Genomic DNA, 71,868 nt, shown 5'->3' with positions numbered 1-71,868 from the left:
AAAAGGAACACCTATGTGAGAATGCTGTTCATTGACTACAGCTCAGTGTTCAACACCATAGTGCCCACGAAGCTTATCACTAAGCTAAGGACACTGGAACTAAACACCTCCCTCTGCAACTGGTCCTGGACTTCCTGACGGGCCACCCCCAGGTGGTAAGGGTAGGCAACAACACGTCTACCACGCTGATCCTCAACACTGGGGCCCCTTAGGGATGTGTACTTAGTCCCCTCCTGTATTCCCTGTTCACCCGCGACTGCGTGGCCAAACACGATTCCAACACCATCATTCAGTTTTCTTAACAGTGGTAGGCCTGATCACCGACAACGATGAGACAGCCTTTTGGGAGGAGGTCAGAGAACTGGCAGTGTGGTGCCAGGACAACAACCTCTCTCTCAATGACAGCAAAACAAAGGAGTTGATTGCTGACTACAGGAAAAGGCGGGCCGAACAGGCCCCCATTAACATCAACGGGGCTGTAGCGAAGTATGTCGAGAGTTTCAAGTTCCTTGGTGTCCACATCACCAACGATCTATCGTGGTCCTAACACACCAAGGCAGTTATGAAGAGGGCACGACAAAACCTTTTCCCACTCTGGAGGCTGAAAAGATTTGGCATGGGTCCCTAGATCCTCAAAAAGTTACACAGCTACACATTCGAGAGCATCCTGACCGGTTGCATCACCGCCTGGTATGGCAACTGCTCGTCATCTGACCATAAGGCGCTACAGAGGGTAGTGCGTACGACCCAGTACATCACTGGGGACAAGCTTCCTGCAATCCAGGACTTATATAAAGCCCATAAAATTGTCAGACTCCAGTCACCCAAGTTTGCACGGCAAGCGGTACCGGAGTGCCAAGTCTGAGACCAAAAGGCTCCTTAACAGCTTCTACCCCCAAGCCATAAGACTGCTGAACAATTAATCAAATGGCCACCGGACTATTACATTGACCCCCCCCATTTGTTTTGTACACTGCTGCTACTCACTGTTTATTATCTATGCATAGTCACTTCACCCCTACCTACATGTACCAATTATCTCTAACCTGTATCCCTGCACACTGACTCGGTACTGGTACCCCCATATAGCCTCCTTATTGTTATGTTATTGTGTTACTTTTTTATTCTTTTTTTTATAGTTTATTTGGTAAATATTTTCTTTACTCGTCTTGAACTGCACTGTTGGTTAAGGGCTTGTAAGTAAGCATTTCACGGTAAGGTCTACACTTGTTGTATTCGGCGCATGTGACAAATAAAGTTTGATTTGATTTAGATCACTGCACAACTCGGGAGCCCCAACGTCTCATTATGTAAAAAAAACTAAAACAAGCAAATATAGTGTAGAGAATCATTGTACCATCTAAACCGCTGTGAAATCTATTTTCCATAACCAAAAATATTGTATTTCTGCAAAAACTGAAAGGAATAGATGCAACAACAAAACGGAAGAACGGGAAGCATAGAAATAGTGCACATATAACATATCTACTGTCACGACTTCCACTGAAGGTGGCTCCTCTCCCTGTTCGGGCGGTGCTCAGCAGTCGTCGTCGCCGGTCTCCTAGTTGCCACCGATCCTTTTTCCTTTTCTTTTGGTTATGTCTGTTTTGTGTTTTCACCTGGTTTCATTTTGGTTAATTAGGGGGTGATTGTTTTCGTGTACTGTTAGTTTGGGTTGCGTTTCTTGTTTTACAGGTGGTTTTTCCCTGGACTGTGTCTGGGTGGGTTTCATGGCTACTGCTGTAGTCAGGTGTCCTGTGATTTTTGAGTTGGTTTATTAAACGCCCTTTTCATTCTGAACTTGTTTCTCCAGCGCCTGACTCTACACCCACATCTCCTTGGGGAGTTTTGACAGAATCCCGCACCTCATATCATGGAGTCAGCAGGAGCTGACGCGCCCACCCCGTCCATGGAGGAGCGTGTGCAACAACATATTACACTGTTTGGGGACAGCTATGGATCAGGTGTTGGTGAGGGACCATTACCCAGAGTTCACCCGCCGCTTCCGGGCGGTGTTCGATCACCCATCCGAGGGCAGAGCGGCGGGTGAACGGCTGTTTCACTTAAGGCAGGAGACGAGGAGCGCACAGGATTTCGAGCAGGAGTTCCGGACCCTGGCCGCTGGCGCGGGTTGAAATGACAGGGCCCTGATGGACCATCATAGGTGTAGCCTGCGGGAGGACGTCCGCAGGGAGCTAGCCTGTCGTGACACTACTCTCACTCTGGACCAGCTAATAGACATGTCCATCAGGCTGGACAACTTGCTGGCTGCTCGCGGGCGTTCTGATCAGGGTCTGTTCGTTCCACCCCCCAGCGCTCCTGCTCCGGTAGGGGGTGCTGCTGCTAGGGCCACCGGAGGAGGAGCCTCCTCCTGCACCAGTTGTGGTCGGAGAGGACACACTGCTGACCGGTGCTGGAGGAGCTCGTCTGGGAGTCGTCAGGGCAGGCAGAGCACGACTCGAACACCTCAGGTGAGTCAGCACCTGGCTCACCCAGAGCCCCCTGTTGGTCATATGTATGTGTTGATTTCCTTTCCTGATTTTCCCCCTCATTCTCAGCATAAGGCGCTAGTTGATTCAGGCGCAGCAGGGAGTTTTATGGACCGCGGTTCCGCGCGTACGTTAGGGATTCCCTTGGTTCAGATAGACCAACCCTTCCCCGTGCACGCCCTAGATAGTCAACCGTTAGAGTCAGGGCTGATCAGGGAGGCCACGGTTCCACTGGACATGGTAACGCAGGGGGGTCATGAGGAGCGGATTAGTCTCTTCCTCAGTGATTCTACTGCATTTCCAGTGGTGCTGGGTATTCCCTGGTTGGTTTATTACAATCTTAAAATTTCATGGAAACAGAGGGCTCTTAAGGGTTGGTCAGAGGAGTGCTCAGGTAGGTGTGTGGGAGTTTCCATCTGTGCAACGGCGGTGGAGAGTCCAGACCAAGTCTCCACCATGCGCATTTCCCCCCAATATGTCGATTTGGCAATTGCCTTCTGTAAAAAGAGAGCGACCCAATTACCACCACATCGACGAGGGGATTGTGCGATAAACCTGTTTTGTGTTTTCACCTGGTTTCATTTTGGTTAATTAGGGAGGGTATTTATCTCAACATTTCCTTTGGGTTGCGTTTTTCGCTAGTTCATGTTTTACAGGTGGTTTTTCCATGGACTGTGTCTGAGTGGGTTTCATGACTAGGTGACTCAGGTGTCCTGTGATTTTTTTTAAACTGGTTTATTAAACACCCTTTTCATTCTGAACTTGTTTCTCCTGCCCCTGACTCCACATCTCCTTGACAATCTACGGCTTCTTAGACTTGCTTTCAATGAGAATGAAATATCTATAACACTTTCTATTTTAATTTGGTCAGGTCTCCCAAAAAATGACATTACAGTTTTAACAGAGTATGACAACCAAGCAGAGCTAACCCAAGGCAAACGCCTGCAACAAGCCACACCTCCAGATCCTCTAGTAGGCTGTCCCCGCTAAAATATGTTTGTTTTATTTTTCAATCATTTGTTGTTAGAGTTTTGCTTCCACTTTGAAATTAGAGTATTTTGTCTAGATTGTTGACCAAAAATTACAATTAAATACATTTTAATCACACTTGAACAAGAAAATGTGGAAAAAGTTGAGGGGTGTGAATACATTCTGTACACACTGTATCGCTGCTTTAAAAAGTGTGATGCGTCTTGCTGTACTCAGAAGCCAACTCCAATCTCTCTGTGGTTTGTGGGTGGAAGAAGCACATCATGCATCTTTTTTGAGCTAGCTCATGTGTATGACAGTTTAACTTTTGATCGGTCTGGCAAGCTATGGCATGATGGTAAACTGGCTGATTTTTAAGAGAAATTCCACAGAAAAACTGTTATTCTCAAGATGTCCCCTCCAACTGGTTATTCTCCTATTGACCTTGAGCACCACAACACATTCAGGTAAGTTACTTACCAAAAAATTGGGCTGCGTCTAATTTGAAAAATACAGAAGGCAGTGATTTTTGTTGATCAAATTCTTTTATGTAGATTATTATAATAGGTAAATCTCAATCATCAGCATTTGGTCCCCTTTTTCTGTCTTAAAACATTTGGCAACTCATCCTATCAGTCTGTCTGTTTATTGGGTATTGGTGAACATGTAATTCATTACATTGTATTTGCTTTTCTGTAATCCTTAAGAGTATTGACGATATAAGTAACATAAAATAAAAAATCTGCATCGAAATCCGTGAGTTTAAAGTAGAGGAAGGTGGAAGGTGACCGAGCTACAGCAGTGTTTGTCAGACCATGAGAAATTCCGAAAATCAGTCTTCTCACGAAAACGTCTATGGCATCCGAATGGTTTGGCCTACGAAGTAATCGGGGTTAACAATGTGTCCAAAAAAAACACACATATTTCCTGAGCTTTCTTATACCTCCTAGATATAGGACAGACACTTCAGAACCTTATTCTTCATGATTCATTGTTTTACTGTCTCCTTTGCCATTTATGTGTTATTAAATACGTTTCTATAGTAGTAAAGGCCAAATTAAATATTTTATCAAATAATTTGAAATAAAAAAATTTAAACCTAAAGGGGTTCAAAAATGTATAAATCAATACATCAAATTGCTAAATGGTATGATCATCTTAAAACAATTCCATATATTAGCTTCGTAGAACTTGCCCCACCCCTCAACGGCTTAGACTTTTAGAGGTTCTGCATATGAACTCTGATTCACTAGGTCTAGGATATGAGTTGAGGTTTAAACTAAATGGCACTGCATCGCTTCATACAGCATGGCAAAGTATATTGGCAATTTTTTTCATATATTTCAAGGGTTGTGTACTGTAGAGTTCAAAAGGTACTCATACTCCAAGCCATGAAAAATAAATAACCCAAGGAGGCCGAGATGCAAAAATAATTCATTTAATCCATGCTCGAAATAATACAACAAGTGAAAGTGCAAAGTACATGGATTCAATTAATGATATTACTTTTGCATCTTGCCCTCCTTGGGTTATTTATTTTCTATGGTTTTGAGTGTGAGTACCTTTTGAACTCTACAGATATTTTCTTTTCCACGCACCAGTCCATTTCATTCAAGCCTGAGCGCAAACCCTCATACTGGCTTTCTAAGGATGGTGTAGCTACTACCATATTTTCTGTCTAACAAATAACACCCCATTACATTCATTAATTGTAGGACACTGAGTTTTTACTGTAAAAGACACAAAAAATCTAATTTTATCAGTCACATGCGCCGAATACAACAGGTGTAGACCTTACAGTGAAATGCTTACTTACAAGCCTCTAACCAACAATGCAGTTAAAAATAATACAGATAAGAATAAGAGATAAAAGTACTTAAAGAGCAGCAGTGAAATAACAATAGCGAGACTATATACAGGGGGGTACTGACACAGAGTCAATGTGCGGGGGGCACTGGTTATTTGAGGTAGTATGTACATGTAGGTTGAGTTATTAAAGTGACTATGCATAGATAACAACAGAGTAGCAGTGGTGTAAGGGGGGGGGGGGGCACTGCATATAGTCTGGGTAGCCATTTGATTAGGTGTTCAGAAGCTGTTTGGAAGCCTCTTGGACCTAGACTTGGCACTCCGGTACCGCTTGCCATGCGGTAAAAGAGAGAACAGTCTATGACTAGAGTGGCTGGACTCTTTGACCATTTTTAGGGCCTTCCTCTGACACCGCCTGGTATAGAGAGAATCTGGTACTTACAGGTATCCAAGAGAAAGAAGGAGAGGTTCCTGACTCTGTAGTTAGAGTTCCTCCATACAGCGCTTCAGATTCCAACCAAAGCTATCGACAAAATCCAACTCGAACGTGTACACTCCTTCATACAGAGAGGGCAGAGGTATGAACACCCAATCGTTGCAAAATGTGCTTTCCTTAAGATAAAATAATGGTTAAAAGCCTGGGTGAAAGACTTGCTTGCACGAAAATAGGCACGCATGACCAGTTCCCGAAGGAAATTCCAGAACGGCGTAAATTTTGTTTCCAACTGTCAAGGAAAATAGATTCAAGGGAAACGCGTAACTCTCGTCGCCGATAAACTGTATATTGATAACCAGTTGTTCAGAGACACAAAGACTACTCCATGGCTATTTTCAAAATTACAAAGTTCTCATAAAGGAGGCAAATAAGGAAACACACAATTCTAGCCCGGTTATGGATTGTAATAATACAACAAAAAATATAGCTTTTCTATCTATCTTCAAATATAACTAATTGGAACACTAAAGCACTAATTCAACATGGTGGAGATAAAAACTCAGTAAACAGAAGGCACAGTGTGTGTGGATGGATGGTGTGGTGTGTGTTTTTTGGTGTTTGGGAAAGTGTGGCGTTGAGTGAGAAAGGAAATGGTTGCATTTCCCAGAACCAATGTATTGCTGTGAGCAGGGGTTGTGAGGGAGCTTTCAATGTTGTTCAGATGAGGGACATTCATTATAAAATGTATTATACATCATATTTATTTATTGTCCTATCATGGGGATCCCGGTGGGCTGCCCCGCACCCAGGCAGTGGCAGTGCTGGCGACACTAGCTGCAGTAACCCATGGGGAGGGGGTCACACTCGGACATTCAGAGAGGGGGAATATTATTGTGGCCCTGGTGGCACAAAATCAAAGGTCTGACTGCACGGAGATGCTTGGGAATATGGTCAGTACGGGGGACCATGTTGTGGGTGTTTCATGTGAAGGGGGTATATCTGATCTCCATCATCTGGGACATGACAATGGTAAATCAAATGCCCATTTTTTTTTTGCACAGTTTTACAGGCCTTCTCATACAGCTGCAACTGTATATGCGTTCGTAAATCAAGACCTTTCTTGAGTTGGGCTCTGGGATGGTGCAAATGTTGAGAATCTGAGTCTATGGTTGTTGTGTGGGAAAGGGGTTGAGTGCGTGTGGGTGTGTGTTTGTATCCCACAACTGTTGCGAGGGAGTAAAAGATGTTAGGGACAATATAGGATGATTCAAAATAATTGTTTGCTAATATAATAATTGCTTGCCATAATGTAATTTTGGTAATGGTGAGACTGGTCAGAGGTAAAAAAATCCTTAGCATAAATTGCCAACATTACTACAAATATCAATAGCTAATTTTGGAAAATAAGAAACAGGATTTAAAAAATATATATATACAGTTGAAGTCGGAAATTTACATACACCTTAGCCAAATACATTTAATTTCAGTTTTTCACAATTCCTGACATTTAACCCTAGTAAAAATTCCCTGTCTTACAGTGCCTTGCGAAAGTATTCGGCCCCCTTGAACTTTGCGACCTTTTGCCACATTTCAGGCTTCAAACATAAAGATATAAAACTGTATTTCTTTGTGAAGAAACAACAACAAGTGGGACACAATCATGAAGTGGAACGACATTTATTGGATATTTCAAACTTTTTTAACAAATCAAAAACGGAAAAATTGGGCGTGCAAAATTATTCAGCCCCCTTAAGTTAATACTTTGTAGCGCCACCTTTTTTTCCCATTCCTCCTTGCAAAACAGCTCGAGCTCAGTGAGGTTGGATGGAGAGCATTTGTGAACAGCAGTTTTCAGTTCTTTCCACAGATTCTCGATTGGATTCAGGTCTGGACTTTGACTTGGCCATTCTAACACCTGGATATGTTTATTTTTGAACCATTCCATTGTAGATTTTGCTTTATGTTTTGGATCATTGTCTTGTTGGAAGACAAATCTCCGTCCCAGTCTCAGGTCTTTTGCAGACTCCATCAGGTTTTCTTCCAGAATGGTCCTGTATTTGGCTCCATCCATCTTCCCATCAATTTTAACCATCTTCCCTGTCCCTGCTGAAGAAAAGCGGCCCAAACCATGATGCTGCCACCACCATGTTTGACAGTGGGGATGGTGTGTTCAGCTGTGTTGCTTTTACGCCAAACATAACGTTTTGCATTGTTGCCAAAAAGTTCAATTTTGGTTTCATCTGACCAGAGCACCTTCTTCCACATGTTTGGTGTGTCTCCCAGGTGGCTTGTGGCAAACTTTAAACGACACTTTTTATGGATATCTTTAAGAAATGGCTTTCTTCTTGCCACTCTTCCATAAAGGCCAGATTTGTGCAATATACTGATTGTTGTCCTATGGACAGAGTCTCCCACCTCAGCTGTAGATCTCTGCAGTTCATCCAGAGTGATCATGGGCCTCTTGGCTGCATCTCTGATCAGTCTTCTCCTTGTATGAGCTGAAAGTTTAGAGGGACGGCCAGGTCTTGGTAGATTTGCAGTGGTCTGATCCTCCTTCCATTTCAATATTATCGCTTGCACAGTGCTCCTTGGGATGTTTAAAGCTTGGGAAATCTTTTTGTATCCAAATCCGTCTTTAAACTTCTTCACAACAGTATCTCGGACCTGCCTGGTGTGTTCCTTGTTCTTCATGATGCTCTCTGTGCTTTTAACGGACCTCTGAGACTATCACAGTGCAGGTGCATTTATACGGAGACTTGATTACACACAGGTGGATTGTATTTATCATCATTAGTCATTTAGGTCAACATTGGATCATTCAGAGATCCTCACTGAACTTCTGGAGAGAGTTTGCTGCACTGAAAGTAAAGGGGCTGAATAATTTTGCACGCCCAATTTTTCAGTTTTTGATTTGTTAAAAAAGTTTGAAATATCCAATAAATGTCGTTCCACTTCATGATTGTGTCCCACTTGTTGTTGATTCTTCACAAAAAAATACAATTTTATATCTTTATGTTTGAAGCCTGAAATGTGGCAAAAGGTCGCAAAGTTCAAGGGGGCCGAATACTTTCGCAAGGCACTGTAAATGGTAGATTATTGGACACGCAACAAGAAGGTCTGATTTCAGTATTACTGAAACCGGATCCAAGTGGTACATATAAAGATCAAGTCCATTTAAAAAAATTAGAGGCCTCTTACACTTCAGTGTTGTGATGCAAAAATTCTAGCTAAATGCTTGGATCTGTCACGACTTCTGCCGAAATCAGCCCCTCTCCTTGTTCGGGCGGCGTTCGGCGATCGACGTCACCGGCTTTCTAGCCATCACCGCTCCATTTTTCGTAAATACATTTGTCTTGTTTCCATACACACCTGGTTTTCATTTCCCCAATTAAGATACTTGTATTTAACCCTCTGTTTCCCATCATGTTTTGTGTGTAATTGTTTTCATGTTAGGTGGTGTTAGTTTACGCGCTCTACTTTTATGTTCCGTTTTTTGAGCGCGTTTGTTTCATGTAGTGCTCTCGGTTCTTGGAACTATAATAAAAGTGCGCCTGTTCATTTCAATCTGCTCTCCTGCACTTGACTTCGTCTACAATACACCATCCTGACAGAATTACACACCTTCAATGGAGTCAGCAGGAGCAGGTACCCGGTTAGAGGAGTCGAGGAGTGCGTCCAGGAACATTCGGCCATGTTACAACATCTTGGCAGGAGCATATGATTAAAAAGGTGTTGTTAGATATTATTCAGGCTTTTTACACGGACGATACATTGGAGATAATATAAGACAAGTACTGGAAACAATAGAATACTATGAAATATCAGGGACACCAGGCCATGTTTTCATAGCTGATTTTGAAAAGGCTTTTGATAAAGTACGACTGGAGTTTATTTATAAATGCCTAGAATATTTCAATTTTGGTGAATCTCTTATAAAATGGGTTAAGGTTATGTATAGTAACCCTAGGTGTAAAATAGTAAGTAATGGCTACATCTCAGAAAGTTTTAAACTGTCAAGAGGAGTAAAACAAGGTTGTCCACTATTGGCATATCTATTTATTATTGCCATCGAAATGTTAGCTGTTAAAATTAGATCCAACAATAATATTAAGGGATTAGAAATCCGTGGCTTAAAAATAAAGCTGTTTACACTGATTCATGTTTTTTTTTTAAACCACAATTAGAATCCCTCCACAGCCTCATAGAGGATCTAGATACTTTTGCTAACCTCTCTGGATTAAAACCAAATTATGATAAGTGTAGTATATTATGTATTGGATCACAAAAAAATGCCACTTTTACATTACCGTGTCGTTTGCCAATTAAATGTTCTGACGGGGATGTGGACATACTCTGTATACAAATCCCGAAAGAAAGAAATGATCTTACTCCAATATATTTTTTGAAAAAGTTAGCAAACATAGATCTTGCTACCATGAAAAGGAAAATACCTGTCTATTTGTGGAAAAATCACCCTGATCTTTAGTCATATCACAGTTGACCTATTTGCTTATGGTTTTGCTTAAACCTAGTGACCTACTTTTTAAACCAAATGAACAAAAAATATTCACATTTTATTTGGAATGGCAAGCCAGACAAAATTAAAAGGGCCTAATTATACACTGCTCAAAAAAATAAAGGGAACACTTAAACAACACAATGTAACTCCAAGTCAATCACACTTCTGTGAAATCAAACTGTCCACTTAGGAAGCAAAACTGATTGACAATAAATGTCACATGCTGCTGTGCAAATGGAATAGACAACAGGTGGAAATTATAGGCAATTAGCAAGTCACCCCCAATAAATGAGTGGTTCTGCAGGTGGTGACCACAGACCACTTCTCAGTTCCTATGCTTCCTGGCTGATGTTTTGGTCACTTTTGAATGCTGGCGGTGCTTTCACTCTAGTGGTAGCATGAGACAGAGTCTACAACCCACACAAGTGGCTCAGGTAGTGCAGCTCATCCAGGATGGCACATCAATGCGTGCTGTGACAAGAAGGTTTGCTGTGTCTGTCAGCGTAGTGTCCAGAGCATGGAGGCGCTACCAGGAGACAGGCCAGTGCATCAGGAGACGTGGAGGAGGCCGTAGGAGGGCAACAACCCAGCAGCAGGACCGCTACCTCCGCCTTTGTGCAAGGAGGAGCAGGAGGAGCACTGCCAGAGCCCTGCAAAATGACCTCCAGCAGGCCACAAATGTGCATGTGTCTGCTCAAACGGTCAGAAACAGACTCCATGAGGGTGGTATGAGGGCCCGACGTCCACAGGTGGGGATTGTGCTTACAGCCCAACACCGTGCAGGATGTTTGGCATTTGCCAGAGAACACCAAGATTGGCAAATTCGCCACTGGTGCCCTGTGCTCTTCACAGATGAAAGCAGGTTCACACTGAGCACATGTGACAGACGTGACAGAGTCTGGAGACGCCGTGGAGAACGTTCTGTTGCCTGCAACATCCTCCAGCATGACCGGTTTGGCGGTGTGTCAGTCATGGTGTGGGGTGGCATTTCTTTGGGGGGGCCGCACATTCCTCCATGTGCTCGCCAGAGGTAGCCTGACTGCCTTTAGGTACCGAGATGAGATCCTCAGACCCCTTGTGAGACCATATTCTGGTGCGGTTGGCCCTGGGTTCCTCCTAATGCAAGACAATGCTAGACCTCATGTGGCTGGAGTGTGTCAGCAGTTCCTGCAAGAGGAAGGCATTGATACTATGGACTGGCCCGTCCGTTCCCCAGACCTGAATCCAATTGAGCACATCTGGGACATCATGTCTCGCTCCATCCACCAACGCCACGTTAAACCACAGACTGTCCAGGAGTTGGCGGATGCTTTAGTCCAGGTCTGGGAGGAGATCCCTCAGGAGACCATCCGCCACGTCATCAGGAGCATGCCCAGGCGTTGTAGGGAGGTCATACAGGCACGTGGAGGCCACACACACTACTAAGCCTCATTTTGACTTGTTTTAAGGACATTACATCAAAGTTGGATCAGCCTGTAGTGTGGTTTTTCACATTAATTTTGAGTGTGACTCCAAATCCAGACCTCCATGGGTTGATAAATTTGATTCAAGAATGGCCCTTTTCCCTTTATTCAGATTACAACTGCTCACTTTCGGTTGTTTGAAAACAAAATAATCTCCAAAATATAATTATTTTTTTAAACAAGCTTTAGAAAGTTGGTTGCAATTTCAGTTTAATCCACCTGAAGAGACAGAACAAATAATACAACAAATATTGTGGTTAAACTCAAATATACTAATTAATTTAAAAAATATATATATATATTTGATAATATTGTAAAAAAAGGAACATTTTGTAAATTAATTTAACACACCTGCTCCACATTCACACCTGAGACCTTAACACTAACGAGTCACATGACACCGGGGAGGGAAAATGGCTAATTGGGCCCAATTTGTACATTTTCACTTAGGGGTGTACTCACTTTTGTGGCCAGTGGTTTAGACATTAATGGCTGTGTGTTGAGTTATTTTTGAGGGGACAGCAAATTTACACTGTTATACAAGCTGTACACTCACTATTTTACATTGTAGCAAAGTGTCATTTCTTCAGTATTGTTACATGAAAAGATATACTCAAATATTTACAAAAATGTGAGGGGTGTACTCACTTTTGTGATATACTGTATATTTACCCCCGAAATATATGGGGGATTGGAAATGATGCAGACAATTACATTGATGGAAGCAACAATCTTTCCACAATATTAAATCTGATCCACCCCTAAAAAACTTTTTTTTTTTTTTAAAGACAAAGGTTAGGTGAATTGAGTTAAGTTTAGAACAAGAGTTAGAGTTTGCAAAAATGCTACAGTTGTCCCCGACATGACCAGAACATGCACATTTTGGATTGCTAGACTATAGCGGATTACGCACTCCCATCCTTCCCGACAAACCTCCCCAAGGTTGTTTCTGTCTCAAGTAACTAGACCATTAGTAGGTATCATACTTCTTGGAGGTGCTCAGAAATATGTAAAGTAGATTTTGTATTCCTCTATAGCTAGGCTGTGCTGACATGGCCATGATGTAAGTCTCTCACTCTTCCTTTCTTACAGGCAGGCCTGAAGTCCCAGGAGAAGGTATATGGGCTATATTAAACAAACCCATACAGTTTTCTGGATCTAGTATACCTTTGAAACTAATCAAAACAGTGGAATGGCGTCACAAAAGTGGAAACTCCCAGACATTCTGTCTTCTCCATAAAATGGATGGGAACATCACCAACATATTCCCTGCATGCAATGGCACTGCACACTTCCTTTCCCACAATAAAACCTTTGTTCTATACTCAGTGAGGGCAGAGGATGAAGGTGTCTATGAAGAAAGAGTGATTTATAAGAATAACACTATGGTCTCATTAAATATATCACTGTCAATCATTTGTAAGTACAGCATATTACCCTAACCCATTTGTATCTGTCTGTCTTTCTACACAGTAATGCCAACTGTGCTTCAGATTCAGTGGAAATCCATACATAGATATATGGAAATCACTAATAGATAAATCCAAGATTGTATTCATGGGGAGCACATGTCCATATAATGGAAGTCACAAAAGTTTGCCAGAGTAAAAAAAAAGTCAGACACATGACCTATTGGATTCAAATTCAGATTCACAACTGATGAATGTTTTGGTCTCTTTAGCTCCTCCCTCCACCCTGCACATCAGCGTAAACTTATCCCACGCGCTGCTAACAATGACCTGTGAGGTCAAGGGATCATACCTCTCCTATTGGTGGCTGAAGGATAACCAGCCCTTCCTCATGGATTCCAGATTGTTATTGGGTGAGAGAAACCAAACCTTACAGGTGAACAACCTGACCAAGGCTGACTGTGGGAAATACACCTGCTTGGTGGCCAACAAGGCAGGCCTGTCACAGGGCCACTTCCAACTCACAGGTGAGAGCAACATAAAAATATCCCCTAAACTTAACCTTTGCCTATGTCCATCATAGGAACATACTGGCAGTGTTCCAAGCTGACCACGTTGCAGTCGCCTGCCAGATCTTACAATGCCTAGATAGGTGTTACACATGTCAGCCAACCACTTTGTATGATATAGCAATCTGATGCCTGACTGCGAAGTCGATGGCGGTGCACGCAGCCATTGGTTGATACGTGCAACCCAACTGCAATATAGTCGGTCTGGAACATAACCTAAACATAACCCTAAACTGAAACCAAACCTCTGTCCAGCAAAGGAACAAAATTACACATAATAATAATTCATATTGTCATTACTAATTGTGGATGATCAGTATCCAAATGCCAGTTTGTTCTAAATGATCTGTTCTATTTGTGGGCAGATAACCAATCCTCTGTGTGTAAGGATGGAATTTTCCGAGCCACACTGCCGATAGGCCAGAGAGAAGTTCTAATCATGGTAATATTGGGCATCTGCATATTCGGCCTGCTCATCATCATTGCCTGCATCAGGAGATATCACCAGGGTAAATAGTGTCATTTACCACAGTAATTAAAAGTCTGTTTAGTAATGGCTGTTATGGTGGTTTCATGAAATTAAAAACAATATTTCTGTTTTTTGGCAAGGTAGAAATACGGAAGCATCTGGCAGGTATGGTTTTAGCCCCTTTCTCAAGATCGTTTGGTAACACTTTACTAAGCCTGCACATAAAATCCTTTTATAATATGTAATATGAGCCATTATAATGTCATACAAATAGGCTTATAATGTGATGTCTATGTATCTATCTCAAATTGCTGTTTATTAAATCAGGTATTGTACAATGTATTATACCTGAAAAGTGTTATCCATTGTTTTTATACTTCTATACACACATCTATGGATAAAAGACCATCCATTCTGTTATTTCATTTTCCTGTCATATTGTATTTGGACAGGACTTTGCAACAAGGAGCAGCATCCTGTCAGAAACAGGAGAGGTACAAACAGCATAACTTAAAGAAAGCATCTGTTTTAGGAATGATCAAATATCATCACTATATTATACTACTATTGTAATAATGGCAAAATAAAAAAATGCAGAATTAATTAAGGGCCTAATGTTAGATTAAAACCGATAAATTGTTTTTAGGAAGGAGAGACAGAGACACCCATGTGTCCGAAAATCATGTGTATGATGAGATAGGAGATGAAGAGGTAAAAAAAATACAATAACATTAACAAAGGGTTATTACTTGGTCACTCAATTAAGCAGTGTGGACCATTGTTAAAATGCCTTAGCTCAGTGCATTCTTGCGTATGTGTGTCATCTCTAGGAGCAGCTTGAACAAGAGGTGGTGATCCCATTGCCATGCGTCTACACAGACTTCCTTCCAAACAGAAAACAAGCAGAGCCCCTAAAGGACTTTGGGTACTCCACCATTGGGCCAGCTAGCCTAAGCGGAGTCGCAGTGATCGAGGCAAGCGAACAAGGTCTTGAATGTAGGTTCCAAGTGGAGACAGCGTAGCATACTAAAAATATCTAAGAAAATTGTATTTGTCACATGCGCCGACTACAATAGGTGTAGACTTTACCTTGGGATGCTTAGTTACGAGCCCTTTCCCAACAATGCAGAGTTAAAAACGTAAGAAAAATCTGCTAAAAAAAGTAAATAGTAACAAAATAAAGACTATTTTATTTTTATTTCAACTTTATTTAACCAGGTAGGCCAGTTGAGAACAAGATCTCATTTACAACTGCGACCTGTGACGACCCTCCCACTCTGTCTGCCGTATTCCCTCTTTGTTCTTGTTTCCTTATAAGGATGCTGGTGGGCGGAGTTGGGAGGGTCGTCAGCTACATAGGAAACACCTGGGCCCGGTGTCTCCCAGGATAAATACACCACTTCCCCATGCAGATACTTTGATAGTTTTTGTTGCGTTTCTAGCACCTTTCAACACCCTGCATCATCACATTCATGCATGCAAAACACTCACTTACACTACTGATTACACACACACCATAGTATATTTTCCTTAGTTGCTTTATTTAATAAATATATATTTTGTTACTCCTTATCTCCACGTTGTCTCCCTTTTGTTACGGGCTTTGAGCCGGTTCGTGACAGACCTGACCAAGATAAAGCATAGCAGTGTGAACAGACAACAACACAGAGTTACACATGGAGTAAACAATAAACAAGTCAATAACACAGTAGAAAAAAAAAGTATATATACATTGTGTGCAAAAGGCATGAGGAGGTAGGCAAATAATTACAATTTAGCAGATTAACACTGGAGTGATAAATGATCAGATGGTAATTTGCAGGTAGAAATACTGGTGTGCAAAAGAGCAGAAAAGTAAATAAATAAAAACAGTATGGGGATGAGGTAGGTAAATTGGGTGGGCTATTTACCGATGGACTATGTACAGCTGCAGCGATCGGTTAGCTGCTCAGGTAGCAGATGTTTAAAGTTGGTGAAGGAGATAAAAGTCTCACTTCAGCGATTTTTGCAATTCGTTCCAGTCACAGGCAGCAGAGAACTGGAAGGAAAGGCGGCCAAATGAGGTGTTGGCTTTAGGGATGATCAGTGAGATACACCTGCTGGAGCGCGTGCTACGGGAGGTTGTTGCCATCGTGACCAGTGAACTGAGATAAGGCGGAGCTTTACCTAGCATAGACTTGTAGATGACCTGGAGCCAGTGGGTCTGGCGACTAGAGCATACAGGTCACAGTGGTGGGTGGTATAAGGTGCTTTGTAACGAAACGGATGGCACTGTGACAAACTGCATCCAGTTTTCTGAGTAGAGTATTGGAAGCTATTTTGTAGATGACATCGCCAAAGTCGAGGATCGGTAGGATAGTCAGTTTTACTAGGGTAAGTTTGGCGGCGTGAGTGAAGGAGGCTTTGTTGCGAAATAGAAAGACGATTCTAGATTGGAGCTGTTGGACGAGGTTGGAGTAGCCAGGAGAAAGGCATGGCCAGCCATTGAGAAATGCTTGTTGAAGTTTTCGATTATCATGGTTTTATCGGTGGTGACTGTGTTACCTAGCCTCAGTGCAGTGGCAGTTGGGAGGAGGTGCTCTTGTTCTCCATGGACTTTACAGTGTCCCAGAACTTTTTGGAGTTAGAGCTACAGGATGCACATTTCTGCTTGAAAAAGCTGGCCTTTGCTTTCCTGACTGAATGCGTGTATTGGTTCCTGACTTCCCTGAACAGTTGCATATCGCGGGGACTATTCGATGCTATTGCAGTCCGCCACAGGATGTTTTTGTGCTGGTCGAGGGCAGTCAGTTCTGGAGTGAACCAAGGGCTATATCTGTTCTTAGTTCTGCATTTTTTGAACGGAGCATGCTTATCGAAGATGGTGAGGAAGTTACTTTTAAAGAATGACCAGGCATCCTCAACTGACGGGATGAGGTCAATATCCTTCCAGGATACCTGGGCCAGGTTGATTAGTAAGGCCTGCTCGCAGAAGTGTTTTAAGGAGCATTTGACAGAGATGAGGCGTGGTCGTTTGACCGCAGACCCGTAGCGGATACAGGCAAAGAGGCAGTGATCGCTGAGATCCTGATTGAAGACAGCGGAGGTGTATTTGGAGGGCAGTTGGTCAGGATAATGTCTGAGGGTGCCCTTGTTTACAGATTTAGGGTTGTACCTGGTGGGATCCTTGATGATTTGTGTGAGATTGAGGGCATCTAGCTTAGATTGTAGGACTACCGGGGTGTTAAGCATATCCCAGTTTAGGTCACCTAACAGAACAAACTCTGAAGCTAGATGGGGGGCGATCAATTCACAAGTGGTGTCCAGGGCACAGCTGGGAACTGAGGGGTGTCGGTAGCAGGCGGCAACAGTGAGAGACTTATTTATGGAGAGATTAATTTTTTTAATTAGTAGTTCGAACTGTTTGGGTATGGACCTGTAAAGTATGACATTACTTTGCAGGCTAACTCCTCCCCCTTTGGCAGTTTTATCTTGATGGAAAATGTTATAGTTGGGGATGGAAAACTCTGAATATTTGGTGGCCTTTCTAAGCCAGGATTCAGACACGGCAAGGACATCAGGTTTGGCAGAGTGTGCTAAAGCAGTGAGTAAAACAAATTTAGGGAGGAGGCATCTGATGTTGACATGCATGAAACCAAGGCTTTTTCAATCACAGAAGTCAACAAATGAGGGTGCCTGGGGACATGCAGGGCCTGGGTTTATCTCCACATCACCCGCGGAACAGAGGAGGAGTAGGATGAGGGTGCGGCTAAAGGCTATCAAAACTGGTCGCCTAGAGCATTGGGGACAAAGAATAAAAGGAGCAGATTTCTGGGCGTGGTAGAATATATTCAGGGCATAATGCACAGACGGGTATGGTGGGATGTGGGTACAGCGGAGGTAAGCCCAGGCACTGGGTGATGATAAGAGAGATTGTATCTCTGGACATGCTGGTTGTAATGGGTGAGGTCACCGAATGTGTGGGAGGTGGGACAAAGGAGGTATCAGAGGTATGAAGAGTGGAACTAGGGGCTCCATTGTAAACTAAAACAATGGTAACTAACCTGAACAACAGTGTACAAGGCATATTGACATTTAAGAGAGACATACAGCGACGCATAAAGTAATCGCAGGTGTTGATTGGGAGAGCTAGCTAAAACAACAGGTGAGACAACAACAGCTAATCATCTAACACAACAACAGCAGGTAAAATGGCGATGACTAGACAGAGAGGGTTGGATTAACTAAACACAGAGCCTGAGTTCGCCGACAGATAAAAAATAAATCAACAGAATGGAGTACCGTGATTAATGGACAGTCCAGCAGACATCAGCTATGTAGCCAAGTGATCATAGTGTCCAGGGGGCAGCAGTAGATGGAACAGGGAAGCCGCCACTACGCTAGCACGCGGGCGATACGGTGTTTAAAGTTAGTAGCCCGGGGCTAGTAGGAGCGTCTGCTCCGACGGAGGCCGGTTGAAGGCACAGCGGATGGAGTATTCGTCGGTGGTGGTGCGGCGGGGTGCCGTGTCGACAGAGAATCCAAGCCAGGCGAAAGAGGTATTGTAGAATTTAGTTTGCTAGCCGGGAGATGTGCCTGGCTCACGGCTAACTGGTGCTAGCTTCGTGGCAGTGGCGTTAGCCACTATAGCCAATCGGTAGCAGCGGTGATCCGGTGCCAAGGTCCAGAGTTTACAGCAAGGATCCGGTGGAGTATTGGGCTCTAGCCGTGTATGAGTGGGGTTCGGGTGAACAGCTGAGTAGGCCAGGTGGGCCTCAGGGATAGCTTCGGTACTGGGTGCCACGGTGAGTGCAAGATAGCTGTGAGCTAGCTAGCTAGCTGCGAGCTAGCTATGAAGATCAGAAGTAGTGGTCCAGGGATTACGGCAGAAATCCGGCGTTGTTGTGGAGAGACAGTCCGATACTGGTAGACTAGCGAGTATTATCCAGGCTAAAAACAGGGCTGGTATCTGTGCAGAAGGTAAAAGCCGCTAGCAGTGGCTAACAATGACTAAATAGCTTGTAGCTAATTAGCTGGTTAGCTTCTGGAGGTTCTTGAATGTGTTCTAAAATTGAAAGTAATAGCGATTCCGTATCACATTGGGTGAGGCAGGTTACCGGAATGTATAATCTAATCAAAAATCGAGAAGAGATTGAAAATAAATGTTAATATATATACAAAAATTACAAAAAACATCTTCACTGCTACGCCATCTTGGTTATGAGCTAAGGAGTACCGGTACCGAGTCAATGTGTAAGCGTATGAGGTAGAGGTATTTGAGTTAATATGTACATGTAGGTAGAGGTAAAAGTGACTAGGGAATCAGGATAGATAATACACAGAGTAGTAGCAGCGTATGTGAAGATTGTGAAAGAGTGTCTGCTCAGGAAGCCTTAAGCTGCCTATCGATCATTGTTTTTGAAACCAGTGGACAGCCAAGGCAAGTCAGTTAAGAACAAATTCTTATTTACAAAGACGGCCTAGGAACAGTGGGTTAACTTCCTTGTTCAGGAGCAGAACGGCAGATTTTTACATTGTCAGCGGTTACTGGCCCAATGCTCTAACCACTAGGCTACCTGCCACCCCTAATGGACACATGCTCAAACTCGCACACTTTTGATTGCTCCTTTAAGTCGATCTGTAGTTGCTACATCCATTTTTGGATTATAAATCCATTGATTCTTGAAGAATATAAAACTTATACATGGAAAAGGCAGTGAGGAGTGTAATAGAGATTGCGTCATCTGTGGATCTGTTGGGGTGGTATGCAAATTGGAGTGGCTCCAGGGTGTCTGGGATGATGGTGTTGATGTGAGCTATGACCAGCTTTTCAAAGTATTTCATGGCTACAGATGTGAGTGCTACAAGGCGATAGTCATTTAGACAGGTTACGTTGGCATTCTTGGGCACCAGGACTATGATGATCTGCTATGTAGATATTACAGACTGGGTCAGGGAGGTTGAAAATGTCTGTGAAGACACTTGCCAGCTGGTCATGCTTTGAGTACGCGTCCTGGTAATACGTCTGGCCCTGCAGCCTGTTTTAAAGGTCTGACTCACATTGGCTAAGAAGAGCAGTCGTCCAGAACAGTTGGCTCTCTCATGCATGGTTCAGTGTTGCTAGCTTCAAAGCGAGTATAGAAGGCATTTAGCTCGTCTGGTAGGCTTGTGTCACTGGGCAGCTCACGGCTGGGTTTACAAGCCCTGCCACATCCGACGACAGTCAGCCGGTGTAGTAGGATTCAATCTTTGTCCTGAATTGACGCTTTGCCTGCTGGATGGTCCGTCGGAGGGCATAGGGGGATATTTTATAAGCGTCTGGATTAGTGTCCCGCTCCTTGAAAGTGGCAGCGCAGGCCTTTAGCTCAGTGAGGATGTTGCCTGTAATCCATGTATTTGGGTTGGGATATGTACGCACGGTCACTGTGGGGATGACATCATCGATGCTCTTATTAATGAAGCCAGTAACTGATGTGGTAAACTCCTCAATGCCATCGGATGAATCAATGAACATATTCCAGTCTGTGCTAGTGGATCAGTCCTGTAGTTTAGAATTCATTGGACCACTTCTGTATTGAACACTACTTTGTTAGTATTTTTGCTTTTAATCAGGAGTCAGATTTGCCAGAGAGTGCTGTGAAGTATTTGCCACTTTTCTGATTTTCTCTATTTTTGTATATTTTAGACACTGAATGTTATCAGCTCTTCAACCAAAACCTAGTATTAGATAAAGGGAACCAGAGTGAACAAGTAACACAACATATTCATACTTTTTTCAATGTATTTAATAAACAAAGTTAAGGAACACCAAATGCCCCTGTGTGAAAAAATACAATGAACAAAAATATAAACGCAACATGTAAAGTGTTGGTCCCATGTTTCATGAGCTGAAAGAAAATTAGCCAGAAATGTTCCAATACTCACAAAAAGCTTATTAATCTCATTTTGTGCCAAATTTGTTTACATCCCTGTTCGTGAGCATTTCTCCTTTGCCAAGATAATACATCCAAGAAGCCGATTAAACAGCATGATCATTACACAGGTGCACCTTGTGTTGGGGACAACAAAAAGCCACTCTAAAATCTGCAGTTTTGTCATACAATGCCACAGATGTCTCAAGTTGAGGGAGCGTGCAATTGGCATGCCGATTGCAGGAATGTCCACCAGAGCTGTGGCCAGAGAATTTAATGTTAATTTCTCTACCAAAAGCCGATGGCAATTTGAATGCACAAAAATAGAGACGAGATCCTGATGCCCATTGTGAGGCCCTTCTTTTTAAGGTATCTGTGACCAACAGATGCATATCTGTTTTCATAGTCATGTGAAATCCAGAATAGGGACGAATAAATGTATTTCAATTGACTGATTTCCTCATATGAACTGTAATTCAGTAAAATCTTTCAAATTGTTGCATTTATATTTTTGTTCAGTATAATTGCCCTTTCACGCTCAATAACTGGTTGTGCCACCTTTAGCTGCAATGACTGCAACAAATCACTTCCTGTAGTTGTGGAGGAGTCATATCCCTGTGGAGTGATTTTGGAACTGGCTTTAACTCAGCGGCATTTGTGGTCTTTCAGGTCCTGAGTTTAGGCCTGAACTGTGACTAGGCCATTCCAGAACTTTACATTTGTTGCCTTTCAGCCATTCGTGTGTGTTTTGGATCTTTGTCTTGCTGAATGACCTATCTGTGCTTCAGCTCACAGACAGATGACATGACATTCTCCTTTAGAATGATCTAAAACAGAGAATTATTCATGGTTCCTTCAATGAACCCTGCTAGGTAAAGTCCCCCCTTATCTCAGCTCGCTGGTCACCATAGCATCTCCCACCTGTAGCACACACTCCAGCAGGTATATCTCTCTAGTCACCCCCAAAACCAATTATTTCTTTGGCCGCCTCTCCTTCCAGTTCTCTGATGCCAATGACTGGAACGAACTACAAAAATCTCAGAAACTGGAAACACTAATCTCCCTCACTAGCTTTAAGCACCAGCTGTCAGAGCAGCTCACAGATTACTGCACCTGTACATAGCCCACCTATAATTTAGCCCGAACAACTACCTCTTTCCCTACTGTATTTATTTAGCTCCTTTGCACCCCATTATTTTTATTTCTACTTTGCACATTCTTCCACTGCAAATCTACCATTCCAGTGTTTTACTTGCTATATTGTATTTACTTTGCCACCATGGCCTTTTTTTGCCTTTACCTCCCTTATCTCACCTCATTTGCTCACATCGTATATAGACTTGTTTATACTGTATTATTGACTGTATGTTTGTTTTACTCCATGTGTAACTCCGTGTCGTTGTATGTGTCGAACTGCTTTGCTTTATCTTGGCCAGGTCGCAATTGTAAATTAGAACTTGTTCTCAACTTGCCTACCTGGTTAAATAAAGGTGAAATAAAAAATAAAAATTATGGCAAGTGGTCCAAGTCTTGAGGCAGCAAAGCATCCCCAAACCATCACACTACCACCAACATGCTTGACTGTTGGTTTGAGGTTCTTACTGTGGAATGCAGAGTTTGGTTTTCATCAGACCTAATAGGACCCATGTCTTCCGAAAAGTTCCCCTTTTGACTCATCTGTCCATAGAACATTCTTCCAAGAGTCTTGATGATCATCCAGCTGCTTTTTGGCAAACTTGAGTCAACTTTTTAGATGAATTGGGTCCCGATATGTCTGGCGAAAACCAAACACCTCATACCAACGGTCAAGCATGGTGATCGCTGAGTTAAAGCAGTTCTACATGAAAGTGGGCCAAAATTCCTCCACAGGGATGTGAGAGACTAACACACAGGAAGTGTTTGGTTGCAGTCATTGAGTGTAAGGGGGAAATAACTTTTTCACACAGGAGCATTGTGCGTTGTATAACTTTGTCAATTAAATGAAGAATTATCAACATTGTGTTATGTTCCCTTTATCTAATATTAGGTTTTGATCTGAGAACATTCAGAGTCAGAAATATGCAAAAATAGAGAATCAGAAAGGGGGCAAATACTTATGGCACTGAGGTTAGAGATTACGCTATAGCAGGGGTAGGCAACCCTGTTCCTGGAGTGTCACAGCTACTATTGGATTTTGTCCCAACTATGCACCACACTGAGCTACTTAGCCAATTGATCAGTTCAGTGATTGCTTAAATTCAACACACCTGGTCATGTGCCTGCTGCACACCAGAACCAGGGTTGCCTGTGCTATAGGGTCCAAAGCTTTTTCAAATAGATGATGCCGTGCTGCAATAGAATGCTTATGGTTACTTTAGGAATTGTTCAACAGAATCCAGAAATCACATTTTGATGTTGAAGAGACTGCTGATGTACAAAAGGTTTAATACAGGTTACTTTAATAGGTGTTCAAGGAATAATAGTTGCGTCAGCAGACAGTGTTATGACATACGACTCAGTGGAAGGGGCTGAGGGCGATGGCTAAGGGATCCCTCACTAAGCAGGTGCTTCAGTAAGGCAAGGCTGCATTGAACAACTGGGCTGTAACAATCAAGTCCATACATGTCATGATACAGTACTATTGACATAAATAAGATCGAGCACACATTGTACAAACTATCAGAGGAAACATACTTTAGATCTGATGTCACCTCTTCACAAGAACAAAAGGGAAGCTGTGATCTACATTCCTGTAAAGGGAGAACATTTATATAGTCTTTTTTATCTGGGTGCATATTCAGTTTTTCTATTTTTGTAACTAAAGGAACAACTATAAAAAGGAAATTGTAATAAATAAACTTGAATACAGAGGATTTGGCAATTGTTCTTTGTAATTGCGTGAGTGTCCCTGGTTTCACCCTTTCCTGAAGTGAGAGCCTAATTGAACTGCAGAGAAGAAACAAAACCATCTGGGGTGACACTGTCCCTCACAATTATAAAAACAAACTCTCTCATATTACTAAAAGACATTTGCAGGTAAGTCATAATTACTTACAACCAATGATGTATATATAATCTGATTGACACAGGGAACTGTTTTGAAGCCACTGCGCCTCCATCATGGCACTCCCTCACCATTGTAAAAAATATTTTGGAAGCTAATGAAATGCATTTAATGTCTACATTCGTTTGACACGTTCATTCTATTCAGACACATGAATGCATACTTTTAAATTAAATTGTGAGAAACATCCTTAAAGTACAATTCTTTGAAAGTATTAATGTTACTGTTCCCACTACAACAAAAGGCCATGTAATTGTGTCCTTTAAATATTGTAGAATTCCATTCATTCCTATGGAGTACTGCTTTTCTGAGGAGTGCCAATATGGCTGACTGGTGGCTTCAAAACCTCTCATTGGCCAATCCATAACATCAACAATCCAGGGTTTATATACATGGTTGATTACACCTCCACAGAGTTCACAGCACAGCAGCTGACTCGTCATGAGGCCCATAGGTTGAAACAAACTATTCACCTGTGAAAACAGTCCACCATCGCATACATACACAGTAGAGTCAAGACTTGAATTGGAATTATAAAAATACAGGTACAAAATCGATTACATTCAGGAGACAGTACCAGCACAAAGGGGTATCGTCTATATTTATTTTGATAACTAATCATATAGGAATTTTATAGAGGCATCTTCTAGATGTGGACCCCAGGGAAGAGTAGGTGCTGCTTTAGCAGTAGCTAATGGGAATCATAATAAAATACTAAATACTAGTTAGAAAAGGCTGAGGGTGATACATAATGGCTGATTTTGAAGGGGTTTGTTTTCAACTTAGTTAAAGAATACTTCACTGCATAATTTCATAAGATAGACATGAATACCTGTGTAATCGTTTACATTTACCTCATGATATGGAGGAAGGCTAAACACTCTTAAAAAGGAGAATTATGTGAAAATGGGGGATAAATTAAAATCTTAAGATCATCATGATATCATTTTGGTTTGGGTCATAAGGTGCAAATATTGTCTATTAAAAAGAGGCATTGAAAGGTATCAGTACAGTGTACATCATTCCCACGTGGGGTTTAAGTCTTAGGAAACCCATGAGATATATAGGATTAGTTGTGCTGATATAATATATTTGTTACCTGAAAATCTATACACCATGAAAATGCAGTGCAACTGCAATGCTAACCTTAGTTTTCAATAGAATTGTCATTAAAATACAACTTTCCCCTTTCTTTGGCAAATGTCTGAAAACCACTTGTTATAAGCATGTACATCTCTGCTCTTTTTGGGGAAATAACACCACTGATGTCCATCAGTGGAATAACTATGTGTAGTTTACTGCTTGGACGGTTTTAGTCAGCCTTGAATTTATTCTCTCAAAACTGAAAAGTCTTACATTTATTTTTCAAAGTTTGTTGAAGTTTCTTTTGAGCTCAAAAGTCATGTTTTAGGTCTGCTCGTTCACAGTCCGTTTGTCAGCTTTTAGGGATGAATTAATAAATACAGCGAAGAGAGTCAGCATTGCGCATATCCCTCTACAAGTCAGCCCAATCCTGGAGGGATTTATTCCATATATTTTACATTTATTCTACTTTGTGGCATTATCATCTCTTAGCCAAGACGAAATACCTCCATTGACAATAAGAGGGTAGAGCCTCTAAAGTTCATGCTGTGCCGACAGAACACATCATTCAGACATAGCCCAGAAATGGCAATGCAGTTGCTTTAAGAATACTACCTCAAAAAGGTGAAAACTACCTTTCTAGAAGTAGCGCACCTCATCTCAGTGCACATTTGTTTAACGGGTACAGTAAGCATGGATGCATCACTTTGTGTATGAGATTTTTCACAACAGTCTTAATCCAGTTAACTAGGCCTCAGGAAAGACCACTGAGGTTGGGAACACAAGATAAAGGAGAAATACAAAATCTAGTTCAACAGCATCATAATGCACACAACTCTTAAGTGAAGGAGAAGGCTCCAATGTAATAAGAGAAACTCGAAAAGAAAAAGACAAGGAGAGAAGTGTGATTTACTGCACAACCTAAGAAAAGGAGCATTGGTCAACTTGGAAACAAAAGAGTAATAATAATATGGTAACTTCATGGAGGACATGTCGGTGGGGACTTGCAATGTGAGTTTGTCATACACTACTTTCTCCATCTGATTAGCTTACACCCAGAGCATACGTCAAGAGTCCCCCACTACAGCTCACACACTGTAAACAGAAGAACGGACACAAGGATCTGCTATCTGGATATGGAATGGATGCTAGCCTGTTCTACCTCGGTTAGAACATGCAATAAAACTTTTTATTTTTATTTTTTTTAAACAATGCGTTAAAAGCAATGACCATTGTCTTGTTATTGAAATACGTTCAAAAGCAAAACCTTGATTATTCTGATTGCCTAAGAGTGGACCATTACTTGGCATAAGAAAATATCAAAAGGCCAATAGGAAAAACAAAACGAGGGAAAACACATCACCCTACTAAGAAAAAGTTACATCTTAAAAGCGTCTCCTACTCCTAAAATTTGTGCAGCGTCTGTTAAAAAACTCTTAGGAAACTAGTAGCACACATTTGGATTAGCCTTGAAGATGCTACGCAGACTGCAATAAGATCAAGTATTGACACAAAATGCATTTTCATCATTCAAGTATATTCAAACGGATGTAAGAATTGTGTGAATGGTTGCGTAGTGGATGGGATGGTCGTCAGAAATAAAGAGCAGAGGTTGTGGTACGGTTAGGGTCGCGATGAGAGAGTTAAGGCCATGGAGAACCATTCATTCTATTAGTAACTTTGCTTGTCATCACATTGAGCCCCACTGTAGAGGGTTGAACACCAGGTAAACAGGCAGATTAAGACTGAAAATATGCTAACCAAAGGCCTCCCATCTAAACTTAAACGCAAGCTTAAGTTTAAATGCAAGAGCCTCAATCTGTTGAGTTCAAACTGACCACCGTAGTAGCAGTTGCTAAGCTGGCGTGAAGGCTAGGGATAGATCAGTTTTGAATACATGACGATGGCATCTTAATGGTTGACAGTGGTTACAACGTGCATGGGCGGCATGTAGCCTAGGGGTTAAGAGCTTTGGGCCAGTAACCGAAAGGTTGCTGGTTCAAATCCCCAAGCCGACTAGGTGAAAAATCGATGTGCCCTTGAGCAAGGCACTTAATCCCAATTGCTCTGGATAAGAGTGTCTGCTACATGGCTTAAAAGCTAATGGTCTGGAAGGTTAAGAGGTCTGCTGTATCTATAGACCACACTAAATAGTCAAATTAAAATTAAAGGTACACAAGTAAGGTCTGTGTATCTTGGAACCCTTTCAGTCACGAGGACTATCTACTCAGGCTGTGTTAGTTTAAGTTCAAGCATGAAGGCGTGCGGGAAAACACAATATCTGACTCATCCTACGTCGAGGTATGCTAGGTGGAATCTTTGCGAAACAGTGTGGTTGAAATGGAAGATGTTATCGTACGTGTGTAAATTTCCTTTCTTTTTTTAAATGCAATTTTTGTTAGCAAAACTTGACCTTTAAAATTGCGTAATATCAGACAAAGGTTACACGTTAACACAACTACCTCTAACGGAGAAGGAAGCCATGCTCTCAGGGACTGGTCTTCCTCTTCCACAGGGTCCTCTAGGCAGGAGTGTCTAGGAATGAGGGGCGATATGACCTCCTACTGCCAAGAGAAGGGTTCAGGAGAACACTGAGAAGGTCAGTTCACCCACTCTTTCCCCCTCAGACCAGAGCTCTAGAGCTAGTTTCACCACATAGGGGTCCATCAACGAGTCACATTCTGTCTCTTTCCTTCCTTCCAGGACAGGATGAGGAGTTGGAGGTTAAAAAGTTTAAACGAACAAGCGAGCATCTATTTTGTTTTGCCGGAGGCAAGAGGCTCCTCCACTTCATTGGTCAGCGCAGGAGATGAGCAAAGGGGTCTTGGCCATGTCTTTCTTCTGGCTGTCACCAATCACATGCTGGCCTCTGAGATAGGAGGAAGAGAATAAGGTAAAGGTTAAAACTTCTTATGGCTTAGATATCGCTACCGGGATCGATATGACAACAGCCAGTGAAAGTGCAGGGTGCCAAATTCAAACAGAAATCTCTGATTCCTCAAACATACATGTATCAAGCATACAAGTATTTTACACCATTTTAAAAGATAAACTTGTTGTTAATCCCACCGCAGTGTCCGATTTCAAAAAGGCTTTACGACGAAAGCACACCAAACGATTATGTTAGGTGAGTGCCTAGTCACAGAAAAACAAAGCCATTTTTCCAGCCAAAGAGAGAAAAGCAGAAATAGAGAAAATGAATCACTAACCTTTGATGATCTTCATCAGATGATACTCATAGGACTTCATGTTACACAATACATGTATGTTTTGTTCGAATAAAGTTCATATTTACATCCGGTGATTTTGCAGAGAGCCACATCAATTTACAGAAATACTCATAATAAACATTAATAAAAGATAAAAGTGTTAATCATGGAATTATAGATCCACTTCTCCTTAATGCAACCGCTGTGTCAGATTTTAAAAAATGTTTACGGAAAAAGCTAACCATGCAATAATGTGAGTACAGCGCTCAGACACAAAAACAAGCCATACAAATATCCGCCATGTTGTGGAGTCAACAGAAGTCAGAAATAGCATTATAAATATTCACTTACCTTTGATGATCTTCATCAGAATGCACTCCCAGGAATCCCAGTGCCACAATAAATGTTTGTTTTGTTTGATAAAGTCCATAATGTATGTCCAAATACCTTTTTGTTGTTCATGCATTTAGTTCACAAATCCAAATTCATGAGGCGCGATCACTAGGTCCAGACGAAAATGCAAAAAGTTCCGTTACAGTCCGTAGAAACATGTCAAATGATGTATAGAATCAATCTTTGGGATGTTTTTAACATAAATCTTCAATAATGTTCCAACTGGAGAATTCCTTTATCTTCAGAAATGCAATGGAACGTAGGTCGCTCACACGGGAGTGTGCGTGATCAGCTCATGCCAGACACCTGGTTGAAAGAGCTCTCATTCCCTCCTCCTTCATAGTAGAAGCCTGAAACAAGGTTCTAAAGACTGTTGACATCTAGTGGAAGCCTTAGGAAGTGCAATATAACATCCAAGCTACTCAATACTGCCCCCCAGCCATAAGACGTTTTAACAAATCAAGGTCTGTACTTTTTGTTCTTGGAAAAGACTTGTGGTGTGGCATTTGTGTTGGGCCAATGGTTTGTTGTCTGGTTAGTGAAGACATGTCAAACTCAATTCCTGGAGGCCCGTGTGTCTTCAGGCTTTGGCTCCTCCGTTGTACTTGATTGGTAAATTAAGGTAATTAATTAGTTAGGAACTCTGCACCTGATTATCTTGGTTACAATTGCACACAAATTGAAAGGTAATAATTGTATTTATTTAACCTTTATTTAACTAGGCACGTCAGTTAAGAACAAATTCTTATTTACAATGATGGCCTACCCCGGCCAAACCCTAACGACGCTGGGCCAATTGTGAGCAGCCCTATGGGACTCCCAATCACGGCCGGTTGTGCTACAGCCTGGAATCGAACCAGCGTCTGTAGTGATGCCTCTAGCACTGAGATGCTGCGCTACTTGGGAGCCCTAATAAAACATGGCACATTCAAAGTGTACAGAGAAATTTTAAACACAGGGGGTTTCAAAAAGTTTAAAAGCATAAGAACCTTGAAGCAAAGGTGCATCCCATGTCATATATTTAAGTCTGCCTACCTGTGAATGTTCTCCATGGCTGCCACCTCTGCAAGGGCAGCCAGGCTAAAGAAGGCAGGCAGGTCTTCAGGTGCACTGCTCCTGTCCGCTTCCTCTTGCTTGGATGCGTTGTAACACCCTGTTTCATTGCATAAAGTATCTTGGGATAATGGCTTGTCATCCTGCTCCGGGGTCAGGTCCCTGGCTTTGTCCTCTGTGTTAAAATGGACCAAAGAAGATAATTCAAAATGGTATGGACAGAACAACGCTCGTTGCTACCTGGTTTCTGTAATTTGTAATGGTTAAAAAAAACATTTGGCATTTTCTAGCTCACATATTTACTTAAATCCAATGTATTTGATAATGTGCAGAATAAACTATTAGGAAAGACCATTCACCTTCGGCTGGGGATACCCTGCCGTCGGCCGAGCGCACCAAGTGGGTGATCTTGCTCTTCCTGGCCTTCCTTTTCTGGCTGCCCACTGGCACACTAGGGCTAGTTCCCATGGCTTCTGGGTTTAGCATGGCAGTGGCACAGGGGGCTGGGCTCGGCTTTGCCTTGGTGGCCTTGGCAGCCGAGTCTAACATGGGGGAGTCACTACGCATCGCTATGTCTGAGAAGAGAGGGGAAACATGGGGCACAAATCTTTTTTTAAAGAGCCATTTTAGAATTCTTCCACTCAAATTCTAACTTGAGATCTGGGCACCAAACATCAAAGTAAATCATGAATTGACTGAAAAAATGGTTTTGTCCGAAACCCTGTTCTGCTAGATGGCATGCATAGGATATGACTTTTTCATTTACGCTAACAACTAAAGAGAGAATGTTTTAAATGTATCTAAAAATCAAAGTGTCTAGATTTACTGTGTCAAGTGATCTTTTAAAAATAATGGCTTTGGTATGAGGTAAGCATATGGTAGCAGGGGTCATAATGCAATATAAGCGTATGGTACTTACATGGTCCATTTTTACATTGAGTAATGTATCCATTGTCTCCAACTATTTGTAAATATCATGCCAAGAACATTCACAACTGGATTAAATAGTGCACACACATATTACATTACATGATGCTCTAATTCACCTTTATCCAAAGTATTGGGCTTCTTCTTTTTCTCCTTGTAATTGCTAACAATCTTGTGGAATAAAGTATTTTTCTGAGATGGAGATTGACCTGATATAACAAAAAAGAAACAAAAAGAGACCAGAGAATGGCATGCAATGTTAAATGGTAACAAGGTCTTTTTTTTTGTTGTCATGATTGAGTGGTCAGGTTTCTGAAAGTGAGGAGCAAAATGAGCGGTATGGGGTATGGATGGGAATGGGGAGTTAAAACATATTGAAACCTTTGGTGAACATTCCGGTGACATTTTCTGCTCACCCTTGGCAGGTTTCGGAGGTTGTTCCTCCGGTGCGGTGCTAATGTCAGTTTTCTTCTTGGTGACGACGGTGCTCTTTTTGTCGAATGTCAGAGGGCTGTACTGCGGCAGGCTGTTGAACTTCTTCTCAAACTCCTCCTCTAGTTTCCCCAAACTGCAAAGGTGATACATGTTGTTGATTAGATACAGGAGGAACATGCCCACAGCCATTTTCCAGGCCTTCATCATGCGGAAACACAGTGCCATTTGTTTGTCCCCGTTGATTTTTATATTTCTATAGAAATGCCAACACAATAATAGCTTTTTTCCAAGTTCCCTCTTGCGTGTTTCAAGAGTGCTTTGATCAGATAAGTAAGCTCCACTGTTGCTATATTTTAATTACTGAGTGGTGGGAACTTTGTTTTTGGTTTGTCTACTTTTCTTAAACCGAAGAGGAAACAAAAACCGAAGATTGGTTCATCAGCCTAAGAACTGGCTCATTATCCAAGAAGGGCTTGAATTAAACATTCACTTTTGGGAACCCCTAAAACTATTAATGGGCTGAACCAATCTTAATATTCTTAATGCTTATAGAGGTGCCAAAATGAAAAATATCAAACACTTATGGGGTGCCCATAACTTAAACTGAGCGGCTATTTGCTCTCTCTTCAGGGGTTCCTCACAGGAAGATGTTAACTTGGACACAGAGGACTCCATCACACCACAAAGAAAGTGGAGCTAGTGATGAAATAGACATATTTTTATTTCAGTATTTGTCATCATCCAACAATTCACTAATAGAACAGACTTGCAGCGTAAATTCAAAGAGCAACAAGCCACGAGTGCACATAGCCAATCTTCCGTCACTCACTTCAATAACAACAAACGTGAATCCTTGCATGACGAATGTGCCCCTTGAGAAATGGGATTATTGTCTGTTCACTATATTCTGCTCCCATTAGTGATCTTTCAGTGATAAGGGTAAATTGGTCTTGGACAGACAACTCACCCTGGCGCGGTCTCGTCTTTGGATTTGGACTTCTTAAGCTTCTTGAAATTACTGGGTCCCATCTGTGAGAAAGCCCAGGTCTCGTCAATCCAGCCTCCTTCATCAGATGCACTTCGAAAAGAACCTCTTTTGCCTAATTAACACGCACACACATACACACACTTACTTACTTTAGAGTAGCCACCAGTACAATTAAGTTAAAACCCTGGGTCTTGCTCGGAATGGGCATAAATCAGCAGCATATTAAGATAGTAATTGTGGAGACAGGGTAGGGGGGGTTACTAATGCGTACCTCTGTCCACGTTGGCCCTCAGTGAGGTCAGCATCCCTTCCGACACCAGGGTCTTGTACAGCGCCCCCTTGCAGCTTCTCTCAGACTTTCTGGAGCCACACCCCTCTGCGTTGGCCTCCAGTTCCCTCTCCCCGACTTTGTGCTTAATCTGCGGGGGGCTGGGAGGGGAGGTGGGCTCCTCCGTGCTGCTGCTAATATTGGCCTCCTTAGCCTCTATCTTGGGGCTTGCTGGATTCACCACTGTCTCCACTGTCAATGGAAGCTCTGTGCGTCCGTCGTCCTCTTTGTCCTTCACATTTCTCTCATCTTCCTTAGCCTTCAGGGGCCTCTTGGCTTTGGGCTTGGCCCTCTTTTTGGGTGAGCTGGACTCTACCAGAATGGTAACGGCGGCAGTGCGAGCCTTCTTCTTGGGCATATCCTCCTCGGCATCGCCCCATGCCCCTTTAGCCACGGCTTCGATAGTGTAGAAGAGGCTCTCCAACTCTGACTCGGATGAAGGTCGCTTCTTGAGGGTCTTTTTGGGTGAGCCGGGACCAGGGCTCTTGTCTTTGTCCACCACTTTGGGCGCCTCTCTGGTGCTGCCGTCTTTCTTCCTTTTGATTATGGCTGCTTGGCCTCTGAGCAGCAGGAGACTAGCATCGGTCGGCATGGAGGAAGACGGGGGAAAGGAGAGAGGAAGATCAGGGGTGTTGTCCCCAGCCTCCTCTACCACAGTCTCAGTTTTGATGTGTGGGGTGCAGGTATCGTCCTGTGTCTCCATCTTCCCTGCCTCGGAGGCCAAGCACATCTACACAAAACAAAACAGTTCACATGCAATCTTTGGACAATAAAATCGACGAGTTGCGTGGAAGATTAAACTACCAACGGGACATTAAAAACAAACATCTTATGCTTCAGAGTCGTGACTGAACGACGACAGCATACAGCTGGCTGGTTATATGATGTACCGGCAGGATAGAACAGCGGTGTCTGGTAAGACAAGGGGCGGCAGTCTATGTATTTTTGTATACAACAGCTGGTGCATAATATCTAAGGAAGTCTAGAGCTATTGCTCGCCTGAGGTAGAGTATCTCATGATAAGCTGTAGACGACACTACCTACCGAGAGAGTTTTCATCTGTATTCTTTGTAGCTCTTTACATATCACCACAGTCAGAGGCTGGCACTAAGACAGATTTGAATGAGCTGTATTCCGCCATAAGCAAATAAGAAAACGCTCATCCAGGCGGCGCTCCTAGTAGCCAGGGACTTTAATACAGGGAAATACGTTTAACGTTAAATAAGTTTTACCACATTTCTATCAGCATGTTAAATGTGCAACCAGAGGGAAAATAACAAGAGGCTTCTAAACGTCTTCTACCCCCAAGCCATAAGACTCCTGAACATCTAGTCAAATGGCTACACAGACTATTTGCAGTGCCCCCCCCCTTTACACCACTGCTACTCTGTTGTCATCTATGCATAGTCACTTTAATAACCCTACCTACATGTACATACTACCTCAAATAACCGGTGCCCTCGCACATTGATTCTGTATCAGTACACCCCTGTATATAGATATAGTATTGCTAATGTTATTTTACTGCTGCTTTTTAATTACTTGTTACTTTTATTTATTATTCTTATCCATATTTTTTAAAACTGCATTGTTGGTTAGGGGCTCGTAAGTAAGCATTTCACTGTAAGGTGAAATTCGCCGCATTGTATTCGGCACATGTGACTAATACAATTTGATATGAAACTAACATTTCAGTAGTCATATCGATGTGAAAGTGCTGGAGCTAACTATGAATCATTTCGACTGTAGGGTATTTCAAGAGTTCAATAGTATCAAAATGGACTTAAATGGAACCATAATGAGGGAGGGCCTGCAGTACCTCAGCAAGCTGGAAGAGAGCGGACTGGCCACACTGCTTTCCCTCTGGTGCAGTCGACTGGCTCGAATCAGAGGAGATCTGCTTTGATACACAACAGAGGAGAATTTGACAATACATCATAAAAGACAATACAACAGCATTATAGAGTATGTAGTAGTGTGGAGTGGCAGACTTGAGACAGTGTAATGACTATACCTCTGCCAGTTGAAAAAGAGGGGACTTGACATTGGCAGTGGGTACGTCAGGCTTTCCCTGCTGTGAGGTTCCAGACCACATCTGAGGAAAAAGGTGAATGAGAAAATGGATAAGATCCTGGGCTTATGCATGTTCATATTTGTGACTTTGTACTAAACAGTATAGTATGGTTATTAGAGAGTAAATGCTTTCATTTGTGCCCTCCCTTAAGGCATACCCGCACTGGTAATAGCCAATAGTGTCAGTATTTGAATTTTGTTGTTGTGGATTTCAGTAAGCAGGAAGATATCCCACTCAGTTTAAAAACAAACTACTTAAGAGTGCATTTCAATAGCATGTAGAATGATTGAAGTCCATACATATGCAAGTATGCTTAGCAGTTGGCAGATCGCCTATAAAAATGTTACAGGCCAATAACATTGAGCTAAATCATATGTAGACAAGCCTTTCCCTAAGAATACCCACTTCAGCCTGGTCCTCCCAACTCAAGGGCTTCCCTTTGCCAGCTGTGTCCATTAAACTCGGCTGACGCGTGCTGGAAGAGATCTGAAAAGGGACACAATTGAGGGTTGGCTGACCCATTTAAACAGGAATGAGCCTCACTTCCTTGTGCCACCATTTTAGGGAATGGTATAATGTTATGTGATGTGTTGGGTATTGTAAGAGCAAACCAAACCATTTATATGCAAATAGACAATGCATCTAATTTAGGCTATTTTCGATACACATGCGCATATAGGCAAATCTATAAACTGTTGTATCAGAGCGTATTTGCCGTAACAGCCCTATGTAATAGTTACAAGAGGTTAAAGAGAAAACATTCCCATTTCAGGTGGTTTTACCTCAGCAAGTTGGAATAGGGAGGATTTATCAGGGTACTTAGTGACATCTGTGGCTCCAGATTGTGATGAGCTGGAGGAAATCTGTGGAGGTTCAATTCATACATCTTCAAATTTGTATCTCACAGTGCTTTTACAACACATGTGAGAATTACTTAAGTGCCTCAGATATATTTCCACTAAAACTATGATTTCTAGATTAAAATTGTGCTACAACAACAAGGATAAACTCACTAGACTGGGCCTTTTCATAAATTGTCTCAAAGACCCTTAGATAACCCTCTGAAGTCCTCCGGTTGTTAATTTTTGCACTACAGTCCAGGATATAGTGGATATGACATGACATACCTCTCTGGCAGTAAGGGCATGCTCCCCAGCCAACAGTAGCATACTTAGGCCACCCATCTTTGTGGGATCTGGGAAGACACAAAATAAAAGCTAGTTAGAATATATTTTTACAAATTTGACATTCTTTAGTGGCAGCTATGCCGAGACATTACATGTTTAATTAGCCTTTTTACCAGAAATGGAAACTTGACGCACCTGCCATGGCGAAATTAAGCTGTGGTGTGCTGTCAGTCTTGGGCAGTTTCTTGGCAGTGGCACAGCCCTTAGGGGAGTTGGAAGGGAAGGACCACACTTTATTGCGGGTGTTGCTGACAGTGTGGCAGGGGCTCTTGACTGGCTTGTTGGTGGCAGGGCACCACTTGTAGCCCGGGTTAGCCTTCATGAAGGCATCCTTGTACTGGAAAACGACAACGCCAGAAAGGTTATCAGCAAAAGCACACAGGAAATAATACTATAGCAAAATGCAGCATTTACTGAAAAACACAGTGGAGGCTCAGAGGAGGATGGGGAGGACCTTCCTACACAGTGAATTTGATAAAAATAGTGAAACATAGATTAAACTATAATAATAAATATGAAATAATATTATACATCACACATACATACATGTATACACGTCACCAAATAATCAATGAAAAAAAACACTGTTTTGCAATGAAGGTCTACAGTAGCCTTAACAGCACCTTCTAGGGTAGCCGGAGGGGATTTTCCAACCTCATCTGGGTACATTGAATCCAATACAAAACCTAGGAGGCTCATGGTTCTCACCCCCTCCCATAGACTTACATTCCTCATGAAGCTGGTTGAGAGAATTCCAAGAGTGTGCAAAGCTGTCATCAAGGCAAAGGGTGACTACTCTGTTCCAGACGTCCTAGATGACCAATTCTCATAGCTTTTAGCTGTACCCTTATCCTACTCGTCCTCTGTTCCTCTGGTGATGTAGAGGTGAATCCAGGCCCTGCAGTGACTAGCTCCACTCCTATTCCCCAGGTGCTCTCTTTTGATGACTTCTGTAACCGTAATAGCCTTGGTTTCATGCATATTAACATTAGAAGCCTCCTCCCTAAGTTTGTTTTATTCACTGCTTTAGCGCACTCTGCCAACTCGGATGTCCTAGCCATGTCTGAATCATGGCTTAGGAAGACCACCAAAAACTCTGAAATCTCCATCCCTATCTACAACATTTTCAGACAAGATAGAACGACCAAAGGGGGCGGTGTTGCAATCTACTGCATCCGTAATGGGTCAGCGGTCAAACGACCTCCACTCATCACTGTCAAACGCTCCCTGAAACACTTCAGTGAGCAGGCCTTTCTAATCGACCTGGCCCGGGTATCCTGGAAAGATATTGACCTCATCCCGTCAGTAGAGAATGCCTGGTTATTTTTTTTTAAATGCCTTCCTCACCATCTTAAATACATTTAGAACCACAAACAGATATAGCCCTTGTTTCTCTCCAGACCTGACTGCCCTTAACTTCTCTAGGGTAAGGGGCAGCATTCGGAATTTTGGATGAAAAGCATGCCCATATTAAACTGCCTTCTACTCGAGCCCAGAAGATATGATATGCATATAATTGATAGATTTGGATAGAAAACACTAAAGTTTCCAAAACTGTTAAAATAGTGTCTGTGAGTATAACAGAACTGATGTGGCAGGCAAAAGTAGGTTTATTTTTGGTTTTGTATTTTTTAATTCAATGCCATTACAGTATCCATTGACTTTGGACTCAAATTGCAGTTCCTATGCTTTCCACTAGATGTCAACAGTCTTTAGAAATTGTTTCAGTCTTGTATTCTGAAAAATGAGGGAGTAAGAGCAGTCGGAATAAGTGGACCCTGCCGTGTCAAAGAGCTTTTTCATGCGCGCGACCGAGACAGTGCCTTTCTTGTTTACCTTTTATATTGACGACGTTATTGTCCGGTTGAAATATTATCGATTATTTAGTCTAAAAACAACCTGAGGATTGAATATAAACATCGTTTGACATGTTTCTATGAACTTCACAGATACAATTTGGATTTTTTGTCTGCCTGTTTTGACTGCGTTTGAGCCTGTGGATTGCTGAAGAAAACGCGCAAACAAAAAGGAGGTTTTTGGATATAAAGAGACTTTATCGAACAAAAGGAACATTTATTGAGTAAATTAATGTCTTCTGAGTGCCACCTTATGAAGATCATCAAAGGTAAGGAATTAATTTTCTCTCTATTTCTGACTTGTGTAACTCTTTTACTTGGCTGGTTACTGTTTGTAATGACTTGTCTGCTGGGTTATGTTCTCAAATAATCGTAAGGTATGCTTTCGCCGTAAAGCATTTTTTAAATCTGACACCGTGGTTGGATTCACAGGAAGTTAATCTTTAAACCTATGTAAAATATGTTTTGTTTTATGAATTTTTACAATGAGTATTTCTGTATTTGAATTTGGCACTCTGCCAGCGTCCCACATGCCCTAGAGTGGTTAACCAACACAAAAACATCCTATGGCGTTCTGCATTAGCATCAAACAGCCCCCATGATATGCAACTTTTCAGGGAAGTTAGAAACCAATATACACAGGCAGTTAGAAAAGCCAAGGCTAGCTTTTTCAAGCAGAAATTTGCTTCCTGCAACACAAACTCAAAAAAGTCCATGGAGAATAAGAACACCTCCTCCCAGCTGCCCACTGCACTGAGGATAGGTCACCACCGATAAATCCACTATAATTGAGAATTTCAATGAGCATTTTTCTACGGCTGGCCATGCTTTCCACCTGGCTACCCCTACCCCGGTCAACAGCACTACACCCCCCACAGCAACTCGCCCAAGCCTTCCCCATTTCTCCTTCTCCCAAATCCAGTCAGCTGATGTTTTGAAAGAGCTGCAAAATCTGGACCCCTACAAATCAGCCGGGCTAGACAATCTGGACCCTTTCTTTCAAAAATTATCTGCAGAAAAAGTTGCAACCCCTATTACTAGCCTGTTCAACCTCTTTTGTGTTGTCTGAGATTCCGAAAGATTGGAAAGCTGCCGCAGTCATTCCCCTCTTCAAAGGGGGTGACACTCTAGACCCAAACTGCTACAGACCTATATCTACCCTACCCTGTCTTTCTAAAGTATTTGAAAGCCAAGTTAACAAACAGATTACCCACCATTTTGAATCCCACCGTACCTTCTCCGCTATGCAATCTGGTTTCAGAGCTGGTCATGGGTGCACCACAGCCACGCTCAAGGTCCTAAACGACATCCTAACCGCCATCGATAAGAGACATTACTGTGCAACCGTATTCATTGACCTGGCCAAGGCTTTTGACTCTGTCAATCACCACATCCTCATCGGCAGACTCGATAGCCTTGGTTTCTCAAATGGTTGCCTCACCTGGTTCACCAACTACTTCTCTGATAGAGTTCAGTGTGTCAAATCGGAGGGCCTATTGTCTGGGCCTCTGGCAGTCTCTATGGGGGTGCCACAGGGTTCAATTCTTGGGCAGACTCTCTTCTCCGTATACATCAATGATGTTGCTCTTGCTACTGGTGAGTATCTGATCCACCTCTACGCAGACGACACCATTCTGTATACTTCTGGCCCGTCTTAGGACACTGTGTTTATAACCCTCCAGGCAAGCTTCAATGCCCTACAACTCTCCATCCGTGGCCTCCAACTGCTCTTAAATACAAATAAAACTAAATGCATGCTTTGCAAGCGATCACTGCCTGCACCTGCCCGCCCGTCCAGCATCACTACTCTGGGCGGTTCAGACTTAGAATATGTGGACAACTACAAATACCTAGGTGTCTGGTTAGACTAAACTCTCCTTCCAGACTCACATCAAACATCTCCAATCCAAAGTGAAATCTAGAATTGGCTTCCTATTTCGCAACAAAGCATCCTTCACTCATGCTTCCAAACATACCCTCGTTAAAACTGACCATCCTATCGATCCTCGACTTCGGCGATGTCATTTACATAATAGCCTCCAATACCCTACTCAATAATTTGGATGCAGTCTATCACAGTGCCATCCGTTTTGTCACCAAAGCCCCATATACTACCTACCACTGCGACCTGTACGCTCTCGTTGGCTGGCCCTCGCTTCACACTCGTCGCCAAACCCACCGGCTCCAGGTCATCTACAAGACTCTGCTAGGTAAAGTCCCCCCTTATCTCAGCTCGCTGGTCACCATAGCAGCACCCACCTGTAGCACACGCTCCAGCAGGTATATCTCTCTGGTCACCCCCAAAACCAATTCCTCCTTTGGCGCCTCTCCTTCCAGTTCTCTGCTGCCAATGACTGGATCGAACTACAAAAATCTCTGAAACTGGAAACACTTATCTCCCTCACTAGCTTTAAGCACCAGCTGTCAGTGCAGCTCACAGATTACTGCACCTGTACATAGCCCATCTATAATTTAGCCCAAACAACTACCTCTTCCCCTACTGTATTTTTATTTTTCTCCTTTGCACCCCATTATTTCTACTTTGCATTCTTCCACTGCAAATCGACCATTCCAGTGTGTTACTTGCTATATTGTATTTACTTCGCCAACATGGCCTTTTTTTTGTTGCCTTTACCTCCCTTATCTTACCTCACTTGCTCACATTGTAAATAGACTTATTTTTCTATTGTATTATTGACTGCATGTTTGTTTTACTCCATGTGTAACTCTGTGTTGTTGTATGTGTCGAACTGCTTTGCTTTATCTTGGCCAGGTCGCAAATGTAAATGAGAACTTGTTCTCAACCTGCCTACCTGGTTAAATAAAAGGTGAAATAAAAATAAATAAATAAATAACTTTGAAGAATCGTTTAACACTTTTTTGGTTCCTACATGATTCCATGTGTTATTTCATAGTTTTGATGTCTTCACTATTATTATGCAATATAGAAAATAGTAAAAATGTGTGCGTGTGTGTGTGTATATAGATATATTACACACACACACACACACACACACATACGCACACACGCACGCAGTGGGGCAAAAATCACATTGTAGGATTTTTAATGAATTTATTTGCAAATTATGGTGGAAAATAAGTATTTGGTCAATAACAAAAGTTTATCTCAATACTTTGTTATATACCCTTTGTTGGCAATGACAGAGGTCAAACGTTTTCTGTAAGTCTTCACAAGGTTTTCACACACTGTTGCTTGTATTTTGGTCCATTCCTCCATGCAGATCTCCTCTAGAGCAGTGATATTTTGGGGCAGTTGCTGGGCAACACGGACTTTCAACTCCCTCCAAAGATTTTCTATGGGGTTGAGATCTGGAGACTGGCTAGGCCACTCCAGGACCTTGAAATGCTTCTTACGAAGCCACTCCTTTGTTGCCCGGGCGGTGTGTTTGGGATCATTGTCATGCTGGAAGACCCAGCCACGTTTCATCTGCAATGCCCTTGCTGATGGAAGGAGGTTTTCACTCAAAAAAAGTTTTTACCAAAAAGTTATATTTTGGTTTCATCTGACCATATGACATTCTCCAATCTTCTTCTGGATCATCCAAATGCACTCTAGCATTTCAGCACTTCAGACGGGCCTGGACATGTACTGGCTTAAGCAGGGGGACACATCTGGCACTGCAGGATTTGAGTCCCTGGAGGCATAGTGTGTTACTGGTGGTAGGCTTTGTTACTTTGGTCCCAGCTCTCTGCAGGTTATTCACTAGGTCCCCCCGTGTGGTTCTGGGATTTTTGCTCACCGTTCTTGTGATCATTTTGACCACACGGGGTGAGATCTTGCGTGGAGCCCCAGATCAAGGGAGATTATCAGTGGTCTTGTATGTCTTCCATTTCCTAATAATTGCTCCCACAGTTGATTTCTTCAAACCAAGCTGCTTACAGATTGCAGATTCAGTCTTCCCAGCCTGGTGCAGGCCTACAATTTTGTTTCTGGTGTCCTTTGACAGCTCTTTGGTCTTGGCCATAGTGGAGTTTGGAGTGTGACTGTTTGAGGTTGTGGACAGGTGTCTTTTATACTGATAACAAGTTCAAACAGGTGCCATTAATACAGTGGAGGACAGAGGAGCCTCTTAAAGAAGAAGTTACAGGTCTGTGAGAGCCAGAAATATTGCTTGTTTGTAGGTGACCAAATACTTATTTTCCACCATAATTTGCAAATAAATTCATTAAAAATCCTACAATGTGATTTTTTTGATTTTTTTCTGTCATAGTTGTAGTGTACCTATGATGAAAATTACAGGGCTCTCTCATATTTTTAACTGGGAGAACTTGCACAATTGGTGGCTGACTAAATACTTTTTTGCCCCACTGTATGTCTCTTGTCTGAGCATTTGAATAGCAACTCAATTTTTGCATAGAGACAACCCTGTATTGTCGTCTTGCCTCTTTGATTGCCTTACAGAGGTCATAGCTGCTCTGTACACGTCCATGTTCCCAGTCATATTGCCGTGACTAAATGTGGTGGTTCGGTAGTGGACTCAAAGAGAGAGAAAGATAATAATTGAAAAGTTTTGAATATATCCCTTCCTTCAAAAAAATTTGAAGCAGCTGAGAGAGAGCTAGCTAAATTTCATTGTATTTTTCTTCTTCATATTTTACCTTTCATTTACTGAGTTAAAGCAGCTAATTTAGCCTAATGTTACTCAACAACCTGACTCACACAGAGAGAAATTATATTTATGTTAGCTAGTTGGCTTAGACTGTCCAACACAGCAACTCTTCCAAGTCAATGTAAGCTTTGGTTTTATACATTTATTGCCACCGGGCCCGCCGGTGTAACTACTAAATGTACACTCACTGTACTGTGTGATTGTGCACATGGATTGGATGTTTACTAACACGATAGTTAAACTTTGTTGACTATAACATTATGGTGACAAAAATGTAGGCTGTGTAGCGGTTATGGTATGAAGGTTTGGCTTGGGGAAGTTTTTGTGACTGGTCACAGACAGCTGTTGTGTTGTGCACTGAAGTCCACAAGCAATGGGAAAAGGTAAGAGAAGAGTGTATCATCTCTTTTCGCATCTATGCAATGAGCTAAGTGATGATGCTGTATGTGGCTGCTATGAAAGTGAACTGTGTGTGGAGGTGATCAGTGGTGTATTCATTCTAACGATTCTGTTGAAAAATATGGAAGCAAATGGAATGAAACGTGGAGGGACCTACCTGAATTTGTTTTAGTTCCAAAACGTAACTGGTTGTACTAACGATTACACCCCAGATCAGCCAAGAGTATGAAAGGTGATATTAAATGTGTCACTGTCTGTCACGTTAATTACTCTCAATTTTTCTCTCGACTTGTGTACATGTTATAAATGTTCCTTTGTAGGCTAGTTTGTAGCAACCTCATGATGGGTATAGGGCAAATTTGAGTATCATGTAGTAGCCTAAACCTATTAATGCTACATTGAGCTGGGTGAATGGAATATAAATGCCAGTCATCCAATATGCTGTAATAGAAATAAGATCATGCTCATAAAAAAAAAAAAAACAATCGTCCTCCCTAATCTTAAAAGTTACCGACCGCCACTGCTGAAGAAGTGTTACATAACAGAACTTTCATATTTGGCTGGACTTCATTTGCATAGAGACAATCCAAAACAAGCTACAGGAGACTCATTCAGTAGTGTGCATACATTGTCGCTTTAGTTTCATGACCTATAAAAGGTACTAGAAAGATAGATAATGCATGTCTTACATGTCTTAGTATGGCTACGACACTCCAGTTTCAAATGAGTTTGTGATCCTGTGTTGTAACTCTTGATCAGCTTCAGGGTTAATTCTATCTGAATTCTAAATCAAATGATATTGTTTTCTTAGAGAAACAGTAAGGGGTGAACTCTAACATGCTGACCACACCGCTCGTGTCATGTGCGCAGCAAAATAAATGTACACATATGCTTACACGTACAATCATTGCACCCACAATGCTTGCGCACATCACTGAGCGTCTGCGTAGACAGGCGCTAAAATAGAACTTGGTTCTATTTGTGACCCTTCACAAGCTGCAAGTCCCGCCTCTCCCTTCTCCTCATTGGTTTTTAGGACCATATACCCACGTGGGTGATTGAAAGATGAACTGAGGTCCACACTCCAGTTCAGTTGGTGGTGGTAATGCACCCAAAAGTTGGTTGCAGGGCTTCCCGAGTGGCGCAGTGCTCTAGCTGTGCCACTAGAGATTCTGGGTTCGAGTCCAGGCTCTGTCGCAGCCGGCCGCGACCGGGAGGCCCATGGGGCGGCGCACAATTGGCCCAGCGTCGTCCAGGTTACGGAGATACCCTTGTCTCATCGCGCACTAGCGACTCCTGTGGCGGGCCGTGCATAGTGCACGCTGACACGGTCGCCAGGTGTGACACATTGGTGCGGCTTGATTCTGGGTTGGATGGGAATTGTGTCAAGAAGCAGCGCGGCTTGGTTGGGTTGTGTTTCGGAGGACGCGTGGCTCTCGACCTTCGCCTCTCCCGAGTCCGTACAGGAGTTGCAGCGATGAAACAAGACTGTAACTACTACCAATTGGACACCACAAAATTGGGGAGTAAAAAAGGGGTGAAAAATACATCTTTTTTTTTTTTTTATTGGTTGCCAACCGTCATATAAAGTCCAAAGAAGAAGAAGCCTGAAGGAGATATATCTAGAAACAAACTCTGTTTACCCTTTTATCTGTGGATTAATTGTCAGAGTGGAGGACCTTGTTTATTTCATGTAAAATAACAACCCAATGTTTAAATCCCAGGAAAAACTAGCTAGCAACAGCAAGCTAGCTAGCTAGCTAAATCGGCATAAATGTTTGATGCTTTTCGACTTGTCTCCAACATTAATATAGTTGTGTGTCCTGATCGCATCTGGTGTGGGTGGACAAAATCAACATATGCGCAATGGTGAGCGAGCGGTCTGGTCAGCATGCATCTTAAGAAAATTTTCACTTAGTCATCATGCATTGATATCACGGGGAGACTAACTGAGCATTTTACTGAATTGGTTAGAATTCACCCCTAGGAGAATAAGAGGCATTTGACAATTCCAGAATGGGATTTTGGTGATGCTCACCTCCTTGGCCATGTCAGTGTACTTCTGTTTCTCTTTGGGCTCCAGCACAGCCCACCAATCAGCCAAGATCTTGGTGGCACCGCGGTTGTCCAGTCGAGGGTGTTCCTGCCTCACCAGCGATCGGTGGCGCTTGCAGAAAAGCAGGAAGGCATTCATGGGCCGGCGGGCCCGCTGCTCTGAAGAGTCCTCTTCCCCCTCCGGGGTGCATGGCACCTTCGGCCCCCGGGTCTCCCTAACCAACAATGGCTCCTGTGGACAGACGCATCAGTGATAGATGTTTTAATCTTCATCATCACTACCCCCACCACCATTATTATCATAACAATGGATAGGCTCTATTTTATAGTGCTGATTCAATTGATATCAATTTGGAAGTAATTCAGAAATGTGTTTTATACTGAACAAAAATATAAAACATTTTTCATTTTACTGAGCTACAGTTCATATTAGTATGTCAGTCAATTAGATTAAGGCATATGGATTTCACATGACTGGGCAGGGGTGCAGCCATAGCTGGGCATAGGCCCACCCACTGGGGAGCCAGGCCCAGCCAATCGGAATTAGTTTTTTTCCCCACAAAAGGGCATCATTACAGACAGAAATACTCCTCAGCATCCCCCCAACCCCCCCTCAGACGATCCCACAGGTGAACAAGTCGGATGTGGAGGTCCTGGGCTGGCATGGTTACATGTGGTCTGCGGTTGCTAGGCCGGTTAGGTGTACTGCCAAATACTCTAAAACCACATTGGAGGCAGCTTATGGTAGAGAAACATTAACATTAAATTCTCTGGCAACAGCTCTGGTGGACATTTCTGCAGTCAGCATGCCAATTGCACGCTCCCTCAAAACTTGAGACATCTGTGGCATTGTGTGTGTGGCATACTCCACATTTATAGTGCATTGTCCCCACCACAAGGTGCACCTGTGTAATAAGCATGCGGTTTAATCAGCTTCTTGATATGCCATACCTGTCAGGGATGTAAACACATTTGTGCACAACATTTGAGAAAAACAACTTTTTGTGTATATGGAGCATTTCTTGGAGGTTTTATTTCAGCTCATGAAACATGGGACCAACACTTTACATGTTGTGTTTATATTTTTGTTCAGTGTATTTTTTTATATCATAGAAAATGAAAGTGAATACTTCTAGACTACATACTTAGTTATCAAAATGATGTGTGTTTTAGAAATTCAAATGTTCAAATCATATTTTCGACATGGTATTTCTGCCCCCACAGCCAGGCAGGGAGAGATACTTCATAGAGGGGGTAAAGTGCCCTTGGCTGGTGGTTCTATACTGGAGTGAGAGGTCACTGCATAATATACAGTGAACTAACAATAGACTGTCGTAAATGTTTCATGGGGCAATAGGCAAGTGGGAATGCAGCAAGAGTGTCCAGAGTTATGTTCAGTAGATCCGAAACTATCCATCTGAACTTGCCCAATAGGAAATGCTCTTTCATTTCAAAACGTACATACTGAACGCAACACCTGCAAAAGAGGAGTCACCTTCTCTAGTTCTTCTTCGTCCTCCTCTTCCTCCTCCGAAAAGTCCAGGGCCTTCTTGGAGAGTAGCGGGTGCCATTGTAGACACTTGCGCTTGGGCCGCTTGCAGCTCACCTCCACCGGAGGCTCCTTACCCCTTCCTCCACCTTTCATGGCGCTGCCGAGCCTGGAGAGCGGAGAAAGATATTTACTCAGAAACATCTAGACGCTGATCTTTTTTGCTTTTCCCCCACTAATAGGATTGGGTAAGCTGATCCTAGATCTTTACCTACAGGAAACTTCTCAGGTCTTGTTGAGCACTATGATCAATGACTTTGTAAGTAAGCAGCACGATAATACATTGGATTGATTACTGACTGAATTCTTTAGTCTCTTGAGCAACTGTTGGTGGTAGGGATAGTGGTAGCGGAGAGTAAAGGTTAAAGGTCATGAAAAGTGATTAGAATACAAGATAGAAGCTAACCTCAAGTACTTCTACAGAAGCAGATGACTCACTGAAGTGTTGCATACCTAGTAGCACTGAAAACTTAGTAGCACTATTTTTAAATGACAAGGTAATTACTAAGAAAATATTGTTTCAGCAATAACCTAAGAATTACTAGTTGTTACAGACAAACACACAAGTGATGCACACCCATAACCCACAGTCCACGTGGTTATACAGTGGGGCAAAAAAGTATTTACTTAGCCACCAATTGTGCAAGATCTCCCAGTTAAAAAGATGAGAGAAGCCTGTAATTTTCATCATAGGTACACTTCAACTATGACAGACAAAATGAGGAAAAAAATCCAGAAAATCACATTGTAGGATTTTTTATTAATTTATTTGCAAATTATGGTGGAAAATGAGTATTTGGTCACCTACAAACAAGTAAGATCTCTGTCTCTCACAGACCTGTAACTTCTTCTTTAAGAGGCTCCTCTGTCCTCCACTCGTTACCTGTATTAATGGCACCTGCTTGAACTAGATATGAGTATAAAAGACACCTGTCCACAACCTCAAACAGTCACACTCCAAACTCCACTATGGCCAAGACCAAAGAGCTGTCAAAGGACACCAGAAACAAAATTGTAGACCTGCACCAGGCTGGAAAGACTGAATCTGCAATAGGTAAGCTAGGCTAGGCTAGGCTCCACGCAAGATCTCACCCCATGTGGTCAAAATGATCACAAGAACGGTGAGCAAAAATTCCAGAACCACACGGGGGGACCTAGTGAATAACCTGCAGAGAGCTGGGACCAAAGTAACAAAGCCTACCACCAGTAACACACTACGCCGCCAGGGACTCAAATCCTGCAGTGCCAGACGTGTCCCCCTGCTTAAGCCAGTACATGTCCAGGTCCGTCTGAAGTTTGCTAGAGAGCATTTGTATGATCCAGAAGAAGATTGGGAGAATGTCATATGGTCAGATGAAAACAAAATATTACTTTTTGGTAAAAACTCAACTCGTCGTGTTTGGAGGACAAAGAATGCTGAGTTGCATCCAAAGAACACCATACCTACTGTGAAGCATGGGGGTGGAAACATCATGCTTTGGGGCTGTTTTTCTGCAAAGGGACCAGGACGACTGATCCGTGTAAAGGAAAGAATGAATGGGGCCATGTATCGTGAGATTGAGTGAAAACTTCCTTCCATCAGCAAGGGCATTGAAGATGAAACGTGGCTGGGTCTTTCAGCATGACAATGATCCCAAACACACTGCCCGGGCAACGAAGGAGTGGCTTCGTAAGAAGCATTTCAAGGTCCTGGAGTAGCCTAGCCAGTCTCCAGATCTCAACCCCATAGAAAATCTTTGGAGGGAGTTGAAAGTCCGTGTTGCCCAGCAACAGCCCCAAAACATCACTGCTCTAGAGGAATGGGCCAAAATGTATGGAGGAATGGGCCAAAATACAAGCAACAATGTGTGAAAACCTTGTGAAGACTTACAGAAAACGTTTGACCTCTGTCATTGCCAACAAAGGGTATATAACAAAGTATTGAGATAAACTTTTGTTATTGACCAAATACTTATTTTCCACCATAATTTGCAAATAAATTCATCAAAAATCCTACAATGTGATTTTCTGGATTTGTTTTCTCATTTCGTCTGTCATAGTTGAAGTGTACCTATGAAGAAAATGACAGGCCTCTCTCATATTTTTAAGTGGGAGAACTTGCACAATTGGTGGCTGACAAAATACTTTTTTGCCTCACTGTATACACGGGTTGTGCAGGTTAAATAAAGAGGAAAACAATACATTTAAACAAATTCTTGTGCAATTTATATTGATAGGCTAACATTGAGGTTTTTCTTTCTTTATTTTTAGGCTGTCTGGCATTAGTGCGAAAGCTTTCTGTAAAGCCTAAACTTTACGCGCGCCATAACCGCGAAACACTTTTGGGAACGGGCAGAAAAAAATAGATCAACTAAGGAAAAATGACAATGTCTGATTTTAATTCAATAAGAAAATAGCTGCGAAATGGAGAGTTGAAAATAAAGAGCCAGAAAAGTAATGTTTGGGAAAGAGTTGGTGGTGGCAAAAGAGGATGATGGCAGTGCATATGTTTTGTGTGATTGTGAGGTGCTATACAAATTCGACAGTCACCAGGCGATGACTTCAAATAAGCCTATGGCATGTCAAGGGTACTGTTGCATACTGTTCAGATGGGTTAAATGGAAACTGAAATCTGGACACTGACTGTAGGTCTATAACCTCTCACAGTATTAATATTAACTCCTGCAGAATTAAGCATTTCTTGCAGTAAAATTCTACACCAAAATGTACATTTTGACTAGAGGAGTGGAGATTTGAGTTCTCTTGCAGGATCTTGAGATAATGTGAATGCGTCAGCATCATAAAAAGTGATAGTAGCCTATTTCCACCACATCATCAATGCATGCAAGCCGAACTGACATCTTATCAGAATGTTGGGTCACAGCTTTCTATTTCTTTACAACCGGTCAAACTGATGTCATTTGGAAAATGTATGAACAAATTATGAAAATGTATGCACTCTCTACTGCAAGTCACTCTGGATAAGAGTGTGCTAAATGACTAAAATGCTCTACCAACTTAGCCACACGGGACTTCTTCTAGAGCATCATATGACAGAAAAGAAGCTGCATGTATCTAATTATAGGAAATTGATAAACAAATATCCTACCAAAATGTCGGAAATAAGCAGAAATAAGCAGAAACATACAGGACCAACCTCAACCTATTCATTTTTCCATTGTAGAATAATAGTGAAGACATCAAAACTATGAAATAACACATGGAATCATGTAGTAACCAACAAATTGAAATATATTTTATATTTGAGATTCTTCATAGTAGCCACCCTTTGCCTTGATGACAGCTTTGCATTCTCTCAACCAGCTTCATAAGGGAGTCAACTGGAATGCATTTCAATTAACAGGTGTGCCTTGTTAAAAGTTAATTTGTGGAATTTCTTTCGTTAAATGTGTTCAAATAAGCAAAGAGAAACGACAGTCCATCATTACTTTAAGACATGAAGGTTAGTCAATCCGGAACATTTCAAGAACTTTGAGTTTCTTCAAATGTAGTCGCAAAACCCATCAAGCGTTATGACGAAACTGGCTCTCACGAGGACCGCCACAGGAAAGGAAGACCCAGAGTTCTCTGCTGCAGAGGATAAGTTCATTAGAATTACCAGCCTCAGAAATCGGCAATTAACTGCACCTCATATTGCAGCCCAAATAAATGCTTAACAAAGTTAAAGTAACAGACACATCAACAGTTCAGAGGAGACTGCGTGACTGCGTGATCTCCGCATGTGTTGTTCCCACCGTGAAGAATGAAGGAGGTGGAGTGATGGTGCTTTGCTGGTGACAATGTCTGTGATTTATTTAGAATTCAAGGCACACAACCAGCAGCATGGCTACCACAGCATTCTGCAGCAATGCTCCATCCCATCTGGTTTGCGGTTAGTGGGACTATCAATTGTTTTTCAACAGGACAAAGACCCAAAACATACCTCCAGGCTGAGTAGGGGCTATTTGACCAAGAAGGAGAGCGATGGGGTGCTGCATCAGATTACCTGGCCTCCACAATCACCCAACCTCAACCCAATTGAGGATGGTTTGGGATGAGTTGGACCGCAGAGTGAAGGAAAAGCAGCCAGCAAGTGCTCAGAATATGTGGGAAGTCCTTCAAGGCTGCTGGAAAAGCAATCCAGGTGACTACCTCATGAAGCTGGTTGAAAGAATGCCAAGAGTGTGCAAAGCTGTCATCAAGGCGAAGGGTGGCTACTTTGAAGGATCTAAAATATGTTGATTTGTTAAACACTTTTTTGGTTACTACATGATTCAATCTATGACTGTAGCCTACAGTGCATGGTCTATATTTGCAGGTTAGGGTCAAGTGCTGACCTCCGATTTTCACTTTATCACATATGTTGCGGATGGGTTAATAGCAATTGCGGTAGCATTCTCATGGGAATCTAATTTTGGTTCACATTCTGTAGAAATAAAACTTCACCTAAGCATGAAAATGTATTCACTAGAAGGTGCTATATTTAACAATTCCTCCTGCAGGTCTGTAGTAGTAGATTGATCAAACTTCATAAGTAAAAAAAAAGTAGTGTTTTTGAATGATTGGTTTACATGCTCAGAGGTTGGAAACATTAATTATATAATATTACCTAATTAACCTGCAACAAAAAAATAATACTTTTTTTGGGGGGGTTGAAAAAAAGCAAGCAGACATTGAATATCCTTTTGAGCATGGTAAAGTTATTATTAATGACATTTTATATCAATACACCCATTCACTACAAATATACAGGCGTCCTTCCTAACTCAATTGCCAGAGAGGAAGGAAACCGCTCAGGGATTTCACCATGAGGCCAATGGTGACATTAAAACAGTTACAGTTTAATGGCTGTGATGGGAGATAACGGAGGGTGGATCAACAACATTGTAGTTGATAAAACTGCAAAAAGCGTACAAAGCATTGTGTGGCAAATAAAACATCACTAAGTATCACTTCATATTTTCAAGCATGGTGGTGGCTGGATCATGCAATGATGGATATGCTTGTCATCGGCAAGGACTGGGGAGTTTTTTAGGATAAAAATAAACTGAAAATCCTAGAGGAAAACCTGGTTCAGTCTGCTTTCCAACAGACAGTGGAAGACAAATTCACCTTTCAGCAGGACAATAACCTAGAACACAAGGCCAAATATACACTGGAGTTGCTTACCAAGATGACGCTGAATGTTCCTCAGTAGCCTAGTTACAGTTTTGACCTAATTAAACTTGAAAAATCGATGGCAAGATTTGAAAATGGCTGTCTAGCAATGATCAACAACCACCTTGACAGAGTTGGAAGATTTTTTTTTAAGAATAAATTATCAAATATTGTACAATCCAGGTGTGCAAAGCTCTTAGAGATTTACCCAGAAACATAGAAATCAGAATGTTTCAGATTAAAATAACATACTGAACAATGTGTTATTAAATATACTAACTATAAGCTTCTGCTGCACTATACTACAATTGTGCAGATTCTAGTTTCCACCTTCATCCTTTGCCTATACTAACAGTATTGCAAACTTGTTTGGTTCCTAATGTTAACAAAAAGCTGTCTGTGTCATGAGATTTTTATGATGCTTTATTATAAATAACTACACAATTGGTGACTTATTTTTTTATATATGTTATTCTTGTCAGTTTTAATTTAGAAATGACCAGAGATCCATATTTCAGATTAAATCATTTATTACCAATTCTTAAACAAGGCTAACCCTCTTCTGCACTATGCATAATTCCTAAATATATGCCTAAATAACATAACGAAAAATAAAATAAATCCTGAACTATGTGGACTGCAGGAATAAATGTGGTACCTACGGAGAACAAGCATCTGTGAAACTGCAACTGTAGTGTCAAGACATTATGTGGGAATTCCTGAGTTCAACAGCAGATAAACCATAGAAGATAATACTCTGAAACAGTCTTTTGCCCATCCCCGGGCAGGCTTGGGTAGAACAGGCATTTGTCCTTGTGTTTATTCCCTGTAAACAAAAAACTCAGAGGTTGCACTGCACCAAGAGCCCAGCGTCGAGTCTTCTTGTGAGCAAACTCATTTATAATGTCTTTAAAGTTTAATTTTCTAGCTAACTGGTTTTCAATTGAAAGGATGGCATGGCTGTTCAACTTGTCTTGGCACATTGTACATCTTAGATAGTTCTTTATAAGTTTCAGCTTACTGAAGACACGTTCACCTCCATTAACTGTTACAGGCATTGTACAGAAGATTTGCAGTGTAATGCACACTTCTCCAAAAAATGCTCTGTAGCTGCATCTTGTGGATGGCATTTAGGAGCTCTACAGGAGAAAGACCATCAGAAAAAGTGGCACCATATAAATGTCTTTAGATGTCACACTTCATTTTCAAATCCATCTGTGAGATATTTGGAGTACTTGTTTCTCAATTCGTGGCAAGATACACATTTTCCTAAATGTAAGTATTGGTGAAACTCCTCGCATGTAGCTGCAATCGTGTGGAGCCGCATGTCCAAATTTCTGATTATACTATCCAGAGCCACATAAAACAGTGTGTTACGAAATCCAGTGTCTGACATCTGTTCATTTGCTATGTCATCTTCAGTCTCATCAGGGAAACGTAATTTTTTTCTGGTGGTTCCTCTGTTCACTGTGAAACTGAGTAGATCCACCCATTTCATTTGCCACCATGGAGGCTTCTGCCAGAACAGTGTCCCATTGATTATGCAGAGCCTGTATTTCTTCCTGTAGTGCCTTAATGTGAGCTGCTTCAGTGTCCAGAGAAATATTTCCTGACTGAAGAATTAGGCTTCTATTCTCAATACACTGCAAAACTTTTACCCAGAAAGTGAGCAGGAAGATTGCCTTGAAAGACATGAAGTAGCTTTTCAGACCTTTTGCTTCGTTTGTCAGGCAGCAAGAAGCATGTCTAGGGCCTTGATGATCGACAGTAATGAGTTGCCACTAGTTGGACCACAGCAATATGCACACTCCATTACGTATCTGAAAGGCGGTTAAGACAGCAGACAGTACTTTCCTTGAGAATGGCCCATCACTCTGGTCTGGCACTGAACAGATTGTGAAGATGATTCACAAAAGTTGATACTTCTTGGCACGACTGAGCTGCATGTACACCCACAAGAATAAGAGTATGGGAGGCACAAGGTGAGTATGTGGCCAGTGGATTATTTTGCAGTATGTGTGCTTGAACTCCCTTCACTTTCCCTGACATATTTGCACAATTATCATAGCAGATTGCCATGGTCAAGGCTGTCAATACCAGGCCCTTCCAATGCACTCAAAATCATTTCAGAAATTTCACTGCCTGTCTTTCTAGCAAATTCTTCAAATTCAAGAAAATGCTCAATTATTTTCCATTTACCTGTTCCCTGAACTTTATCTTTGTGTACATGTCTCACCAATAATATATTTTGCTCAGTATGGGAAATGTCTGGAGTTGCATCACATATAACCGAGTAATAGTTTGCATCTTTTCTGACTACATTTCTTTCTGCAGCTGACTGTCTATACCTCTAGCTGTTGTTATGGTATGCTGCAGATGTTTTAATTTCTAGTAACAGTTCATGCTCTGGTAGTTTGCCATACATTCTCCTCCATTTCACTGATGATATCTTATAGCCATCCTTAATATTCGGAGAACTGGGTGATGGTTTACTTTGCTCATGAGAAAAAAGAATACATGAAAAGTAATATGCCTTTACACTCTTAATATAAATAAGGCAGTCTCTTGGCAACATCTCTTCCGTTTTCTGACTTAGTGTAGTGTAAATAGTTTTTCCTGAAAGACATCTGCATCGGTCTTTCTTTAATTTTCTGGAAACACAATTTTGTTTTTGAGGGGGGCATAGTGGTCATCTGTTGTGAATGCTTAGGCTACATCCCGGAGCAACTGTCTGATCAGCTGTATTTTTTATGGACCAAACATGTATTTTATGGGGGGTGGGGGGGGACAAACGGGATGGTTGGGTAGAGATGCCTGATCAGATTATGGTTATATGTTTTAATTTTCATCAGATTTTTTTGTCAATCATTTTTTATATTATAAATCATTTTCTAAACATTTAGGGGCCGCTACCAGGATAGGGCCCCATGAATCATTCATGTTTTCCCCCACAATGACGCCCTTGGCTGTAATCATCACTGCCAGAGGTGATTTTAACATATCCAAATTCCAGCCATAAATGTGTTTTCACAACAAAATTTTCAACAGAGAACTCATAGATTTTGGTTTTAGTTGAATCCACAGTTTAGCTAGCAAGAGCAATATGGAAAGCTAGCATCAATATAGCTCTACAAGTGTTTTCATGTTTGGTTGTTGGGATTGTTGTTTTAGTCCAACAATCGGGATGCAATGGGTTTATGTACATTTTTCAATGTTATATGTAGTTTCCTTCCTAAAGAGACAAAGGTCACTTCAGTGTTCAAGCTAAAGTTGAAACTAGGGATGCACGATATATCAGTGAACATATCAGAATCGGACCATATTAGCTAAAAATGCCAGCATTGGTATCGGCCGATGTCTAGTTTAACTTCTCTAGGGTAGGGGGCAGCATTTGGAATTTTGGATGAAAAGCGTGCCCAAATTAAACTGCCTTCTACTCAGGCCCAGAAGATAGGATATGCATATAATTGGTAGATTTGGATAGAAAACACTCTAAAGTTTCCAAAACTATTTAAAATAGTGTCTGTGAGTAAGGAGGAGCAGGAGGAGCACTGCCAGAGCCCTGCAAAATGACCTCCAGCAGGCCACAAATGTGCATGTGTCTGCTCAAACGTTCAGAAACAGACTCCATGAGGGTGGTATGAGGGCCTGACGTCCAAAGGTGGGGGTTGTGCATACAGCCCAACACCGTGCAGGACGTTTTTCATTTGCCAGAGAAAACCAAGATTGGCAAATTCGCCACTGGCACCCTGTGCTCTTCACAGATGAAAGCAGGCTCACACTGAGCACATGTGACAGACGTGACAGTCTGGAGACACCGTGGAGAACATTCTGCTGCCTGCAACATCCTCCAGCATGACCTGTTTGGTGGTGGGTCAGTCATGGTGTGGGTTGGCATTTCTTTGGGGGGCCGCACAGCCCTCCATGTGCTCGCCAGAGGTAGCCTGACTGCCATTAGGTACCGAGATGAGATCCTCAGACCCCTTGTGAGACCATATGCTGGTGCGGTTGGCCCTGGGTTCCTCCTAATGCAAGACAATGCTAGACCTCATGTGGCTGGAGTGTGTCAGCAGTTCCTGCAAGAGGAAGGCATTGATGTTTTGGACTGGCCCGCCCATTCCCCAGACCTTAATCCAATTGAGCACATCTGGGACATCATGTCTCGCTCCATCCACCAACGCCACGTTGCACCACAGACTGTCCAGGAGTTGGCGGATGCTTTAGTCCAGGTCTGGGAGTAGATCCCTCAGGAGACCATCCGCCACCTCATCAGGAGCATGCCCAGGCGTTGTAGGGAAGTCATACAGGCACGTGGAGGCCACACACACTAATGAGCCTCATTTTGACTTGTTTTAAGGACCTTACATCAAAGTTGGATCAGCCTGTAGTGTGTTTTTCCACTTTAATTTTGAGTGTGACTCCAAATCCAGACCTCCATGGGTTGATAAATTTGATTTCCATTGATAATTTGTCTGATTTTGTTGTCAGCACATTCAACTATGTAAAGAAAAAAGTATTTAATAAGATTATTTCATTCATTCAGATCTAGGATGTGTTATTTTAGTGTTCCCTTTATTTTTTTGAGCAGTGTATTAGCTAGGTAACTACTAGTTGTTGTTCGCCTATTGAAATTGAACTTCAGTTCATGAAAATAAATAGCTAGCCAGCTACTTAACCCTGTTGCCCAAAGCTGTTATATGAAGCTAGCCACAATAGTGGAATTTGTGGTTAGCCTTCAAAATAAAAGTACCTCTTTGAAAGTGATGCAGAAGGTTACAGTTGGTGAAATCATGCCATATTTAGACTAGATAATGTTAAACAAGGTTGGAATGTGAAGTGAAATGGGGTATCAGTCTACTCGGTGACACACACAGACAGAACACAAGTGTTTAGAGTTTATGCAAATATTAGCATTGTAGCTCTTATCGCGGGACTGTGACGGTGGGAAATCACCTCCCTAGTCAGCCTATTGTATGTATTGACATTCATATTGCTTTGTACAGCTTTACCTAAAGATTGGGGATCAATGCAATGTGGTATCAGTTTACTCAATACCCAAGATATTTTTTCCCAATATCCTCAGTGTTATCAGACTCGAAAACATCCATGTAGTATTGTTTTTCCTTGGGAATAGTGTTCAATAAACATAGGTTGACAATAAATATAGCTTAATTCAGTTTTTCCAGAGTTTTGCAATAAGAGCTACGATGCTAATGTTCTCTGGGTGTCACTGAGTAGACTGATACCCCATGTCATTGATCCACAATCCATAGGTAAGGCTGTACAGTGAAATAATTATGTCCCCAATGAAATTCTAAAGTATAATACATCCGGTGTGATTTCAACAGATTTTTGGAAAATTAATGATCTATTCTATTATGGCATAATTCTACTATTTGTATTCATTTGCATCACTGTCAACGACAAACTTTTATTTTGAAGGCTAACCGCAAAGTCCACTATTGTGACTAATCCTTATTGTGGCTAGTTTCACATAGATGGGTCCGGCCACCATTAATCAAATAAAAACGGTCTTATAAATTAGGGTAATTTTAGATGATGACACCTAGCTATATAGTTAGCTAGCTAACTATAGCTTCTGAAACAGATTGTCATTCTGCTATGTTTTTGGGGGAAGAACAACCATGAGCTAGCTTGCTTTTTTTAATGACCAGCACTGTAGGTACGGTGAGACAACTTTACCAGCATCATAGCATACGTATCAATTAATCGTTGTGACATATGAAATACGAGTGATAGTGTAATCAATGTCTAATAACTACGTAAAAAAATATGAACATGTTAAATTATGTGACATGCAGTCATATTCAGGTCCTGATTGGTCAACAAGCTTATTTGACACGTCAAATAGTGTTATTTGACGCGCAAAAACCCAAACAGTGTTCCATAGTATGAGAAATCCTGGTTGAGGATGAAACGACTGAACGACGAAACAGCACAGTAAGTAAGTGAAAGAAATAGGTTTTGATTATGTTTTACTAGTAATGGGGACATGCCAACAAAATAACTTTTTGGTCAGTGTGGTGTGTGTGTGTAACCTTTATTTAACTAGGCAAGTCAGTTAAAGAACTTAAGAACAAATTCTTATTTACAATGACGGCCTACCCTGGTCAACGCTGGGCCAATTGTGCACCGCTCCGTACAAGAAACACAACTTATAGCAAGTAAACATTAGAAATTAAAGAGGAAATGGGTGGGACAACTTTTTGCATCCTCTCAATTTTGATGAATAGACATCCTTTTGTATCAGCAGGTTTGTTTTGGTGCAGGAGCATATATATTTGGAGTCTTGGACCCAATTGAATATATGCTCCTAACTTCGATGACCATATGTTTATTCAGAACGTATTCCTTCAGATTGCTCAAGCACCACCAGGCTGGCTAGTGGCTGAAGGAGATGTAAATGTTTGTTTAGATACAGTTCTTGATAGGTACTCTGATAACCCCTCTCCTACCAAAGCCGCCAAGCTCACCCTGTCATTCATAAAGGATCTCAATTCACTAGACGTCTGGAGACAGATGCACCCACAGGATAGGGACTACTCTTTTCATTAACACCCACACATGCATATAAACTTTTTTTGCAATCAAACACTTTTTCATAAAGATACCAATTACCTCCCCAGATTGCTTAGTAACCATTCTCCTCTGGTATTATCAATCTCCATCCCTACCAAGGTAAATGGAGCATATACAGTGCCTTGCGAAAGTATTCGGCCCCCTTGAACTTTGCGACCTTTTGCCACATTTCAGGCTTCAAACATAAAGATATAAAACTGTATTTTTTTGTGAAGAATCAACAACAAGTGGGACACAATCATGAAGTGGAACGACATTTATTGGATATTTCAAACTTTTTTATCAAATCAAAAACTGAAAAATTGGGCGTGCAAAATTATTCAGCCCCTTTACTTTCAGTGCAGCAAACTCTCTCCAGAAGTCCAGTGAGGATCTCTGAATGATCCAATGTTGATCTAAATGACTAATGATGATAAATACAATCCACCTGTGTGTAATCAAGTCTCCGTATAAATGCACCTGCACTGTGATAGTCTCAGAGGTCCGTTAAAAGCGCAGAGAGCATCATGAAGAACAAGGAACACACCAGGCAGGTCCGAGATACTGTTGTGAAGAAGTTTAAAGCCGGATTTGGATACAAAAAGATTTCCCAAGCTTTAAACATCCCAAGGAGCACTGTGCAAGCGATAATATTGAAATGGAAGGAGTATCAGACCACTGCAAATCTACCAAGACCTGGCCGTCCCTCTAAACTTTCAGCTCATACAAGGAGAAGACTGATCAGAGATGCAGCCAAGAGGCCCATGGTCACTCTGGATGAACTGCAGAGATCTACAGCTGAGGTGGGAGACTCTGTCCATAGGACAACAATCAGTTGTATATTGCACAAATCTGGCCTTTATGGAAGAGTGGCAAAAAGAAAGCCATTTCTTAAAGATATCCATAAAAAGTGTCGGTTAAAGTTTGCCACAAGCCACCTGGGAGACACACCAAACATGTGGAAGAAGGTGCTCTGGTCAGATTAAACCAAAATTGAACTTTTTGGCAACAATGCAAAACATTATGTTTGGCGTAAAAGCAACACAACTCATCACCCTGAACACACCATGCCCACTGTCAAACATGGTGGTGGCAGCATCATGGTTTGGGCCTGCTTTTCTTCAGCAGGGACAGGGAAGATGGTTAAAATTGATGGGAAGATGGATGGAGCCAAATACAGGACCATTCTGGAAGAAAACCTGATGGAGTCTGCAAAAGACCTGAGACTGGGACGGAGATTTGTCTTCCAACAAGACAATGATCCAAAACATAAAGCAAAATCTACAATGGAATGGTTCAAAAATAAACATATCCAGGTGTTAGAATGGCCAAGTCAAAGTCCAGACCTGAATCCAATCGAGAATCTGTGGAAAGAACTGAAAACTGCTGTTCACAAATGCTCTCCATCCAACCTCACTGAGCTCGAGCTGTTTTGCAAGGAGGAATGGGAACAGGAGGAATGGGAAAAAAATTCAGTCTCTCGATGTGCAAAACTGATAGAGACATACCCCCAGAGACTTACAGCTGTAATCGCAGCAAAAGGTGGCGCTACAAAGTATTAACTTAAGGGGGCTGAATAATTTTGCACGCCCAATTTTTCAGTCTTTGATTTGTTAAAAAAGTTTGAAATATCCAATAAATGTCGTTCCACTTCATGATTGTGTCCCACTTGTTGTTGATTCTTCACAAAAAAATACAGTTTTATATCTTTATGTTTGAAGCCTGAAATTTGGCAAAAGGTCGCAAAGTTCAAGGGGGCCGAATACTTTCGCAAGGCACTGTAGATGGAAACTAAATTCTTCTCTCCTGAAACAACCTGAATTTTGTACATTCAAAGAGCAGATCAATATTCTTACTTTGACAAACAAACCCTCTGCTCCTGACAGGTTCGTTCTTTGAGATGCATTGAAAGCCTATCTGAGGGGATAAAGCATTGCCTATACTAAAGGGTTGAGGAGAAAAGGGGCCGAACTAAAATGTCCTTGAATCTTAAAATACTATTAAAAAAAATTCTTCCACACAGGCTCTTGGTAAATAAAAAAACTGAAACATAATACCTGGAACACGTATAAAGCTGAGAGGGTCATTACTAAATCAAAACAGCGTTGCTACAACCCCCCCCCCCCCCCCCCCCCCCCCTCAGAGTTCTATACATTTAAAGGACCTGTTGGTACCCTACCTTATGGAAGTACTTAAAAAAAGCTGGGGAGGACAACTGCTTTCCAGAGTATCTCTCAAAAGCTGTGATTACAGTAATTCACAAGAAAGGGAAAAACCTGCTAAAGTGCACCTCCTATAGACCACTCTCTCTCCTTAACACAGACTGTAAACTGATCACCATGAAGCTAACTAAAAGACTGGAGTCATTGCTCCCTCTGCTGGCCAACCCAGATCAGACTGGCTTCATAATTCATCTCAGAAGGTTCTTCGATATAATTCACCTTGCTAACAAAAACAAAATACCTAACGTCGCCATCTCCCTCAATCCCAAAAAGGCATTTGATAGGGTTGAATGGCCACATCGCTTTCGCGTTTTGGAAAAGTTTGGTATAGGAGCCATGTTTGTAAACTTGATAAAAATCACTCTGCAAAATGTCCTGAAGCTAGGATTGCTACCAACAGGATTACTTCCTCCTCTCTATAGGGGGAACAGACAGGGTTGCCCTGTTACCTCTTAGACCCTCGCCATCGAACCATTGACTGAAGCCATTAGAACATGCCCTTACACAAGTTCAACCCTGGTATCTCTTCCCTATGTTTTAGATGTGGCTCAGATGAAGTAACCTTCCTCATTTCCATTTGGCAGTGTTCAAAACTACACCGTTTCTGGGAAGGGGTATCCGATACCATATCTTCAATTTATGGGGCTGCATTCCCTGTAGACCCCGGAGGTCTGTCTACTGGGTAACTTTACTAATTCCAATCTTAGGCAAAATCAATGCTATAAAGCCTACAGAAATTTTACTAGCGATTGCCAAGAAAATGATTGCCTTGAAATGGAAATCAGATTGCATTTAGCAGGGGGATAGCTGAAGTTAATAGTTGTATCCCACTGGAGAAAATGACTTACTGCTTTAGGAGACATTTTACAGAATTTGGCAACCCTTTATTGATTATATGGGGAATCTCCCCTCACATCACATTGATTGCATCTCTGTATAATCCTCATGTAATGTTTCACACTTATCCAATGTCTCATCTTTTTAAATTAATTTGAATTTGTCTGTTGTCTTGTAAGGTTAATGTCACTTTGTTATATTGTTGTCTAATGTATATTTTTGGGTTTAGGAAAAAAAAGTGAAAAGTTATATAAATAAACTGCATGATCAATTACACAGGCACACCTTCTGCTGGGGACAATACAAGTCCACTCAAATGTGCAGTTTTGTCACACAATACAATGCCAAAGATGTCTCAAGTTGAGGGAGCGTGCAATTGTCATGCTGACTGCAGGAATGTCCAGACCACAACCGCAGACCACGTGTAACCACGCCAGCCCAGGACCTACAAATCCAGCTTCTTCACCTGCGGGATTGTCTGAGACCAGCCACCTGGACAGCTGATGAAACTGTGGGTTTGCACAACTGAAGAATCTCTTTCTCAAACTGTCAGACAGTCTCAAGGAAGCTCATCTGCGTGCTCATCATCCTAACCAGGATCTTGACCTGACTGCAGTTTGGCGTCGTAACTGACTTCACCTGAGCTCACCTTCGATGGCCACTGGCACGCTGGAGAAGTGTGCTCATCACAGACGAATCCCGGTTTCAACTGTACTGGGCAGATGGCAAACAGCATGTATGGCTCCGTGTGGACAAGCGGCTTGCTGATGTCAACGTTGTGAACAGAGCGCACCATGGTGGCGGTGGGGTTATGGTATGGGCAGGCATAAGCTACGGACAACGAACACAATTGTATTTTATCAATGGAAATTTAAATGCACAGAGATACTGTGACGAGATGCTGAGGCCCATTGTCGTGCCATTCATCCCCCACCATCACCTTATGTTTCAGCAAAATAATGCACACCCCCTTGTCACAAGGATCTGTACATAATTCCTGGAAGCTGAAAATGTCCCAAGTCTTCTGTGGCCTGCATACTCACTAGACAATGTGCATGTTTGAGATGCTCTGGATTGACATATACAACAGCGTGTTCCAGTTCCCACAACTTTGCACAGCCATTGAAAAAGAGTGGGTCAGCATTCCACAGGCCACAATCAACAGCCTGATCAACTCTGTGAAGGAGATGTGTTGCACTGCATGATGCAAATTGTGGTCACACCAAATACTGTCTGGTTTTCTGATCCACTCCCCTACATTTTTCCTAAGAAATAAAACACGTTCCTTCTTCAGAAGTTCCAGCTAGGCAGGCTAACATTAGTTAGCTAATTAATTTTCTAGCTATCATACAGTAGGCGTATATTAATAATTATATAGTTAATATAAGTAGACATGCAATCATAATTGACTGTAGAGCATATAAAGCACCCACAAGCTAACGGTGAGTAAAAACCCAATCATCGAGGGATGACGAATTTCCAGCCAACGGCAGTCCATTTAAAAATCGTTCCTTCCTCCCTCGCCCTGCAAGTGTATACTCGTCAGACGTCATCAGAAGTGTCCACTTAATTTGAGGGCTGAGGGGAGAGGGTGTGTCTGTTAAGTGTTTGGAATGCAGCCAAAGTCTTCACTATATTCCTTAAACAATGCTTTGGTTCTATATTGCGCACATAATTTCTATTTGGCACAGAATTGAAAAACAATTTAACTGGGAATCAAAATGGCATGCCTTACGAACTGGAGGGTGGCTTTTTGCATCCCCCAATTGTCGATATCATGGCCTGTAACGGTTTGAGAAAATTCTAAAATTTGAAAGATCAAGTGCTTTCGGAAAGTATTCAGTCCCCTTCACTTTTTCCACAGTGTTATATTACAGCCATATACTAAAATGTATTTAATTGTTTTTTTTTTTTACCCCCCCTCAATCTACACACAATACCACCAGAATGATAAAGCAAGAACAGTTTTCTTTTTTTAAGTTTGCAAATGTATTGAATATAAAACAGATATCACATCAAGATTACATTAACATAAGTATTCAGATCCTTTGTTCAGTACTTTGTTGAAGCACCTTTTGCAGCGATTACAGCGATTACAGCCTTGAGTCTTCTTGGGTATGACGCTACAGGCTTCTCCCATTCTTCTCTGTAGATCCTCTCAAGCGCTGTCAGGTTGGATGGCGAGGGTCGCTGCACAGATATTTACAGGACTTTCCAGAGATGTTCAAGTCCGGGCTCTGGCTGGGCCACTCAAGGACATTCAGAGACTTGTTCCGAAGCCACTACTGCATTATCTTGCCCCAGTCCGAGGTCCTGAGCGCTCTGGAGCAGGTTACCATCAAGGATCTCTCAGTACTTTTCTCCATTCATCTTTCCCTCGATTCATCTTCTCCCAGTCCCTGCCACTGAAAAACATCCCCACAGCATGATGCTGCCACCACCATGCTTTACAATAGGGATGGTGCCAGGTTTCCTCCAGACATGACGCTTGGCATTCAGGCCTAAGTGTTCAATCTTGGTTTCATCAGACCAGAGAATCTTGTTTCTCATGGTCTGAGAGTCCTTTAGGTGCCTTTTGCAAATTTCAAGCAGGCTGTCATGTGCCTTTTACTGAGGAGTGGCTTTCATCTGGCCACAAAGTCCTGATTGATGGAGTGCTGTAGAGATTGTTGTCCTGCCGGAAAGTTCTCCTATCTTCACAGAGGAACTCAGGTGCTATGGCAGAGTGACCATCGGGTTTTTGGTCACCTCCATGACCAAGGCCCTTCTCCCCCGATTGCTCAGTTTGGCCAGGCTGCTAGCTCAAGGTTCCACACTTCTTCCATTTAAGAATGATGGAGGCCACTGTGTTCTTGGGGAACTTCAATGCTGCAGAAATGTTTTGGTACCCTTCCCCAGATCTGTACCTCGACACAATCCTGTCTTGGCGCTCTATGGACAATTCCTTCGACCTCATGGCTTGGTTTTTGCTGATATGCACGGTCAACTATGGGACCTTATATAGACAGGTGTGTGACTTTCAATCAATTGAATTTACCACAGGTGGACTCCAATCAAGTTGTAGAAACATCAAGGATGATCAATGGAAACAGAATGCACCTGAGCTCAATTTCAAGTCTCATAGCAAAGGGACTGAATACTTTTTTTCTCTCTTTTAATACATTTGCAAACATTTCTAAAAACATATTTTCGCCTTGCAATTATGGGGTATCGTGTGTAGATTGATGAGAAATGTTTTATTTAATACATTTTAGAATACATTTAATGTAACAAAATGTGGAGAAAGTGAAGTGGTCTGAATAGTTTCCAAATGCACTGTACATGCAACTCCTTCTTTTATACTGTATTTTCTCACCGCCCTTACATATTTTATTAATCACATGTTCTTGTGTTAAACATTGTAATGTTTAAATACCTATCACATTAGAAGTGACAGGATGCATTTGAAACTTCACGTGCAGTAAAACGTTCATATGACTACAACTATTTTAGCGATTTGAGTGGAAAAAAATTCACACATAAAACAACGATACTAGTAATGAAAAAGAAAGCACTTCCAATAACCTAATTGACACCAGTCTGAAATTGCAGGATAACCTTTCTTTCACATTGATTTCGACAAAAAAATTTAATGGATTGGTGTTTCAGCATTGACTCAATGAAGATTTCGTTGTTCGCTGGGATATCCACCTATGCACACAGTTACAAGCCTGGCTTGAGTTAGCAGCAGGTACAGGATCAATATTCACCTCCCTAAAATGGATGAAGCCTGAGTTGGAATGTGAAGCTAACTAAAGCTGGCTAGCTTTAGAAAATCCTGCATAGATTTAGCTAGCGTCGTTGTATACCCCTCAGGTCTTTGATAGCACCTTGATTAATTTCTCGGACATCATGGACCGTGATGCGAGTGGTGTAACAAGGTGATAAAATAAACAAATAAATGACATTTGCCATTAACAAAAATGATTTGCACGCTAGTAAGCCAGACAGACAAAATTGTCTAAATGTGCAATATTATCCCCCATTATACTGTAATTGACATTTGTCTCTATTTGCAGGCAGAAAATGTGACATGTACCATCTTTAACTTTGTCAAGAAAAACTCAGAGCTCTATGAGGGGTGTGCTATGGGGAAGGCATGCATAGCATGCATACACACCTGACACAGAGTCACAGTTTCCCAGTTCGTGAAACAGCTAGCTAGTGTGCACAGGTTATGCAACTAGGAATCACTCAAATAAAGTAATTCATTCATTTTGAAACGTATCCTAATCATTTTAATTAAAAGGGTACATCTCAGTCACTGATACAAATATCTACATAAAACCATATACATTGTTATTGTGCTTTTGCTAGATGCTATCAAATCAGGGATGGCAATCAATTATGTAATGTGTGTATCATGATAGCTATGCTTGTTAATGTAAGGATATAATAACATGGGGCTTCATGGCATATCAATGAGTGAATACCATGGGCCATTAATAACAAAAATTGGTCAACAAAAGACAATAATCCTTGACTTTGAAAATATGGGATGGATTGCAGGCATACTTACTTAGGCACAGACTATGGAAATGTTGTATCTGAAAGATGAAGATGAATCTGTCAGTCAGGCTGTTTCATGCGATGATGATGACCTATAAAATACAAGACACTTCTCTCAGTCAAGCGATTCATTTGCAATGCTTGGTTAATGCACCAAACAACGACAGAGGCTAGCGTTTTAGTTTTATTCTAGTTTTTATTCTAGTTTTATTCTTCAGCAGGCATAGTAAACATGCGTATTAATCATCACTGTATTAATCATCACAATAACTTAACGTGTATATAGTAAAGTCTTCGATATGTGATAAAGCTTCAAGTCTTCGATATGTGATAAAACTATGGTGGGACATTATTTGTTGTTGATGAAGTAGTGTCGATCCTAAATTCGTGCAACCCATCGGACATAAATGCACTTCCAGCAACTATGGAGTAATTAACGTTCAGTACACAATAAAATATGCAATATCTGGTAGATATAGATCAGTAGAGATTATATACTACAGTATTGCAGCGTTTGTTTTCAGGTAAAACCGGTGCTGCCTGCAAACCAGATTAAGCTGTCACGGAATCAATAAAAGTGTACCCACGGTAAACATTCTATGAACATCAGTTTATACTAATTATATTTTGTTGATCTAGCCCAACGTTCTTTATATTAAACTCAAATGTGCATATTCGTGCAAAATGTCGATCTAAGGTCTGACATGACAGACAAGCGAATGAGAGTCCATCTTGCTTTGGTGAAAATGAAAATATCACTCCTGTCAAACTCATATGCATTCATTGAAAAAGGTATTCCACATGTACAAATCGTCACCTTCCATTACTTAAACTATGGATTTTCCGTCCAGAAAATTGCGGCAAACCGTTTGATGTGCATGGTCTCCCATTTCCTACCAGTTATTAGGAATAAAAGTAGCTTGTTAGCTTGCTAGCTCTCAAACGCGAATGGCTCCAGTCCGTCCGCTGAATGTGTCATTATGCAAAACCTGCAATGGGTCCAAAAGCCCACGAGCCACTAAGTGACAAGCATCCATGGAATTGTAAGCAAACTTCACTCATTTGATGGTTTTCACGCATTCGAACACTGCCATAATTCGCTTAGTAACAATGTAGCTGTGCATTTCATGGGGGAAGTGCTCCAGTTTAGCCATGTCGTACATGTTGTCTCAGGCTTTTGCATAGTCGATTTTTTTTTTTACAGAACAGTGACTTAAAATGTACACCAAACGCATTCGATGAATGGAATTCACGATTAAAACAACAACTTTATAAATTAAATCCCCTATTTGACAAACAATTCACGAAAAACAAAAAAAGCACCACGCTGACCACTTCCAGAGCAGCGATAACCAGCACAGATCTCACACTGGATGACTGAGTCATTTTGGGGAAAACGACAGGGATATTTATAAGGGATAAAATACCAACACGTTCTCTGTCATGACGGCATATACATATTAAAACATACCTCTGATACGCAGCTCGAATACAAGGGCCCTCTCATCCCCATCAGCGTCCTTCTTAAAACTTATTGACACATAACAGTTCGGCACTGGCTGTACAATAACACAAATAGGAACACTTCACCGGATGAACGCTACAGTCAGCGCGAGGCTCAACACAACAAATAAGATAAATTATAATTTACATTAGGTCGCAGTACTTTCGTTTTCCTCGGACAAATGTATACTCGTGTCTAATCTACCCTCCCCCGTTCGCAAAGTATTCTTGCGAAGCCTTGTGCAGTAGGCTATGATGTTCATAGCCAGTACTGACTGGCCTAGCCATTTCATCATAAACTATTCAGATTCTGGCCTTACAGCACACATATTTTAAACAAACTTTGTTCTTGCAACATTTTTGAAACAGGTCACTGAAAAGATGTGACTGGAGAGAAACTGATGACTGTTTAAGCAAAAAGCCATGCCTGTGTCTCAGTCGTGTGTGACTACTTAATATTAGCTTCCTGGGTGTTGCGTTACTGTAGGGATCGGAGTGTTTGGAAAATAAAGTGTAACAGTAAAAGTATGCCAGCACTCACCCGCAACAGGCCACCCAGAATGTAAAGCAAGCTAAATAAGTAAATGGTGGTGCTCCAACTGAGCCGTTGTCCACCTCATTCACCCTCTCTTAGTGTGCTTCTTTGATCAGAACAGTTTTTGCAACACACAGTACTGTACATGCAGAGTGAAAATATCCTTACCATGAAAGGCTGGTCGTGATTGGACGATAGTTTGAACGACAGCCCAAAACAACCACACAGAGAGAACATTACAGTTGTGTATTGTTCTGAGACAGCAAGATTAATATAACGTCTTCATAATGTTCAGGACATGTACAGTTACACTGCATAACCAGGTACTGTAGAGCGATTTAAAAAAAATGCACAGAAGGCCATACTTTTAAATGCAGATGTAATCAGATTTTAAATTAAATGTACACCGTATAAGCATGAATAACCGCACATACAAATTGACAGTACAGGCAGCTATTGTGTTTCATGGAATAAGCCTTTCAAGTCACATGTTTATTTGCAATCATTAATTTAATGAAAAAAGTCCAAGTTTCCCTTTCAGACATGAATTCTCCATGCAGTGCTTTCAGAAAGAATTCACACCCATTTACTTTTTACACATTTTGTATTACAAGATGGTCTTAACATGGATTCAATTATTTTTTTGTAAAAAATCTACACAAAATACTCTGTAATGTCTAAGTGGATGAAAAATTCTATAATTTGTAGAAAAGTAATGAAAAATAAAACACTATATCTTGATTAGATAAATATTCAACCCCCGAGCCAATACATGTTAGAATGACCTTTGGCAGCGATTACAGCTGTGAGTCTCTCTGAGCTTTACACACCTGGATTGTACGATATTTTCAAATTATTCTTTTGAAAAGTCTTCAATCTCTGTCAAGTTGGTTGTTGATCATTGCTAGACAGCCATTTTCAAGTCTTGATTTTCAAGCCAATTTAAGTAAAAACTGTAACTAAGGCCACTCGGAACATTCCATTTTGTCTTGGTAGGCAACTCCAGTGTATATTTGGCCTTATGTTTTAGATTATTGTCCTGCTAAAAGGTGAATTTTTCACTCAGTGTCTGTTGGAAAGCATATTGAAACAGGTTTTCCTTGAGGATTTTGCCTTTGCTTTGCTCTATTCTGTTTATTTTTATCCTAAAAAAATCCCTAGTCCATGCCGATGACAAGCATACCCATAACATGATGCAGCCACCACCAATACAAATACAAAACCAGTTATTGAGTGTAAGGGGGCAATAACCTTTTCACACAGGGGCATTCTGTGTTGCATAACATTGTTAATTATATCAATTAAATAAGTATCAATATGTTGTGTTATTTGTTCACTCAGGTTCCCTTTATCTAAAATTAGGTTTAATTGAAGATCTGATAACATTCAGTGTCCAAAATATGCAAAAATAGAGTTAATCATGAAGGGGCAAATACTCACAGCACTGTACTGTATATACCCACTCACTCACTCACACACACTACATTGACACTCACAGAAAACCCACACACATTCACATACACGCATACCAACACAACACAGACATAGGCGCGCACACTTTCACACTCATCATATGTTGCTGCTACTGTTCTGTATTCTTACTCTTATTATCTTTCCTGATGCCTTGTCACTTTACCCTGCCTTTACGTACATATCTACCTCAAATAGCTCATACACATTGATCTGGAACTGGTACTCCCTGTATATAGTTAAATGATTTATTATGTGTATTATATGTATTTTATTCCTCTTGTTACTTATTATTATTATTTTTTTATACTGTATTGCTTGTAATGGCTCATTAGCAAGCATTGCATGGTAAAGTTTACACCCGTTGTATTCAGTGCATGTGACAAATAACATTTGATTTGATTTTGGCAATAATGTATGTAGGGCCAAACATATTTTATTTAAACCTCTTAAGGCTAGGGGACAGTGTTCGAAAGTTCAGATGACTGACGTGCCCAAAGTAAACTGACTGTTACTCAGGCCCAGAAGCTAGGATATGTATATAATAGCATTGGATAGAAAACACTCTGAAGTTTCTAAAACTGTTAAAATAATGTCTTTGAGTATAACAGAACAGATATCAAATCAAATCAATTTGATTTATATAGCCCTTCGTACATCAGCTGATATCTCAAAGTGCTGTACAGAAACCCAGCCTAAAACCCCAAACAGCAAGCAATGCAGGTGTAAAAGCACAGTGGCTAGGAAAAACTCCCTAGAAAGGCCAAAACCTAGGAAGAAACCTAGAGAGGAACCAGGCTATGTGGGGTGGCCAGTCCTCTTCTGGCTGTGCCAGGTGGAGATTATAACAGAACATGGCCAAGATGTTCAAATGTTCATAAATGACAAGCATGGTCAAATAATAATAATCACAGTCAGAACAGTTGAAACTGGAGGTGGACTGGGGACAGCAAGGAGTCATCATGTCAGGTAGTCCTGAGGCATGGTCCTAGGGCTTAGGTCCTCCGAGAGAGAGAAAGAAAGAGAGAAAGAGAGAATTAGAGAGAGCATACTTAAATTCACACAGGACACCGGATAGGACAGGAGAAGTACTCCAGATATAACAAACTGACCCTAGCCCCCCGACACATAAACTACTGCAGCATAAATACTGGAGGCTGAGACAGGAGGGGTCACGAGACACTGTGGCCCCATTCGATATGTGGCCCCATCCGATACGGCAGGCAAAACCCAGAGGAAAATCCATCCAGATTTTTTTTTTTTAGGTCACAGGCCATGGAATATACAAATAAATCGGACCCAGATTTAATTTTTGAAAGTGAGGCAAGCAAGCAAATAAAAAATAAAATAGTTGACCCTTTTGTTTAAATACTGTAGCAACCTTAGTTCAACATCTAGCGACCAAATCAAGAGATGTTAGCCTCTCGGGAGGCTAAAAGAGGCATAGAGGAAGTTGTGTATCTCTTTACTGGAAACCTAAGGACATTATTTTTGCTATAATCGTGACATTTTTCCAGTAAAACCTTTTCAGATACATTTTTTTTGTTGCATTTGTATGGCCTAACTAAACCTTGTCCAAGCCAGTATGGCCCATAGGGCAGGATCTCCTGTTTCTGTAGTATGAGGCAGCTTGTTGTACAATTACACACCCTAGACAGGATGCTAGCTTGTCGCAGGGCATTAGTCTGTGGCAATACAGAGACTCATGAAAACAGATACATATTCATCATTGTCTGTCAAAAGTTGAACTATAGTAAACTTTTTTGGATGAGTTGCATGCACACAAAGGCCAATGGACAATTATTTCCAAAACCATTGTCTCAATCTCAAATTGTTTTACAAAAAACTCTGGCAGTAGCCAAGCAGAGAGGAAGTCATTGGTATTTCTCAACTGGGGATTGAACCCCCAACCTTCCAATCTCAGGGCAGACACTAGCCACACGGTCACTGAGATTCATAGACCCTATCTACCCTTGACAGTTACGTGTGCTGAGACATCTGAGCACAGAGTTCGCTTTTAAATGACATAGTAGCTACCAAAAGCATATACAGTGGCTGACGTCATCACCATTCCACCCACCTGTGCTTTGGGAGCGAGAGGCTCCTTTCCATGAGTTAAAGACATACGTCCTAACGTGAGGAAAGTGTTTGCATGGCCTCAAAAATGCTAGCCAGCTAATTTTTGAAGAACAACATTTTTGGGGGTTAAAAGGATGCAGATGGTTCTGCTAATCCATTGCATTTAGCTTTTCTAGCAGCCTTGCTGGCTAGCTACACTAGTTAGCCAACTAGTTACAGTAGTTAGCTACTGCAATAAGTTCTTGAGTCATCGTAATATTAGCTTTGCCACGGTTTCCAGAATGCTCACTGGCACATAAAAAAAGTGTATACACGCTGGTGCATTTGGAATTCCATGATCGGAATACAAGGGCTGCATTAACTTTCACACACAGCCAGGGTTGGGTAGGTTACTTTCGAAATCTAATCCACTACAATTACCTGTCCAAAATTGTAATGAGTAACATAACTTTTGGATTACCCAAACTCAGTAACGTAATCTGATTACATTCCGTTACTTTTAGATTACTTTCTCCTTAAAACCTCTTTGGGCTGAGATCCCGCTAACGGGATCGATATGACAACAGCCAGTGAAAGTGCAGGGTGCCAAATTCAAAACAACAGAAATCCCAAAATTGAAATTGCTCAAACAAACAAGTATTTAACACTATTTTAAAGACACACTTCTTGTTAATCCCACCACAGTGTCTGATTTCAAAAAGGCTTTACGACGAAAGCAAATCAAACG

The 71,868-nt window shown here is 41.6% G+C and overlaps 2 protein-coding genes across 12 annotated transcripts; one reads left to right on the top strand and one right to left on the bottom strand.

The window, feature by feature from the left end:
• The first annotated feature begins 3,486 nt into the window (after positions 1-3,486).
• Positions 3,487-15,664, top strand: LOC110533504 (leucine-rich repeats and immunoglobulin-like domains protein 2). Of its 4 annotated transcripts, none has more exons than XM_021617779.2 (8): positions 3,488-3,925; positions 12,778-13,104; positions 13,367-13,621; positions 14,029-14,172; positions 14,277-14,297; positions 14,585-14,626; positions 14,779-14,843; positions 14,963-15,664. In XM_021617779.2, exons 1-8 carry the CDS (start codon positions 3,811-3,813, stop codon positions 15,152-15,154), a joined length of 1,161 nt encoding a protein of 386 aa, XP_021473454.2. In that variant the 5' UTR covers positions 3,488-3,810; the 3' UTR covers positions 15,155-15,664. The 4 variants fall into 4 exon arrangements, 3 of the variants coding, with proteins under 3 accessions (XP_021473454.2, XP_021473456.2, XP_036845799.1); XM_021617781.2 differs by having other exon boundaries at positions 14,273-14,297; XR_002474968.2 differs by having other exon boundaries at positions 3,487-3,925; positions 14,273-14,297; positions 14,585-14,843.
• A 7,779-nt stretch (positions 15,665-23,443) lies between these two features.
• LOC110533503 (HMG box transcription factor BBX) lies at positions 23,444-67,910 on the bottom strand. Of its 8 annotated transcripts, none has more exons than XM_021617770.2 (17): positions 67,599-67,734; positions 65,565-65,646; positions 46,179-46,341; positions 44,667-44,915; positions 35,878-36,079; positions 35,683-35,750; positions 35,338-35,418; positions 34,961-35,041; positions 34,496-34,576; positions 34,301-34,381; positions 32,425-33,211; positions 32,133-32,265; positions 31,147-31,298; positions 30,850-30,939; positions 30,163-30,378; positions 29,786-29,978; positions 23,444-28,017 (listed from the first exon to the last, which is right to left on the bottom strand). In XM_021617770.2, exons 3-17 carry the CDS (start codon positions 46,326-46,328, stop codon positions 27,939-27,941), a joined length of 2,643 nt encoding a protein of 880 aa, XP_021473445.2. In that variant the 5' UTR covers positions 46,329-46,341; positions 65,565-65,646; positions 67,599-67,734; the 3' UTR covers positions 23,444-27,938. The 8 variants fall into 8 exon arrangements, with proteins under 8 accessions (XP_021473445.2, XP_036845795.1, XP_021473452.2 ...); XM_036989900.1 differs by lacking the exon at positions 67,599-67,734 and adding an exon at positions 67,761-67,910 and having other exon boundaries at positions 27,848-28,017; XM_021617777.2 differs by having other exon boundaries at positions 27,848-28,017; positions 34,301-34,378.
• Positions 67,911-71,868: the final 3,958 nt, after the last annotated feature.

Source organism: Oncorhynchus mykiss, chromosome 10 (genome assembly GCF_013265735.2).
Source record: "Oncorhynchus mykiss isolate Arlee chromosome 10, USDA_OmykA_1.1, whole genome shotgun sequence".
Taxonomy (NCBI): domain Eukaryota; kingdom Metazoa; phylum Chordata; class Actinopteri; order Salmoniformes; family Salmonidae; genus Oncorhynchus; species Oncorhynchus mykiss.
The sequence above is the reverse complement of the archived record's forward strand: the minus strand, read 5'-3'. Positions and strand labels throughout refer to the sequence as shown.

Coding starts and splice junctions, on each gene's coding strand:
- LOC110533504 (XM_021617779.2), top strand. CDS start 3,811: ATGATGGTAAACTGGCTGATTTTTAAGAGAAATTCCACAGAAAAACTG. Junction 14,173..14,276: donor CATCAGGAGATATCACCAGG/GTAAATAGTGTC, acceptor TTGGCAAGGTAG/AAATACGGAAGCATCTGGCA. Junction 14,844..14,962: donor ATGAGATAGGAGATGAAGAG/GTAAAAAAAATA, acceptor TGTCATCTCTAG/GAGCAGCTTGAACAAGAGGT.
- LOC110533503 (XM_036989900.1), bottom strand. CDS start 46,328: ATGAAAGGTGGAGGAAGGGGTAAGGAGCCTCCGGTGGAGGTGAGCTGC. Junction 36,080..44,666: donor ACACTGACATGGCCAAGGAG/GTGAGCATCACC, acceptor GTCGTTTTCCAG/TACAAGGATGCCTTCATGAA. Junction 34,382..34,495: donor CTCTTTTTCAACTGGCAGAG/GTATAGTCATTA, acceptor TGTGTATCAAAG/CAGATCTCCTCTGATTCGAG.